General features: G+C 37.9%; 1 protein-coding gene across 1 annotated transcript; it reads left to right on the top strand.

The window, feature by feature from the left end:
* The first annotated feature begins 33,812 nt into the window (after window positions 1–33,812).
* On the top strand, window positions 33,813–56,568 carry EDNRB (endothelin receptor type B). Its single transcript, XM_077158490.1, has 8 exons — window positions 33,813–34,057; window positions 34,871–35,409; window positions 49,496–49,608; window positions 49,743–49,947; window positions 51,249–51,398; window positions 51,791–51,924; window positions 52,453–52,561; window positions 54,031–56,568. Exons 2-8 carry the CDS (start codon window positions 34,924–34,926, stop codon window positions 54,163–54,165), a joined length of 1,332 nt encoding a protein of 443 aa, XP_077014605.1. The 5' UTR covers window positions 33,813–34,057; window positions 34,871–34,923; the 3' UTR covers window positions 54,166–56,568.
* Window positions 56,569–72,089: the final 15,521 nt, after the last annotated feature.

The raw sequence follows: 72,089 nt of genomic DNA, 5'->3' as shown, positions 1-72,089 counted from the left end.
TCAAAATACCAACTGTGGCTACATCATCAGAATGCTTCTTGGCATTGCTGGAAAAACAGAACAGCCTTGCCTATGAAGCCTCTAGATACTTATGATCTCACATCTACTGGATAACCAGTACTTATCTACACATCCCCGCTGGGCTTCTTTCACTGCTTGGCTCTCTGCTATTATGCCAAACTTTGACTTCTCTTGAAATTTCCTACTTAACCACACGGTCTGTGTTAGTTCCCCAAGATTGCTGTAACAAAGTATCACTAACTAGGTGATGAAACACAATAGGAACTTATTCTTTCATAGTTCTGGATACTAGAAGTAAAAAATCAAGGTGTCCACAGGGCCATGCTCTTTCAGAACTTTTGTAGAGGATAATCCTTCCTTGCCTCTTCCTCGCTTCTGGTAATTTGCCAGCGATCCTTGATATTCCTTGCCTTGCATTATAGTGCTCAATTTGCCTCTGTTGTGACATGGCATTCTCCCCTCTCCTGTCTGGCTGTCCCTGTGTCCAAATTAGGTAGTTTTTATAAGGACATAGCCATGTTGGATTAGAGCCCACCCTAAGCAAGCTTGGTCTCATCTTAATCACATCTTCAAAGACCTTATTTCAAAATAAGGTCACATTCAAAGAACTAAGGCTACCAAGGATCAGGACTTGAACAAATCTTTGGGAAGGACACAATACATAGCATTCCCTTACAATCATAAAACAGTATTGTCTGAGAAAAGCGATGATCAATATGTGAGCCCTCTCTCAACTTCCTTTTTCATCATTTATAAACTTATTGGCATCTCTTCCCACTTTCCTCATTTCTTCTGTCAGCATGGAAAAGGGGTCCTTCCATTTGCCCAAGGTCAATGCCTCCTCATTATATTTTATATCTCATCCTCTTTTCCTTTGGGGACACCACCCCATCACTCATACAAGCTTTTCTATTATATATTTACCCTCTCCCTCTCACAGTTGACTTTCCCTCTTGGCAAAACATACTCAAGACTTTCCATATTTCCTTCATTTACTGGCAAGCCACAAGCACTGTTTAGTTGTTGTAATAAAGACATTTATGTTTAAGTGAAAGAAAACCCAACTTGAACTGACTTAAACAAAAAGAGAAATTTATTTACTCCTACAGTCCAAGGAAGCGTGAGCTGACAAAGTGTAGGAAGGGTAGGAATTCAGCCAGGACCAGGACACGTCAGAGATGCAGTGGGTTCCTCTGTGCCTTCTCCATCTCATTTCTACATCTCTCTGCATGTTGGTATCCTTCCCTCTCAAATACAGTCAAGCTTTCTTCATATGGAAGGGAACTAGGTTCAAATTTTACAACATACAGCTTCTATCATGAGGGCAGGACTAACCTCTGTTCTCTGCATCTCACATTAAAAATTGCTGGATCTTCGCCTTCCATGCAGGAGACCTAGGTTCAATTCCTGGACTGTGCACTCCCCCCAAAAATTGCTAGAAAAGGCACCCATTGGCTTAGTTTGGCTGCAGCACTCAGATATGTACAAGTCACTGTGGCAAGAGGAAGACTTCAGTTAATCCAGGGCCCATGCCATGGCCAATCAGCTGAGGTCAGGGAAGAGGTCATGTACTATCCTGGCAACTCTAAGGTAGCATGTGATTGGTGGTGATTCCCAGGGGCAGTGAAGGAAATACCAGGAGACAACATGGTAGATATCTACTAGAAAACCTATTGAAATATTCTCATCATTCAACTGAAGCACTACTGATAAGGATAGCCTTACCTTCGTATTACCAAATAAAACAGAAACTTTTCTTCCCTTAGCATATAGCAGCTGTCACTCATCATTTATTATTGTTGACCTCTCTCCCCTTCTTGAAAGTCACTCCTCCCCACCACCCCTGGTTTATGTGACACCTCTCAGTCCTGGTAGTTCTCCTATGTCTGGGGCAACTCCTCCTCCCTGAATATTATAGACCTTTATTCCATTTCCTGGGATTGAAAAAAAAAGCCTTCTCAGTTATTGTAATATCTTCATCCAGTTTTTCTTGGGTCAAAACATAATCTCAATTAATCTTTAGCATTGCAAGTAAGATGATCATTATAAAATATAAATGTTCATCCCCAAATCACTCCCTATAGTGTTCTACGTATCCAACTTTCTGATTTCAGCACACTGAAATGCCCCACTCTCCCACTCACTATTTCTCTTTTGCACTTCCACCACTCTGCAGCTCACTGACCTTCCCTGAGTTTTTGTACCTCTATCCCTTCCCTAGAACAAAACCATTCTACTTATGTTAGCACTTTTAAAAAAAACTGGTTTCTTATAAATCCTAATTTGTCTTCAAAATCCATTTCAACAGGAATGGATTTTATAACAAATCCATTTCATGGGAAAAAATACTATATGTAGAGTGGAAATGTTTTATATCTTCATTTCTTTAAGATCATTAAAATAAATCCCAGATACATTAAAAAGATGCTTAAAAATTAAGAACTAGGAAAAATTAGAATATTGGTCAGTGTTATTGAATAGTTGGCACATTTCTGATTGGGTTAATTAAGTATAAAATTACTTTTCAAAATTAAAAAAGAAAACATTGAAAGAATAAACTGAGTAATCATTTACATTTTCTATACTTCAAAAAGATAACAAATTTAAAAAGCAAATGACAAGTCAGAAAAATATATAAAACAGACACTATCTTACTATATACAATATATAAATAGCTCTTGCAAATTAACAATAAAAGTACCATGTCCCCAGGAGAAATAAGGTCATAAATGTGGATATTTTATTTTATAAATGAAGAGAAATAGATTAAAAATGTAATAATGGCAACTTTTAGGTGGCTGTTACATGGGGTGATTTTTGCTTGTTTATTTTATTCTTTTCTGAATTGAATGAATTTTCTGCAATGAAATTATATCTACTTCTAAAAATATAATGTGAACTATGCAAAAAAATGTTCTGTTCAGCAATACTAGAAAATGGTGAGAAATTGGAAACTACCAATGTCCAAGAATAGTCAGGGACGAAGTTTTTTTAAAGACTTCTCAAAAATAGCCCTATCACATGCTGGATTAGATCCAAACTTCTCAATGTGGTTGACAAAGCCCTCCATCCAACCTCTGCTGCATTTTGGCCTCATTTGCTGCTGCTAATACAAAGATATTCTTGTTTCCAGATATCCTAAGTTACTTGCAATTATCCACAGATATTGTGCTCTCTATCTGACCTTTCAACATGCTGATCCAACAGCTGGAACATCATACTCCTTTTGTCTGCCAGGTGAATTCTAACAGCTTTCAAGACTCTGCTTGAGCTGTCCACAGTATAGCTTCAGCTTTCTCTATGTTCCCCAAGCAGAGTTAGATCTGATTTCTGTGTTCCCATAGAACCCTGTGTGTCATTTCAGGTTCAAGACTGAATCAGAAGTGTAAGAGATTTACTGGGGGAAAAGACTGAAAGATAATGGAGAGAGGGAGCAGGAGTGGGTAGGAAGAGCCTTTAGACCGTAGTGCAGGTCTAAAACCTGTAAAAGGGGAGAATGAAATGAGGAAGGCTCAATAGAGTCTCATTGCAATGCAACTCTGAGAAAGTCTCAGTCAGCCCAACAGGGAACTCCATTGCAAAAATTGCCATAGCAGAGTTTCCCATTAAGCAAATGGTCATGCCCTATTACCTCTACTCTGTTCAGTCAGAGTTGTCCAGGAAGACTATAACATCAGCTCAAATGCTGCAACAGATCCTGAAGTTGCCACAATTGGAAGCTGTCAGCTAAATGCTCTCCTTGTGACAGGTTTTCTCCTAAAGAGAGATTTAAGTAGCACATCTCTAAGGCTGTCATACCTTGTAATATCATAGACTGTGCATACCTTGTAATATCATAGACTGTGCAATATTGCTAATTATTGTTTGTCTTTCCTCCTCCGTTAAGTGCCTTAAAAGAAACAAAATCTTAAAAATTACAAATGATAAATTAAAAAGTATTTGTTAATTTTGGTCATGTGTTGACATCTTATTTATCTTTGTATCTCCCTAAATGCTCAATAAGTGTTAGAAAATGAGTGAAAAATATAAATATAACAAAAATGGTTTAGCAATCACTTATGTCTTACTTCTAAAGAAGTATTTACTTTTAGCTTTGTGAGATCATCATAAATCATAAAGAAAGCATATTTTCTATTTAGACTTCACTTTCATTAATTTCATTTCACCAACTCTTGGCTGTGGTTTTTTGGTCGTAAAATGTAGAGAAGTGACTGTTATGAGCCCTGAGTTTGAACAAAAGAAACCAGAACATTAATATTCTTAAAATAAAGATATTAATCTCATGTAGACAGGGGTCCAACAGCTATTCTAAACCTCCATCTCTTTCTTCATCCCATTAGGCACTCTTGATAACCACCCACTTCATGGGGAAAAATAGAAGCCATCTATCAAGTGTGAACCTCTTTAGATTCCCTCATTATCCATCATCCATTTGAAAAGTCCTTTAAAAAACCACAAGTACCTGCGGGGATGGAGAATTGCAGAGGTAGCAGATACTGAGCAAGCTTCCCACGTGCCAATCACTGCCTTGTGTAATTATCCTCAAGCTCAGATATGGAAATAGAGTTCAGGGAGGTTGAAAAAAAAGCCAATTGAATCCTATCTTTAGATTTAAATTCTAATTTCTTTGATTCCAAAACTCAAGCACAATATTACCACACCACCATTGGCTCTAGCTTTAAAAATCCTATATATGAATCCAAAGAAATTGAGTTCAAGCAAAAGCAGGTGTTTTTCTTCCACCTTTCCAGAAGATTTTTGTTGAGCACATCAGAGACTTTACTAGGAGAATTAGACTGACTGATCATTGAAGGCAAAAGTATTTGAATGTGACTTGCAAGATACCATTAAGTAGTCTAGTTCAAGTTTAAATTGTTTTAGAACAAAAGTACTTAAGTATTCACTCACAAGAAGTACCCACTCTTTTCTAATTGTTATTCGTAAAGTTAGAAGTTCACCAGACATATTTAGAAAATATTATAAGGCTAAAAATGAATAAAATTTGTCTTAAAACTTTTGAAGTGTCTATCCATAGGAAATAAAAAGACCCAACCTCTTTATTCTTAAACAAATGCGCAGGTAATATAAAATCAATGAAATCATCATTATTATTTCTTTACATATGGTCATTACAATAAAGAGTTTAAATAAATCTCCAGTTTAAAAAATTCTACAAATCATTTAATTCGTCACTGGCAGAGTTGTGTGCAATGTTGACTTCAGTAAAATGTCTATCTGGTTATTTAGAAAAGCTTATTTAATTATGTTCAGGCTTTTAAAGAATGGTCTTGGATTGCATTCCCCATGCTCTATCCACGTAGGACTTCTTTGGAATTTTTCTTGAGTAAACGCTTGATTTAAAGAATTATTTCTCACCCTAACAAGTGTGGAAATAAGTTATTTGTATAAACTTGAAACTGCCTACTGTGATTTTTATGGAAACAACAATGACACTTCAACAATGGAGCCGAGGGTGGGAGTGCTAACTGTTATAAATACATGACTAATAACGTCAGTGTATTTCCCTTGTCATCCACATGACTATCTCTGGGGAAATAAAAACTCTGTTAGATACTAACTTGAATTCCTGTCATTGTACTTTGTATATCAGTTTCTCTAGTCTCAGGCTTGTGGCCTATGGCTGAGGTTATCATCTATTGTGTCACACTCGGCCACTGACATAGAGTTGAAATCAAAGCAAAAGGGATTTTTCCCCCCTTATGGTAGGAGGAGAGTCAGATGATTCATGAGCTCAGCAATAAATCAAAGTGAACCAAAAACAACTGAGCCGTAGGGTTTATCTTAGCTAGAAGAACTAGAGATTTCCAGAGGAAACAATTTTAAATATAAACTCTTTCCTATGTGTTGATAATTCTATTTGTTTTTATACCACTGAAGTTTCTAAACCATTGAAAATGATGACACATCTAGCTTTGCAGCATGTAAAATGCGTCATTTCCTTCCCTCTTCTCCCCACCAACATTTAAGATAAAAGCTGAAGACAGCAAACCCTACAATGTTACATGCTTTAGTATGGACTTTAGTATGGCTTATCATGGGAGAATTCTGGCTTTTTATTCAGATAAGTGTTCTATAGAGAAGCAAGTGTGCAATTTCTGTGCAGAATTTCTGAAGTTGGTTTCCATGATGTCAATACAAACATACAATAGTTCAGAAAACTATGGCATTTAAGGGAGTCTAATTTTGTAACTGTTCATGCTGGAGATACGAGAGAGGATTTCAGATTCAGTAAACCTCAAGGAATGATTAATGATGCCAAATAGTGGCAAAGTATGACTGTCTTAACATGATAATTCCTGCATCTGTGTCATATCTAATTCTTGTTCTGATGCTTGCATTGGCTCTTCAGATTGTGGTTTTTATTGCCTTTTACCATGACTTGTCATATTTTGTTGAAAGCTGGATATGATGCATTGGATAACAAGAACTAAGGAAAATAATAAGGATCTATATATTTTCAAGGTTAAGAGGTTTTACTGGCATACGAGTTGGGTTGTGTTTAATATTCGCTGCAGCTGTAGGTACCATAGGATTCACATTACTCTGGTGTTCTTGTTTTTTTTCACATCTGTTGTGACAAAACAGCTAGGGGCTGCCCTAAATACTCTTCCTCAGAGAGAGTCTGAGCTTATACAGTTTCTGCTCCAAGACAGCAGATCTCAGCTGTGACTTTCTGATGGTTCCTGTCTCTAGATTTCAGTGTGATGATTTGCTGTTTGTTCTTAGTACTCTGATGGGTCCAAGAAAAGCTGTCAGTGTTCAGTTTGTTTAGATTTTGATTGTTGCAAGGATGGGAGTGATGTCTTCCAAGCTCTTTACATGTCAGAGCTAAAACCAGAAGTCCACATGATTACCTAAGAAATGAGCAAACACATTTATTTTTCTTTGCTTAATCAAAAAAGTCAACAAATATCTACTAAAAATCTTCCTAGAAATGGCATTTATTTTTCTAGCAATGGCAGGAAAGATCTATATATTTTCAAAGCTAAAAAAATAATAAAAAATAATAATCAGCTATACAAAAACCTAAGATGCTTCACAACAAATCAAGAAAACTAAATTCTCGAGTTTGACAGTATCAACCTAGGACAGCTCCCCAATAGCTTACTAAAATAACCCAGGGTAACCTAATACTCTTCTAAGATAAAGGACATTGGGTTCACAGTAACTCCAAGGTATTATATATACATATAATATATACATAACTTAGTTAATAACTGCACCCCCTCCAATATTTCATACTTGCAAATTTCCCTAACAAAATAGTACCTTTATATTACCTATTCTTCCATTCAAAAGCATTATACTGGTGACTTTTTAAATCTAATCCCATGGTCCAATAAATAGGTGAAACTCATCCCAGCACTGGTCTTGAGTGGGAACTCAACTTGTAAGCATCTAGCCAAGCTGGATGACTTGGTATTCACTGAAATACGTCTTGATACCTTTATTCATACTGTTTTTGCTGCATGGAAATCCTACTCCATTCACTCTATCTTTTGAAATCCTATTGATCTTTTAATTAATGATACCAACTTCATGATTCTACTCAACTCAATGTCAGAGTTTCTCTCTTTGAACTATGTAGTCCTTTATTTATATCTCTATGTGCCTCTGCCTTTTATTTAGATTTATGTGCACCTACTGTACCTCTTTTACTAAATGAACTCTACTTTCTTTTAGAATGTAGTTTATACATTGTGCCTTATACATGGTAAGCATTTCTCAGTCTAATGCATGAAGGGAGAAAATTAAGTTTGTCCTGGGAACAGTGAGTTATTAGGCTCATTGAATCATATAACCCCAGAGTTGATGGGACTCACACTGTTCTGAGACAGCACATTAGATGGATGCATTCATGGGATGTATTCTGCTAATAACCAGCCTCCTACTTTAGATTGGGTCAATATTCAGGGCCAAGAATCCTCTAACACCCTTGGAGTAATATTTCCCTTAGAGAATTATCACACACCAAGAGACTCACCGGTCATCTTTCTGTCCAGTCACATAACATGGTAAACCTTTCTAAAGGTTACTCCTATAAAATTGGCATTTTGCATCTAAAAGTTCATGGAGTATGACGATTTAAAGATTTCACTTTGCAGTCTGTCCTTCAGACTGCTTAAGTGTGAAACAAGGCAGGTCGCCCATGAACTTCACTGTTCAGTTTCTATTAAGTGATCATTTAGCCTGAGGTCAATCACCTCCAGTGTTGGAGTTTCATTTTCTCAGATTTTCTGAAATTTCCTGAGTCCCCCTACATTTCTTTTAAATATAAAAGAAAGGACTAAATTGCAGAAATTTATCAAAGTGCTTGTAGCTATCTTTTTAGACTGAAACTTTTAGAGGGAAAGTAAACTATGCCCCTACTCAAAAAGAAAGCAGTGTCTAAATTCAGAAAAATAGATACGATTGTGATCACTAAAATCAGGAAACAAATAATGAAGCTGAGAAAGTCGGTGGAAGAGAAACCAAGATAATCAAGGAGAAATTGAGGCTTCTGTAAGGAAAGACCAAAAACAATTAGCTCTCTTATATCAGAAATCATAAATGCTAAGAGGGGGATGAGGTAAAAATGTAATGTCTTGATAAACATTAAGCTCTTGAATAAAATAAACATGGCTGAGTGACTACATTTTGAAATGATAAAGCTAGGGTTCATTCTTTGACGTTTGATTGAAATCAAAAGCTGCACTGTTTATGAAATGCTTAAACTGATAAAATTACCTCAGTAGGTGAGATTACATGAAAAATTTAAAAGGCTGAAAACAGTTTCAGTAAAGTAATAGGTGAGCTCCATCGATTATAAAGAAAGGATTGAGACCCATGAATATTTAAGAGACCTTCATTATTATGGAGATTATCACTAATCCTTAGACTTTGATAAATGCCTTAGACTTTGACAATAGTCCAGGCAAAACAAATGGACTTTAATCTGATGAGACGTGTATAATCTAATAGGTCCAAGTCCGTCTCTATAAGAGAAATAATTTAAGTAAATTACCATATCCACACAACAAAATATTGCTCTACAGGACAGGGTTTTATACATTTTCAAGCAAGTTAAATCAAAGAATAGCATATTTTGGAGGTAGTGGGTAATACATTGGTATTTGACTAGAACTTCATAACTACAATATGTAGCCATTGCTTAAGTGAGAAATTGATTTCTATTTTAGACTGATGCCTTAAGTGGAAGGCTAGCCATTTCCATCAAAAAAAAATTGTTATACTAGCCATAATAATTTAATAATATTTTAGGCAGATCTTTGTAAAGGCATAACACTGCCAGATCTAACAATATACATTAACAGAATAGCGTAAAGTAATTTAATAATAATTGAGTTTAGGTTAAAAAAAAGTTGATGTATTAGAAAACGTTTTTTACGTAATAACTGTTTCCAATAATGCTCCCATTTAAAATGTCCTTTGTCCACTTCTTTGAGTCAGCATCTTGCCAATCATCTAGATATCTTCAATTAATAGGAAAAACTTGTTAATAATCCTAGTATCTGAATACTAGATATAGGTAAATGCAGTCATTTCTAAGTTTGGGTGCACTATTAATTTTTTGTATAGGATACCAATTAGCCTTTGTTTGCTATAAACATTGCTGCAAATATTTCATATTGACTCAGTTACTGGTCTATGGAATGTGATCTAATCAAAGAGGGAAAATATTTTGAAAAGGCTACTGCACATATATGAGAAGTATGTGTAACCCAGTAGCTAAATGTGTGGGCTCTGAACTCAGGTGTCCAGGACTTTTGAAACCAGTTTTTCACTGCACAACTTTAGATAAGTTATTTGACATTCTCTTCCCTGAAATCCCTTATTTGTAAATACCCTTCTCTGAAAGCTTTTGTGACAAATGGAGGAAATTAAATAGAGCACCAGGAATAATGTTTAGTTAATTTATTTATTGTTTTGGCATGGGCAGGCTCCAGGAGTTGAACCTGGGTCTCGGCAAGGCAGGCGAGAATTTTGCCACTGAGCCACTGTTGTCCACCCTGTTTATTTAATTTTAAACATTTAATATATGATACTTTTTTTTCCAGGCTTTTCCTGTTAATAACATTACCACGGAGTAATGAAACACTTTATGATCTTAAAATTATATCAGACTGCATTATTATAGTGACAAATCCTTCTGTCCTTCCGTCTTTCTTCATTAATATTCATGAAATACCAACACAATAATGAACTTGTCCTATACCTCTTGACTCAAGCTGTTATTATATATAACTATGTTGGTATTCTCTGTAAGACTTTTGCTTTACTTGAGCATTAATTCAGCAAATATTTATTGAATGTTTACTATGTGCCAAATGGATACCAGGATGTAAAAGAAATTTTCTCTGTCTTATGTTCATACTTACAAGGTTTTTAATCACCAACACCTCTTACCACTTTTCAAAAAATTTTAAAACATGTTCTCTAGCTTTCCTGTGCCAAACTTGGGTGACATGTGGCACCTCACTTAACCTATTTAAGATCAACTACCACACGTATAAGATAGATGTGTGATTGTTGTGAGAAGTAAATGAGCTAGCTAATATGAAAGAATCTTATGAATGCTACGCCAGCGTTAGTTATTTTACACAACACTAAAAGCGTTTAGACATTATGTAAAGTAGGGTGCACCATTAGAGTAACAAAAAACTTAATCAGTTATATCTCCTTGTGAACACTAATCATTTCCAATTTTTTACCCTTCAGAAAAAAGAATAGACAAGCTGTCTTAGTTTGCCAGCACAGCTATGACAAATATCACAGGTTAATTGGCTTAAACAACAGGAATTTATTACTTCACAATTTTGGAGGCTAGAGGTCCAAAATCAAGGTGTTGCCAGGCCATGCTTTCTCTGAATTCCATAGCATTTTGGTGATGGCTTTCAGGCAATCCTCTGTCACTTGGTGATTTGTTTCTTTCTGTCTCTTCTTCTGATTTCTACTTCTGACTTCTACTAACTGTGTCCAAATTTCCTCTGCTTGTAAGGACTTCAGCCATATTAGATTAAGACCCACCTTTATTCGCTTTATAAATAAAGATTTTATTTACAAATGGATGCACACCCACAGGACTGGAGGTTAGATCTGAACATATTTTTCTTGGGAAACATGATTCAATCTATCACACAAGCCAATTATGCCAATTCCTCCCTCATAGGAAGTGTCCTTTCTAGAAATAATTAAGAATCTCTATAGGGGCTTGAAAAAAGTATCCAATGGACTTCTTAATTCTCATCATGCTGAATCTTTGGGCTGCTTCTCAAAACTCTTACTTCTGCTTTCTTCTATGACACTTCTACCTCTTTCACCTTTCATTCTCAGTCTTTTTTGTGAGTTCATTTGTGCACTCACTCCCCATACCCGTTCTAGATCATAGCATCCAAATTCATGGCTGAAACTCCCAAAGTTGTATCTGTGTGTAAAACTTTCATTCTGAGCTCCAGACTCACATGTCCATTATATATATTCCAGGCATCATAAATCAAAACAGTCCAAAACTGAACTCATCATCTTTCCCCAAAACTTTCTGGGTTTCCTCTCTTAATGCTAGTACCAAACACTGCCTCCAGAGCAGAGTGGCATCTCGGCTTTTCTTGTTTTTGTCAACTCACATGCAGAGACCACATCCTGTACATTCTGAGTCTTAAGCAACCTCCTCAACCTGACTCATCCATGTTCCAAATGTTCTAAGCCAGACTTTTCATCTTGACCAAAGACTAGGACAATTTTAACCTGACTTCTCCCTGTACATCAGGACTTCAGCACTCATATACGCACTTGAGTATGAATGGGATTTTCCAATAAATATAATTTATGACACTGTCTGTAAGTTCACATGCTCTCCATGCCTAGCAGGTAAATCACAGTCTTCTTAGATGGTTGTATTGGATCCCCATGATCTACCCTGTGCTACCTTTGTAGCCTCATTGCACTGAATGCCCTTTCTACATTTCATTCCAGCCATGCTAAGACTGAAATTGCATAGTACATTAGAAGGTTTTATAGCTCTGGTATTTTTATCAAGTTGCTTCATTTTTCTTTTATAGCTCAGGTCCATTGTGGCCTTCTCTGTGAAAAATCTCTTAAACTCCCCTCTAAGGTAGAAGTAACCATTCCTTCTTTTGTGCCTTCTTCCACATTTTTCAAACCTTTATTATATACCTAAAATAAATCTCTTTTGGGGCAAAGATCATATCTGATTCTCCTCTGTATGCCCAACCCCCAGAACCCAGCAGAGTACCTGGTCCCCAGTAATTAATTAATAAGTATTTGCTTGCATGAGTTCATGAATAAAGTAATTAATAGCTATAGTAAAGGTGAATATCAATATGGAGTGCATTCTATAAGAACATGGGTATGTACGTGAGAATTTTTAAGACAATAGGCTGCCATAATGTAAGCGAATGTCTAGGGAGCAAAGTCACATACATTTATTGAGTGCTGAAAATTTGCAACTCTTTAGCATAATTATTTCTTTTAATTTGCCCAGCAATTCTTTAAGATAGGCACCACAGACTGCCTACAATGTGCAAGGTATTTTTCATTCATGACTTCCTTAAATCCTTCCTACAAACTTATGAAATAGGTGTTATTTTGACAAATACACAGTTGATAATACTAAAGTTCAGAAAGATTAAAAAACTTGCTGAAGTTTGAACAAGTCAAAAGCGCAAAATTCAGAGTTCCAAACTAGATTTCTGCCCACCGGGGTAAATATTGCACAAGTTAAAGTTCAAAGTTCAACCTATTCATGATATCCATAGGTGTTTTGAAACAGACATATGCACTTCTAACTTGTTAGCTTTGCTACAGAACCAACTATTTCCAAAAAAGGATATTTTTTTGAGACTTCAAAATAGCCAATATCATCAACATTTCTTAAATATACGTAATGTGGCTTAGCAACATTTGCACGTTTTAATGCTTGGCAAAACATCAAAGTTTGTTTTTTAATGTGATGTATACTTTAGTTGGTCATGGCCATATATAATAACTGGGTGTTTTTCAAAAGTCATTGTGCTTCCTGATGTATTCTTTCATTTAACTCTTAGAGAGATTTGAATTAAACTCTAAATTTTTGTAATTAAAATTAGCTCAGCCTAAAAAGGATTGAAAAAGAAACTGTTTGGTAAAATACCAATTACTGGAAAGATTCCCTTAGTATTTTTGGTTTTGATTGTATTAGCTATCTTTTCCAATAAGTAACTCAATGGAAGGCAGACAAAGAAGCTGTGAATTTACCTAAACATGGAGTATCAATACTAGCATGGCAAAAATATTTGGTTATGAGCATTGGCTTCAAATCAGATGAACTCAGTCTCAGGTCACATAATCATCACTTACTAGCTGTATGGTAACGGACATATTAATTCTCTGAGCTTCCAAATCCTCACCTTTAACACCGGGAAAATAATGCCTACGTATATTAGTTTGTAAGCTGTTGGACAGCAGTATACCAGAAACGGCTTTTATAAAGAAAATTTAAGGATACAAGTTTAAAGTTCTTAAGCTGTGAAAATGTCCAAACTAAGGCATCCAAGCAAACATAACTTAATTCAAGAAAGGCCAGTGGGTCTGATACAGCTGTGTCAGTTGGAAAGTCACATGGCTGGCATCTACTTGTCCCTTGCTCCTGGGCTCCGTTGCTTTCAGCCTCTGTTTCTGTGGAGGCTCCTCCCTTTGCTTCACTGGGGCTGGCTTTTGTCTCTGGGCCTCCCTTGCCTCTTTCCAGGTTCTGTCTTGCTTAACATCTCATGGTGACGTCTGCTGGGCTCCAAGCATCTCCAAATATCCGTGTCTCTCTTCTCTGTGTGTCGACATCTATGTCAGCTCTACTCTGAAGTTTCTATCAGCTCTGAGGCTGTCATTTCTGGTTTTCTCCAAAACTCTTCCTCTTTTACAGGATTCCAGTAAACTAATCAAGATCCATCTGGCATGGTGGAGTCACATCTCCATCTAATCAAAATGTCACACCCACAACTGGGCACACAACATCTCCATGGAGATAATCAAATCAAAAGTTTCTGACCTACAGTATTGAATTAAGCTTAAAAGAAATGGATGCCCCCACAAGATTGGATCAGGATTAAAAACATGGCTTTTCTAGGGTACACGATACTTTCAAACTGGCACATTACCTCACAGTGCTTCTGTAAGACTTTAACAAAGTAATGCATATATAGAAGTTTAGTAACTAGCACATCATTGAGATTTCATTCAAAAGAAGGAAATAATCTTGACCTTTATTTTTTAAAATCATTAGCATCATTAAATCAGCAACAGAGATTGGTATTTCCATGTCACTACTCATATATGTTCTGATAAATTAGGGAAAGACACTGGAAAGAGTAGAAAAGAGCCCAAATTGTCTCTGATGCCCACTCTGCTTTAGAGACTTTGAACATCTTTGGTTTCATCCAAAGATGTTCAAAGTCCTGAATCCTGGATTCATCCCCTTCTAAGCCTACCACTTCTGACAGAGTGTTTCACGTGCAGGGCTTCTCTCTCCCCTCCTGGGTCTATTCCTTCTCTGCTCTCAGCAGGCTCCCTCTTCATATTTTTCTGATAATCTAATTCACCGAGAGAGTTATGTCTATGCTATAAAACTGACTTCTGATTTTACATAATTTTATTTTTTTAAAAAAGGAAACAGAGTCTTTCTGAAAACAATTCTATAAAAGTTAGATTTTGAGGAAAAACCCCTTGCCAAAGAGATATGCTCTGATATGATTTGAACTACCTTAGCACATTTATCTAGCAATAGTTACTGATTAGAGAGGAGGTTATTTAATTCCTTTTTAATAATAATATGGAAATTACTTCATTTAGGTGGGTATAACTTTATGTTCAGGATAGAGACATCCAATATGCTCTCTTCCTCTTTTTTTCTTTTTTTCCTTTAGGTCTTAGGAAAAGAAAGGAAAGAGAAGACACTGAGAAACAGTAGAGACTATCTAAAGATCAGAGGTCCTAGAAGTGTAAATAAATGTCATCTATTTAAAGAACTAAGATAGTCCAAGGAGGAAAATAAACTGTTTATACTCCCTAAGGGAAGCAGTCTGAAGGGAGCTAAATGCTAAACTCCTCCAAAGACTTCGTTGTTAAATCCTGGTAATGGCAAGGATTTGGCTCAAAGACATGCTTCGAACATGCTGACTGGTAATCAAGGATAAGACCATGACTTGATCATGTCATAATGATAAGCCAGAAATTAGTAAGCAGGTTCCAAGTGGTGCCTAGATTTTTATTTCCTTAAATAGTTCCTTTATATGATGATACTATATGCTATTCATGTTTTCACGGAGCTGTTGCTTAAGTAGTTTTATTTTTCAATTTGTATAAACAGATGACAATGCTATATTTTGTATCTGGAAAAAAAATCATACTCCTTTTATTGTGGACTGCTAAACTTGTCTTATGTGTTGAGGAAACAAAATAAAGTTCTAAGATGATAAGGAAAATTTCCATCTAAAAATTATTCCATGCAAGCCTTTCTAGGAATTTTCATGAGAATTCCCTAACAGTAGAATTCTCAATACCTGCCTTCCAGGCCAAAGTCCTGTAACTATCATTTATATCCTAAATTGTTGTGACATATCAGGCTTTTCAACACACATGAAATGTAGCTATCCTGTTTTCTTGGTGCACCCTGATCAAATTTAGGATGTAAATGATATTCCCAGATAGGTAATGGCACAGTATCCACTCTCACCTAGAGTGGAAGGAGAAAGAGCCAAAAGGAAACATGTAAATAACTATTACCTCTTTAGGGGGAGAGGCCAGAAATAACAAGACACATATTCAAAAGTTTCTTGATAAATAAATGAATGAGTGGAATGAATACATGAGCTATATGTGATCCAATTAGAATTTTATTAGAAATTTAAACACCAAGAAAAATAATTATTTTATAGAGAAAACATTACAAATATATAGAGTAGTAACCATTTCTGCCTCAGATAAGGGATGAGTTTTAAACACTAGTAGCCAAGTTGTCATTCATATAGCATCCCTGATGCATTGCCTGCCACAGTCCACCTCACTCCCAAGTAAGATAATTTAGCATCAAAACAAAAACAAAGATATGAAAAACCCTCCCTCAAATAACAAAGTAGCTTGGAAATTCACTCATAAAGAGCAAAGTCTGTTTGTCATAATGGAAGATTCCCTAAATTATTTAAAGCAAATTCTTTTCTGGTAGTAGATATATTACCATTGCTTACCAAATGTCTCTTCTCTTCACCCAGGACAGATAGACTTCCTCATTCCTCTTGGCCAGTTAAATTAGTCATGTGATCCAGTTGAAGAAGTTTGCCTAAAGTGCCTTGGTGTTCAATGTATCTAATTAGCCCTTCGCAGTAAATAAGGGGGTGTAAACACACATCTTCCTAATGAGAAATTAAACACACATCTGTAATGTTTTTTCACTGTTTACTGCCATTCATCCAGTAATGGATGAGTTTCCATTTCGTTTTAAACAATGTAGTTTCTACTAGTATGCCAAATGCATGCATATATATAATACATACGTATATATAATACATACACATATATACGCAATATGAGTATGTATGTTGTAAATATTTATATATGGTCTTAGAAAAAGGAGTTGTATTTATTTGAATCAAAATCAGAATAATTTCAATTTTTATAAGCAAATGCATGACAAGTTTCTGACCCTTTAATGCGTGATACTAATTCTTGCGATGTTAATATACCACGCGATGGTAGTTTTACTGCTCATATGCATAGACTGAGGTCACATGTAAAGACATAAAACTGCCATGAATTCAGTACTTTTTTCTGAATTCCCCTCTCACTCCTTTAAGCACTTACATTTTTTGGATGAAATTTAATTCAGTTACTCATCATTAAATATTTACCAAGTAACTGTATTAGTTATCTATTCCAGCATAACAAATTACCCCAAAATTCAGCAGCTTAAAACATCTAATATATTTTCCCAGGAACAGTGTAGCTCAATGGTTTTCACTAAGATGCAAACAAGCTGTCAAAGGGGTTGTTAGTGACCCGAAATTTAAATGAGGACAGAGGATCCATTTCCAAGTTCATGCTCAGGACATGGCTGTGATTAGCCCTCAAGTCCTCACTGGTTCTTGGCCAGAGGCCTGAGTTCCTCCATAAGGATAGCACCTCTGTAGTGACGCCCATGACATGGCAGCTGGCTTTTTCAGACCAACTGATGAGGAGCTGCAGCGTCTTTTATAAACTCATCTCAGAAGTCACACACTGTCACTTCTGCTTATTCGTATTGGTTAACCCTTGTACGATGTGGGAAGGGACTACACGAAGAGTTGGATATCAAGAGGCAGAGCTCATTGGGGATCATCTTGGACACTGGGTACCACAGGAACTAACTGCATGAGTATCAGAATGCATTCTAAACAACATACACGTCTTAAAGTAGAAAATGAAATTTCTTCATAAACTTGCTACACACTCTACAACCTTATATAACCATTATAAATTATTGTCAATGTATGTTCTTATGTTTTTCTTTGCTTTTACATATGTCTCTGTGTGTGTGTGTGTGTGTGTGTGTGTGTGTGTGTCTAAGATATTCTGGAACTGCACACTCTGTTCTGAAGCTTATGTTTCCACCCAGCTATCTATTATCTTTCCCCATAGATCTACTTTATTCAGTCATCATTGGCTAAATACTATTCCATTTTATGAATGTAATAAAATTATGCCTTTTTTGATGCAAATTTGTTTGATGGTTACATTTTTGTCATTTCTAATTTTTCTCTATTGCATTTTGCTTCAGTAAACTCACAGTTTATTAAAGACAATACCATCTACATTTATTTGAAATAGAAAATCAGAAAATTTAAATAGTATATTTTTTAAAAAATAAAAAGAGATGAGACTCTCATGAGGGGCTTTTTCTATTAAGTTTTAGTGACACAAACCAATATTTCTACTTCAACCCCTGATAGACAGTAAAACATATTCATTCAAAAAAATTCTATTTGCATTTGTGTTCCTGGCCCCCACACTCAAGGGACCTGCAATCTGTGATTGAGGTGATGGTGGTGATAGTGGTAGAAATGAAGGAAATTTTAGTGAGTTCAGGCAGAGAAGCAAATAAGCAAATTCAATACAGTGTATGTAAAAGTACTATGATAAGAAAGCACTTAGGAGACCTAATCGAGTGACAACCGTAGGAAAACCTTTCCTCAAATAATTTTTATATTAGCAAAGACAAGAGGGAAGTAAGATAGCCAGGTCATCTGAGTTAACCATCATTAATTGAAAAGCTAATTTCTGTTCCAGGCCTCTTACTCATCAGTACACACGCACACACACATATTCACTCACTCTTCATCCCACAAATATTTCCCAAAGATAAACTTTTTCCATTTGTAGAAAAAAAAGTATGTTGACAGTTACCATCTTGAAATTTTGGTACTCTATTTACTGAGCCAATATTCTTGAAATTCTGTCATACACCTGCCTCTCTGTTCTTGGCACATAGAATTTGGTGTGAACAAGACAAACAATGGCTTTGTCCTTGCAGGTGCTGCAGAGTGAAATAGACAAACAATTGCATAGAGAAATATAGAATTTACCAGAGTGATGTATGAGGAATGACAGAAAGAGGCTTATTTTATATAAGTTGTTATTTAGTACAGTTATTATTCATGGTTTTTGCTTCAGCCATAACTAATTTGACTGCAACTGATAGATATCTTACTGTAACTAATTTGATCAAAATGGGACTTTTTATATACTCCACTATATAAAACCTAAGTAAAGGTAGGGATATAGCTGGTCCTCAGAAAGCTAGAAAGTGGGATTCAAGATCAACCAGACTCCCTCTGCCCCAGCCTGTGGACATTCTCCTTATTGTGTCTAACCTGCCATTTGTTGGAGGCCACCTACATCTCCCCTGAAAAACTGCTTCTCGGAACCACCTCAAAAAAATCTCAGGGAAGGACTCGCATAGGCCGGCATGGCTCAGACCTCTCCCCCACCCGCCAGCTGCAGCCTGCAAGGCAGTCATGCTATAGAAACACAACCTCTTGGGGACCAACCCTGTGTGATCCAGACAATTCCCAGAGGGGGAGAAATACCTGGGGGGGTCAAAAAAATCTTTCCAAGTGTATCAATGACAAGTAGGCTGACTAGTGTCTTAATACCACTTGTTACATAAAACTTGAGAAATTCTTCAACAACGTGAGGGAATGCAGATTCCGGAGCACAGCTTTAAATATAAACTCTAATAAGACTGAGTCGCTTCATCACTGTCCTTACGATGCTTTAAGCTTCATAATATTTCAGTTCCAATTATGCATGTGAGTATTTTAGAAGTCATGTAAAAGGTAGAAGTTTGGCCCTGCACAGTGGCTTTAGGAAAACAGGCTGGAATGATCTTTGTCAACAACATTACCATGACTTTGGGCAGCAACCATTTAGTTGCTGCTTTTCTAAAACAGCATCTGGAGACTGAATTCCTATTTCTCTCTGGCTTGTAGCAATCGTTATTTTGCTGCTAAATATAGGCCTCTTTATAATATTCATTTCGAGTTTGGGTCTTTACCTTATAAGGTCAAAGTAGGTGTGGAGGTTTCATAAAATAGATAGTGCTACAAATTCCACTGGTACCAATAACAAGACCCAGCTGTGCATGTTAAACTCCTCAAAAAACGAATTTTAGGCACGACATGCACTTAGCCAAGTCTCATTATTTCTGAGAACATCTCAGAGTTGCCAGAAGTTCTGTTTTGGCACATAACAGATATATCAATACTTGCTGAATTTTTAAGAATAGCTTTTAGTGTGTTAATGTTAGCTTTTGAAAAGTTAATGTTACCAACTATCAATGTTTCTGGCATGATTTGTTCTCAGATATGCACCGATATATATGACCTATGCCCACTGTTGTTGAAGTTTTTACCTAAAACCATTTTTCCACCAAGCACTAGTAGCCGCCTGAGAAAAAAGCATCCAAAGAATGAAGAAATCCACCATGCTAATCTGTGGTCTTGTGCAATATGTATTTAATAATATTAAATATCAAATTAAAAAGAGGTGTCCTGAAGTAAAAATTGGAACGAATACAGTTTCAGGCCAGTTATTTATATACCTTCTCTAGAAGTAGCCTATTGGGAGCACATTTCACGCATGTGAGTACATTTTAAGAACTTGCAGAAGTAAACAAGATGTATGAATTGATGTAGTCTTGTAGCTCATGAAAAATATGCTGTCGACCTCCCTATTTTTCACTGCTTTCAGTCTCCTTGCTTGGTATTAAAGTAGTTATTGTTGAGTTGGTCCTAAAGACCTTGACCTTGTCTCTGAAGCACCATGAGCCAATCCCCAAGGTGGTGAACCCCACCAATTTTCTGGTCATCATATCATTGACGATCAAAAAGAAGGGAATCCAGAGTAACCAGTGTCAATGATCTCACAAACTTAGCTTTACCAATGGATCCATAAATACATAAAGCATATTAGAAGCAAGAACTTTCTAAAGAGATTCTATAATGCAGTCTAACACTGTCCCCACCTGAATATTTACCTTCCGGGAAATAGAAAAAGTATTAACAAAAATAATCTCTGATATTTACTCCATGCCAGGCACTAAACTGAATATTTGACACATTATAGAATTTAAGTTTACTTTTCTTACTCTTTATTGACCCATAAGATGGATTCAGGTAACAATTTACATAAGAATTCACAACTAGGTAAATGACCAGGATTCAGAGTTGCCCAGGTCCACGCTCTTTTCTCCAGGCGACCTCCTCCCTTGCAAGGGGCAAGATTTTCTCCTATCTTGAGCCCAGAGGTTTAAATAGAAGATTGTTATCAGGGAGGTTTTGGCAAATCTTCCTGCAATGTACAAATCAGTCTTCATGGCCTTGACCAACAACACGTAGACTAGTTCTTATCTCATTGTTCCAAGATAGTAGACTTAAGTCCAAAAAATTAATAGCAAATATTAGCCACAGGAAGCGTAATAATGCACTCTAAAAAAATTAAGGTTGCCCAAGGAGAACAGAATTTTCTTTGTAAGATCAAGCTGAAGCCAACATAACATTGCTAAAAAATCAAAGCATATTTTGCTTACATATATATGGATGAAAAGGGACATCTAAATTGACCAGACATTATACATTTATCTTACCCTTTTGCCCATATATCATATCTGTGTCTGGGGAGATAAAGTCCTATATATTTTGATCCTCTCACTCATGCTATGAGGATTTCTAATAATCAAAACAATTCATGGTATCGAGCCCACATTAAATTTTCTCTTACTGCACAAACAAGACCTTTATATGGTTATTTCCACTGTCAGTCGCTACCAGAAATCTGTTGTAATAAGCAGCAGTGACAAGGGCAGGAAATGAATCACTAATGGTTTGACCTTAGTCGATGTCATATTGCATCTTAAATTTAAAGCTGATACATGTTTGAATAGGAATGGGTTTTTCTAATGAAAATGCCTACTACTGAATCAACCACTATTGCTTTAGATCTAACTTCCTCTTTTGTTAATGGTCTTAAGTAAATTTGATAACTATTGGAAATAAAAAGTTGGGGGTTGGAAGATGGTCACTATTGTTAAATTAAGCACTCAAATTATTTTAAGAAATACTTAGAAAGTTCTTCTTCAATAATCGGCTGAAAATGTTGCTAAAACAATGACATTTTGTCTTTGTTTCTTATTCCTAAAGCAAATTCAGTTTTCCCCCAGAGGAGATGTAAGAATAGCATTGTGTTCAGACTTGATCTTCTCTTGACTTACGAGAAACTGTGTTATGTCTAGAATTCCAAAGGTAAAAAGGCCAATTTTGTTTTTCAGGCAAGTTCATTTGCAATTATATACTTCAGATTATACAACTTAAATATGTTGCTTTTAGAGCTAATTTTTAGCCAACCGCATTGTTGCTGTCTGCAGGAGTAAACATTTTCAGGAAAAGACATTCTTCTTGAAAACAACGCTTCTTAAAATACATGTGCTTTAGCTAATTTTACACACACAAAAACACCATCATGAAAAAAATAACTTATAAAATATGTGGTAACAATAATGAAACCACCCTGTGGTAAATAAAATAGATGAAATATTTCTTCAGAATGTTTCTTGGTGGTAAATCAGGACCACCAAAAAACAGGTCACTTGGTTCTTGAAATATGACAGCGGTTAACATTACAGCTTTGAAAATACAATGATCGCCAGAATATTACGAAGTGAAATTTTTTTAACTAGACAGATATCAAGATTTTCCACTTGACCCAGTGCTACAGTTTTTGTTCTAAATACACAAATAGGTCTTGATTGTTGTCGACATCCAAGTCTTCATTAATTAATATTGTCTTGCTGTAAGTACTTTCAATGGATAACTCTAATGTTAGAGAATTATTTAATCTATAATTTATTTAGCACACAAGGAAGCTGATGGGATGGTTCAAGTACTTAACTGAATTATATATTATACATATTTAATAACAATGATGTTTTATTTTATTACCCCAAATTTATAAGATCAAAGATTAATTTAATTGCTTATCTACTTGCCTGCATATACAAGACCAAATATACCAGAATAGCAATAATGTCTGTTCTACAAATGTTGACTTCCTTACAATTTATGGATTATTCATTGTGAAAATTCGGATGGATGTTGTTAAAGGTGCTAGAAGAAAAGAAACGGTGACAACCTAAATATGTTACAACTCTTTCTTAGGATATATTTCATCCAAAGAATCCCAGTGATGACAATCATTTACCCACTTTTGACTTACTTATAATTGAAAAAATATCGTGAAAACATTTGTATTACTTCTGTGACCATGAAATTCACCTAAATGCTAGGGCTAGTCCCTTGCAAAACTGTCAAAAAGGGTGGATTTGTCTTGAGTGCCCCTGCCTGGTCTGTCCCTACCCTAGTTCCTAGATACTGACTGCCTTCAGCCTCACGTCATTCTTGTACAATTTCAAGCCAGCTAGTTCTTACATGGAGACCAAAGCAAAATATAGTTCCATAGCCAGACTCTCAACTTAGGAATTTCTGAACTGACTTGAGGTCCCAGATCTAGAACCTGAGGGCTTAATGCTTCCAGGGCAATCTTTGAATTTCAGATTTCTACTATCAGAAAGGGGAAAGTAGGTAGCTAAGGAAAGGAGCCACCTTTCTGCTGAAGATTAGATAGATAGATGATAGATAGATAGATAGATAGATAGATAGATAGATAGATAGATAGATAGACAGACAGACAGACTTTAATCAGTTTGAAGGCATCACAGAGTTAATAAGGTAATGAAGACTTATTGGGCCAAATTCCCAAAGAAGTGAAAAATCCAGTAAGGTGAGCCTGTCAATTGGGGACCTTGGACATTTACCATTCCGGTTCTGAGCAGAGCCAGGTTTTTTTTTTTAAAGCCTTGCATGGCCAATAGAACAAAAACTGAAGTCCAGGCCACAGCATGGGCGAGAGCCCTGCGAATAAAGGAGGAACAGACGTGAGCTCTCATGTGGACTACAACTCAGCTTCAAGTTTCTCTGCCTTGTGCAGGACATCTATGGTTCTCACTCTCCAGAAAGTTTTGTTGAAATCCCAGGAAATGTTTTCCTGCTTACCATCTTTGGTACACCAGCTGTGGACCATCAATTACCCAGGGAACTTTTCCTCCATCCAGTGGGCTGCAACCATACCCTCAGCCACTAGGAAGAGGCCTCCTTACTAAATGTTTCTGTTCCTCAGGTACTCTCCCTCAGCCTTACAGTATTGTTTGGAGTTACCTTTCATCCCCTCTGAGCAGTTATGGTAAGCAGGGAGTTGCTTTCTAGCTTTGGTTTTTACTAGCCATGTGATCTTGGGCAAGTTACTTCACGTCTTAAAGCCTCAGTTTCTTTTTATTTAAATTTTTTTAATTTATTAATTAAAAAAAATTTAACAACAAACAAAAAAACATTCTTAACATATGCTCATTCTGTTCTACATATATAATCAGTAATTCACAATATCATCAAGCTTCAGTTTCTTTGTATGTAAGTGTAATTTGTAGGTATCTACTTTATAGAATTATTGGAAGAGTTAAGAAGACAGTGTAGATAATGTATTTTAACAAGAGTTAATTTTCTCTTAACTCATCCATTTTTATGGCCCTTTGTAGTGGTCATTACAAATAAACTTTGAAATCCTATGGGTTTAACATAATGAAAAATTATATTTTGCTCAAATAAAGTCCACTTGGTGGTGGCGGTGGAATCTATTTCACATTGTATTCAAAGACTCAGGCTGATGGAGGCTCTGCCATCTTTAATAGATGGATTCCAAGATCTCTCTAAAGATTTACACCTAAATGCAAACAGAGGAAGACAGAGGGTGGAGGATCATATGGGAGGTTTTTTTGGACCAGATCTGACATGAAATATATCAGTTCTTCCCACATGCCACAGATGAGAATTAGTCATATAAACTAGATACAAAAGGGTGCTGGGAATTAAAGTCACCGGCATATAGTCATTTCCAGCAACAACTCTATGCTACAGAAGAGGCTCATGATCTTTGGTGGACAGCTTTCCTTATCTACCGCAAATGTGCTTAACAGAGTGTCTTCTTTGTAGTAAGTAATACTTTGTTGTTAATTTTTTATTTTATTTTTTTGTATCAAAGCACTTTATCTCACCTTGTTGGCCAGCCTACAGGAATTCTAAACAGGTGATTTTTTTCCTTACACTTTTCCCAGCAGACTAGTCCACACAACCTGTGGCCAGAGTGCCCCTTTGAATTCCAGGCAATCTACCTATAGCCATGAAAACCTTCTTAGCTCTTATTTCCTAGAGACTGATTTTAACTTTTTTTTACAATCAATATTGCAGATGGTACACTGAAGGTTTAGGAAAAACTCCCAGAATAATATTAGTTCTTCAATTGTCTACCTAATATTTAATGCCACGTGATACCTCTGTCCTATATCCTTCCTGATTTTTTGGTATTTGGCCCCCACCACCTCTAAAGTGTTCTTCTGAAGCACCATTCTCACATGGGAAGACTGCCTTCAGGCAGAGTCTACCTCCATGGTGCAAGCAATTCCTTCTGACCCTGTCCCACACTGTCTTGGATCTTTGCTCCTCACAGACCTCATTTAGTGACCCATCATGCTTCTGAATTCTACTCTTGGAACCCATAAGAACTTCCAGGTGATTCCCACTCAACAATTCCCCAAGAACTTTGGTGATTCTCTTGACCTTCCCAACAGGGAAAACCTACTCTCAAGAAAGAACTATGGACACATTAGTTCCTGATTGTGGAATTTCATGAAACAGGAAGCCAGAGAGGAAAGCATATATTTGGGTAGAGATGAGAAGGAGAAGTAGCAAGGCTTCACATAGGTCCTGACGTCATACCTTTGATAAAGCCGATCCCACTGGACATTGTACAAACCCTTCCTATGGCCACAACCAAACTTTTTCCCATTCTCTTATAAGCTCTGGAAGAATGGATGATCAAGGAATGATACTTTTGGAATTTACATTAGAAACCAATTTGTTTGTTTACTATCAGCCCTCTTCATTGTATCAGAGTAAGAAATGAAGGGGAGGAGGATAAAAGGAAACTGCTATTTCAATCTGGATGCATTTAGAAATAAGTGAATTATGACATTTTGTAACTTAACTTCCATAACTTTCTGTTCAATAGTACTATAAGCAAGTTAATTTCTGAAAGTTAGTTTGCTTTCAAACATAAACAGTGGGGGCCTCACCCCAATCAAGATAACAGAGTGAGCAACAGAAGTTTTGAGCAACCAGCAAGAAGTGACAGAAACATCTTTCTCAAAGTTACAGAAAACAGTTAAAGGACTGCAGTATCAGAGCGAGCACCAAAATCAAGAAAAAGATGACTTAAAAGTAGTAGGATTTCATGGTGTCCTCCTGGCCCATCTCTACTTCTCACTGGCCTGGGCTCCCACTGTACAGATTATTGGGGTCCCTGAGGGAACAGAGGAACCCTCTTGCCCATACTGGGAGCATGTATGTCTGGACCAATCTGTCTGACGGTGGCCTGAGGGAATCTCTCTCCCAGAACATTCCCTGCCTACTTAAAGCAGCTTATGGAACTCTCTTAGAGAATGCTGTGGAAAAGCAATCAAGTCATGCTTCTTGGGGCAACGACCTTTCAGCTGTAGGACATATAATGTAGTGCCCAGGACCATGAGATTCTGTTTCTTAGGGAAGAGGAAACATTGTACCTGTGTAACTGGGTAAATTCCTAGGACCACACACACACATGCCTAAGACAAGAGGCATACACAGAAAGGACCAGAGGGGTTCCTGTGCTTTGGCCTGGAGCTATTCTCTAAACTCATTATGTGGATAAGCCCTAAAGAAGAGCAATCCACAAAATCAATCTGCAAAGACTGGAAAAGGAGTCTTCACTTGATCCATCTTTTTGTTTTGTTAGTTCCTGGCATTCTAGGAAAGCTCTGTCATAACATTAACTGGATACAATCTTAAGGGAATAGATATCTCAGAGTCTAAATTTCACTGATAACACACTGAAATATCAAAATGTCAAGTTTTCAACAAAGAACTACAAATCAAACAAAGAAACAGAAAGTGATGGCCAAGGCAAAGGAGAAAATTAAGACTTTAGAAACTGTCAATGAGGAGAACCAGATATGGGACATGCCAGACAAAGACTTAGAAAAAGTGGTCCTAATTATGCTCAAAGGGCTTAAGAAAAACATTGAAAAGAAATATGGGATAGATGAGTGCAAAGAGAATATCAACAGAGAGATGGAAATTATGAAAAGGAACAAAACGGAGCTGAAGGCCACGATCACATAAATTAAAAATTCCCTGGAGAATTTCAACAGCAAATTGGCTCTGGCAAAATACAGATTCAGTGAACTTGAAAATAAGACATTTGAAATCATCTACTCTGAAGAGCAGAAGGAAGAAAGAACCATGCAAAGTGAACTGAGCCTGAGAAGCCTGTGGGACATTGTCAAGCATACCAATATATGTATGTCAGAGTCCCAGAAGGAAAAGAAAAGAGGAAAGTGCAGAGAGAATATTCAGAAAAATAATGTCTGAAAATGTCCTAAATTTAAAGAAAGACATGGGTATACATATCCTAGATGTTCATTCAACTCCAAACAGGATAAGCCCAAATTGACCCACTCTGCAGCCTATTACAATCAAACTGTCAAATAGCAAAGATAAAGAGAGAATTCTGAAAGTTGCAAAAAGGTGGGAATGTATCATGTACAAGAGCCTCAATGAAATTAAGTGCTGATTTCTCATCAGAAACCATGAAGGCAAGATGGTAGTGGGATAACAAAGTGCTGAAAGCTGCCAGCCAAGACCTCTATATCTGGCAAAGCTATCTTTGAAAACTAAGGGAGAGATTAAGGCATTACCAGATAAACAAAAGCTGAGCGAGTTTGCTACCACTAGACCAGCCCTACAAGAGATGCTAAAGAGAGTTTTTCAGATTGAAGGGAAAAGACAATAAATAACATATCAAAGCTGCCTAAAGAAAAAAGGGTCTCCAGTAAGAGTAACAACTGAAGTAAACATGAATGCCAGCTCTATTGTGTTTTTAGTTTGGAACTCCAGTTTTTACTGCTTATAGGATCTAAGAGGCAAATGCAATGAGAAATCAGTGATTGTGGATGCATAACGTAATTTGTGACAAAACCTACATAAAGGTGAGGGGATGAGGGGATATAGGAGCATAGTTTTCATATGCAGTAGCGTGAATGTTTAATCCCACTGAACAGTATGCTTGGGAATGATTGTGATGAGAAAGGTGATGCTGTATATATGTTCCCACAAAATTAAAAACTAGCACCTGAAGAGATAATGACAATTAAAGGCAATGCATGAGTCTGGGATGGGATCCAACAGGGGGTGATGAGAAGGGAGGAGATGTCTCAAAAGACATTATTGGAACATAAGAAAAATGGAATATAGGCTATAAGCCTTATACCAAAGTTAAGTTTCTTGAGCTTTGTAACTGCACTTAAAGCAGATACATAAGTGAATCTCCTTGTCCTTTGGAAATGCACATGACAGTATTAAGGGTTCAAGAAGCATGATGTATACAAACTATACTCAAGTGTTCAGAAAATGGATTATTAGACAAATAGATACATAGATATATGGATAAATAGATGGTTTGGTAGAATGATGGATAGCTAGCTAAAATGATGTGGCAAATGAAACAAAATGTTAAATTGGTGGATCTGGGTTTCTAGGGGGAATAGAGATATGTTGGAGTTTTCTGTATGGGGTTTGTAGTATTTTGTAACTCTGCTGTAAATTTGAAAGTATTCCAATATAAGAAGTTTTTTTAAAAAGCATAAACAGTGCATGTATTTGAAGAATTACCCTATGTCTGGGTTCTCTGTTGTGAACTCCTGCCTACCTGTCTGCTGTGTGGCACCCATTACCTCTACCACAGTGTCTCCTCAAATACCTTCCTCATTTTTCCCAATTGCCCTCCTAGAAAGTTGTCTCCTGAGATTATATGAGTAATTTTATTTTGATTCAATCAATAGCTGATAAAAGCCATTCCAAATCCCTGTCTCCGAAGAGAGTGGTAATGCTGGTCTTCATAGAAGGCCTGAGAGAAAAGAGGTGATTTCCTGTGCACACACTGCCAAGGGAGATGATGGAAACAACCTTAGGAACTAGGCACGGCTTTGAAAGCACCCCACCATCTCCCACCTTGCCAGGAGTATGCCATAACTCAGACTATTTATTTTCGATTGAGCTAGAGATCAAATTATTCTTTGAATATAAAACTAATAAACTTTCAAGAAAATCATTGTTTTCCTTTACAATTTGGCCCAAGTAGTCTTATTCTCCTGCAGCTAAATCTTAAAAGATAGGAAACTTTTTAAAAATGGCAGCAGATTTTGCTTGAAATTTTTTCATTAAAATCTGAGGCTTAATTATTATCAGGAATTAAATAAGAATGACTCATTAATTAGATCTAGTTGTGAAAGAAAAAAAGTTTGCTGTGGAAATTCTTTTCTGTGTTTCCTTGCATACATACCCTATTCTGTACTGCAAAGAACTTTTCTTTCTCTTAAAAAAAATAGCAATTCTCCTTTGTACTTCTTTCCCCTCTCTTTCTGATGTCATTTGACTATTTCACAATCTCTTTGGACGTCATTAGGATATTAAAGGAATGGAAACAAGGGAAAATGAAAATTAAAGAAAATATGTAGAGTTAGAGCAGATAATATATTTTCTCATGAATTATGACCCAAAGGGTGTTTTATACATAAAAGACGTGTTCTAATATAAATGCTCAGTGCACTTACACACCAAGAAAGGCCTACTTGCTTAGATTGAAATTTCTAATGTATTTTCAAAGTTGGACCGCAGAGTTATTTTGAACAGTTGTAAGGAACTTGTAGGCCAGGCTACACTCATTTTTCTTTTGTTGAGACTAGTGTAAAAAACTACATCAAAGAAAGGAATATAAAAAATTACTTAATCAATAACCAGGAGAGCAAATTACTACCCTTTAATTAAAATAGGCTAGAATATCAAGCAGCTGAAGTACAATGTTATTCTCAAGCACAATAAAGGAAGTATGACTTCCCTGGTCTTCACATTTTCTAAAAGCAGAAAAGAGCTATTACACCCTATTCCTAATAACTATAATCCTACCAAATTTGTGTTACCGTAGGGATATGGACTACAACTAGGCATTTCCAAGCAATGATAGGTAAAATTTCAAATTTTAGATTCTCATGCATAAGCACATCACTGATTTATCAACTGTATTTCAGTTACAGAAGCTAATAAATATATATAAGTTGATAAAGGATAAATGTCTTAATGAACGTTTTAATAGGAATATTGCTCAAATCTGAAATACTCAGATTTTTTTACTTTAGAAAAATTAATGGATTTTCAAAAGTCCAGTTAGGTATGGATTTCAGGGATGTACATACTGGTCAAAACTCATCACTGCACACTTAATCTCTATGCATTTAGCTCCATATAAATTAATTAAAAAATAAACATCCTAAGCTACAATTGCTTCCTATAAGAGCAATTCCAAGAAAGAGAAATACTCAGGCTTTTAACTATTGATTTGGGCAATCACTTCAAAATTCTTTTATGCTGTTACTTCAACCACGACTTGATCATTGGATGTGTTCCTAAGAGGATGTGTGGAGAAATGATTGAACCAACTCCACTTTGTGTTTTTTTTTTTTACATGCCTCAGTATTCATGATTTAGAGAATCCAATGTAAGTTTCTAAGGGTACAGTCATTTCAAAGGGGATTGCATGAAAGTACTAGCCTTTTTTTTTCCTCATAGATAAAAGGACTTTTTATTTTTATTCCCTTGCCAAGGGAAAAAGGTTGCTTTAGGCAAGTCCCCCATGGCAAACCTCTTTGAGGATTGAATCCTAAAGTGCATCCAAACATGTTTTCAGGACCCTCTAGTTAATGCATTTAAAGGGGAGATGGGCATTTCTGTTCACAACTCTCTCTGACTTTGAACCGTCACCTCAGTCAATCTGGAATTTCGGTATACTTTTGTGCCAGTTTGAAGCTTTTACGTATCCCAGAAAAGCCATGTCCTTTTTTTCTGATCCAATCTTGTGGGCAGAAACTTTGATTAGATTGTTTCCATGGCGATGTGACACACCCAGTTGTGGCTGTGGCCTTTTGATTAGATGGAGATGTGAACCTACCTATTCAAGGTGTATCTTGATTAGTTTACTAGAGTCCTTTAAAAGGGGAAACATTTTGGAGAGAGGTCAGATGCAAATGCTTGGAGAACAGTTGATTGAAAGCTGACAGAGACCTAGACATTTGGAGGTGCTTGGAGTGTTGACAGAGAGAGCAGATGCCTAGAACAGATGTTTGGCGATGCAGAGCCCAGCAGACATTGCCACGTACCTTCGCATGAAATGCTAAGTAAGCCAGAACCCAGAACTTTGTCCCAGAGGAGGTAAGTGAAGGCTCACAGATGCTTAGAGAGAAAAACACTGGAATCAGAAGCTGGAAGCAACAGAACCAGGAACAAGGAACAGCAGACACCAGCCACATACCTTCCCATGTGACAGACATCAGCCTTTCTTAAGTCAAGGTATCTTTATCTGGATGCCTTAGTTTGGACATTTTTATGGCCTTAGAACTATACTTGTAACTTTATAAATTTCCTTTTTAAAAGCTGTTCCATTTCTGGTATGTTGCATTCTGGCAGCTTTTGCAAACAAAAGCAATTTTCTTGGACACTTCTCCATCACAGAAGATTCCACATTCACCCCCCCCCCCCCCCCAAAAAGAAGTCCTTCACAAATACAGGAACCCAAAAGTTTTAAGGAATTATAAAATTTCCTACAACTTTTCACACATGTTTATAATTGAAATTTTCATAGCACTTTTGCCCATAATGAATTTACAAAGAATTATTAATAGGGGATTTAAGCCATAAAGTGGAAAAAAACAGTGATTGGGTCATAGCAGCACAACTCAAGGCATGAGTAGAGAAAGTAGGAGATACTGCCAAAAGATCTGTTCTCACTTTTCTGTATTTCAGGACCCTTTTACAGGGTCAGTCAGTCAGACTGCGATATTAGAGCAAGAAGTGATCTTACACTTGGGAAAACTGAGACCCGATTTCTTGTGATTGATGATGGTCATTCATGAGGATCAAAGAACAAATCTTTCACATGATCACCTTTACATTTTAACCCAATTTAAGGCTAAATTTCAAGTAAGTCTTTAGTGATATCCAAAACATTTTTTCCCAAAAAAGTCTAAAATCTGCTTAGACTCATCGTAATTAAAGTAATCAAAAGTACAATATGTGTAACCAGACAGACTTGGATTTAAATCCAAGCTCCAAATCCTTATCCTACAACTCTCTGGCTGGGTGACCTTGAGTGACTTGCCTAACTTCTTTGAGACTCAGTTTCACAACTGTAAATCATGAAAAATATGTGATCTTGTGACTATGATGCCTGATATATGTTGTAGGCTTTCTAATCCATAGCTAAAATTGCACTTTAACATCAAAATAAGGAATGTGAATGTTTACTTTAAAAATTATTTGGCTTTGTTCCTAATCTCTGAGTAGAATTGCTAAAGTAAAATCAAACAATTTAAGATATAGCTACCAATCTATAGAAAAATATTTCTTGAACTCAACTTGTGGCAGATGCAGAAAGAACATATAAATCAATCCTGTCCTGAAGAAAAAATTAACATGAAATCAATGGCGGCCTATAAAATTCTTCATGGGATCAAGTGCTAAGTTGTATTGAACTGTCTTAAAGTGCTATGAGAAAAGAGAAGAGATAGATCTTGGTGAAGCTTGAAACAAACATGCAAGGCTTGGTGGTGACAATATGAATGGAGATGATGTTGAAGGGAGGGGGATATGAGGGGGAGTGGAGAATGGCACCCCATCTGTAGGACCCATATGAATAAAAGGAAGAAGGCATGAGTAAGAAGGATAGGTTCAAAACTGGCTAGAGCCAGCTGAGCAAACTCTTCATGCTCTAAATGCACCCTTAAATTTCCCCATTCACATAACACTGTTTCACTCTGCTCAGCTAAGAAGCACAAGGAGAATAAGCATTGTATTCGTTCCAGATATGGAATTAGCACTCCCAACTCTAGAATTTAGCCCCAACAGGATGCTAAGACCATATTTTTCATTCCTTTAGTCTCCCTCCTTAATTATTTCTTAGACTATATTTCACAAAGTTAGATATTTTAATAGAAATAGATTTTTTTTTAACTTCCACTTTCCTAGAAATCATCATATAGTACCCAGAAATTCAAGATTCTTATCCCACTTATGCCATTAACTAGTGGTGAAACCAGGAATGAGTTATCTAATCTCAAGACAAAATTGCTAGTGGGAATGTTTCCTCCTGGGTCTGAAATTTCGCAGCTCCTACAGGTATTTAGCTAATTGGAAGATAGCAGACCAATACCAGCGCGCATCTCACAGCCAGGATTTCTGACTTCTGATTTATACAATCATTAGGTAAAACTGCCAGTCACTACCATTTCCCTCCATCCTATGAAAATGGAGTTCAAGGACAGAGATGAAGAATTTATTTTATTGCTGTCTTGGTAAATATCATCCTGAATTTGTTCAGCAGCTTTCTGAGTATTTTTGATGTCCCCTATAGACATCGGGGCCCTCACAGGTGCAATACGAAAATCCCTGAGATGGCCTTACAGTGAAACTCCAGGCACAGCAGGCAAGAGACCATAGCAGCTGCTAGGGAAAATGAGAGAAGACTTCAGTCCTGTCCCCGCACAGTGAGATCGAGCGAGAGGAAAAAAAAAAAGACCATGTTCTTCCTCGTTGGGCCAAGGTGGACTCGAAACTTTTGGGGTAAAAATTAAAAAGCAGGGCGAAGAGCAGCGCAGCGCTCCCAAAGCTAGCTACCAGGATATTTAACTAAAAGGAAAGTCACAGTGTATTTTAAAAGTCTAGATCAACACGTGCAATGCCGAGCCCTGCTCTTGTCTGGAGCCTCAGCACGTCACCGGACTCGTGATAACTTGCCCTTGATTTAGACTCGCCGTTTGAAGGCTTAGAACTATGACAAATAAACAACCTCCAGGGACGCGTTTCTGGCTGAGGACGGCCCCCTCCAGAGGGCAACCCCTGCTGATGCTGTCCAGGCTTCGCCCAGGGGGAAAGGTTGCGACGCGGTCGGGAGGCGCGGGAGGAGTTAGGCGGTGATTGATGGGAAAAGGACGAATGAATAAAAGTACTTGTCTGGGGACAACAGAGACCCCGACCGCGCTGTGGAGGCTCCGCTGTCTGGCATTCTCTCAGCGTTTCGTCAGAGCCAGATCCGCCTGCAGCTGAGGGAGGCGTGCTCTGCTCCTCCAGCAGCCTGGAACCCAGCTGGGAGCCCCGCGCGCCTCCGCAGCGGCCCCGCGTCCGGCCACCCAGAGCCTCCGGGCGGGAGGGAGGTCCCGGGTCTTCGCTCTGCGCCTGGTGTAATCCACAAGGTAAACATTCTGTCTTGGTTTGCATTAAAATCAGCGCTTGAACCTTGTCCTGGGGCTTCAGCTTGGATAACTAGTTTAGGATTTGTTTATATTTAAAGATAGATACAGCAAATTAAAGTGAGTTTGGGGTAAAAAAAAAAGGGGGGGGGCGTGAATGTCTGAAGCCACTTAGAGGGGTAGAAGTTTCCAATTTATAACTGATACTCTCCCAAGTCGGATCGACTTGAGAAGTCTCAGATATTCTAAGTCAGCCGGAGAACTCCGAGAAGTGCGAGTGCAAACGCAGCGCACAGGCAGCGTAGAGTAGCGGCTTTCTCCAGCCGCGAGGAGGCTTGGAGTTGGGACGCGGAGTGTCCGGGTGCGGCTGCCCCTGCGGAGGGAAGTGCAGAGATGGGCACAAGCGTTTGCGCGCTAACGCTTGTTTGAATCCCCCGCCCCCACGCCCCCTTATTTAAAAGGTGCACATCTCCCTTCAGGCATACCCAAGAGCTCAGAGTTTTGCCTCGGACCCCCCTCTTTCCCTTTCCTGGCACACCCGATCCAAAATGTCCCGCTCCACCGTGAATGATTTACCTCTCCGTGGCAAGCTGGGAGAGGGAGTTTCCTTGGGAGATTCCTAGGGAGACTCAACTACCACGGGCGGTTGGCGCACGCCTTAGTTCCCCCACTGTTGCCAGCTCCTCTGGCGCGCAAATTTGAGCTACTTCTGCGCACCGGTGGCGGCGGCGCGGCGGTGCTCTACGACAGCGGTTTGCAGAGGCGTGGCTGGAGGAGTTGACCCAAGTGTCTTGTCTTCCTTCCTTCTCCTGCCAGTCTCCAGAAAGCTGCGGGACGGCCACCCGACGCCCACTGGAGCAGGCAACAGCATGCAGCCGCCTCCAAGTCTGTGCGGACGACCCATGTTGGTTCTGGTTCTTGCGTGCGGTGTCGCGGGGGTCTGGGGAGAGGAAAGGAGATTCCCGCCAGCCGGGGCCACTCCGCCACTTCTGGAGTTTGGAAAGATAATGACGCCTCCCACTACGACCTTCGGGCGGAGAGGGTCCAACGCCAGCCTGCCGCGGTGGTCGGCACCTTCGCAGGCACCTAAAGGGGATAAGACAGCCGGGGACCAGCCACGCACCCTCTCCCCTCCCTCGTGCCAAGGACCCATCGAGATCAAGACGACCTTCAAATACATCAACACGGTGGTGTCGTGCCTCGTATTTCTGCTGGGCATCATCGGGAACTCCACACTGCTAAGAATCATTTACAAGAACAAATGCATGCGAAACGGCCCCAATATCTTGATTGCTAGTCTGGCATTGGGAGACCTGTTACATATTATCATCGACATCCCCATCAACGTCTACAAGGTAAAGGGGTCTGCTAATACTCGGGTGTGAATAGGGGAGAGACCCTTATTGGGGGAGGGGAGATGGGAGTCTCTTAGGGAGTCTCTTGAGTCTCTTGCTCAAAAAGCTCCATCCCTCCTTGCAAGTCAGTAATCATTGGAGCTTCATCTTCTTGAGTCTGAGTGGCTCTCTGCTAAACCTAGAATAGGAGTGCTCAAAGTGTGATCTCCAGGAAAGCAGCATCAGCATCACTTGGGAATTTGTTAGAAGTGAAGGTTTTTCAGCCTCCCCGCAGACCTACTGAATCAGAAACTCTGGGGTGAAGTCCAATAATTAGTGTTTTAACAAGCCCTCCAGGAGATTATGAACTGTGAAATTTGAAAATCACTGATCTAGAAGGATCTAACTCCTAAATCCAGCTAACTCCCTATATCCTTTCTACTCGAAAGTGTGGTCCATGAGCTGGCAGCATTGACGTCACCTGAGGGCTAATGCTAGGCCATCCCAGACTCACTTAAATCAGTATCTGCATCATAAGATACACAAGCAATTCAAATGCACACTAACTTTGAGAAACATTGCCCTAGAGGATTCTGATAAAGGGGCTGGGATAGGAAACAAATGGCATGGAAGAAAGAGGCTCAGACTGGAGAGTTGGAAAATTGCTGTTTACCTGCATTAAATAATTGTAGCTGTCCTTTACTGAATGCTTACAGCAGCCTGGGCTAGATGTATTATTTTCTTTACTTCATCCAGCAACCCACAAGTAGGTATTACCCCCATTTTACAGATGACTAATAGGATACTCAAGGTCTCATCAGTAGGAGATAGTGTGGGGAATCAAATCTGTCAGACTGAAGTGCAAGTTTTATGCCTGCACCACACTGAATGACTTTATGGGCAAGACTGAAAGCACTCCATTTAAAATTCTTGTGGCAGTTTCAGTGGCTAACATAACTGGGTGGTAACTCCGGGAATCAGAGGAAACAGGCACAAAGAGCCAGGGCAGGATGGCCACCCCCACACTATTTGACTTCAGGATGCTTTGGAACTCTGGACACATCCCAACATCTCTGGGCCCCCATTTCCTCAATGCTACAATAAGTCTGCTAGCACCCACCCACTGAGGTTATATAGCAATTATGCAGAATAGCTTAAGTGAAAGAGCTGCTAAAGAAAGGGCTATACAAATATGTAAAACTCTTCTTCTCCTTTCTGAGCAGCCATAGAAAGATGTACATAAAAACACTACCACAGTATAAGGGAATGAGAATGTACTTTGCAAATTTGTCCAAGGCTAGCCCTGAACTCAATACAAGTGAGAAAAATAAAAAGGGTTTGGAGGTTGCAAGGATAGGAAAGGATTGTAGGAGATGCTTTGATCTTTGTGGCAGGAAGAATTACCATAGCACCATGCTTGTAAATTGTCCTTTATGAATTTCTGGAAATCCTAATGCCATTAAGCACATTTTAAGAGAATTCTGGAGGTTTCTGAGGTTTAGGGATGCGATTATTATTTGGATCCATGTCTTAGAGAAACAAAATCCCAGAAATGAGAAATAAATTGAGCAAATTCTAAAAATCTGGAATGGTGGCTGGTTCTGATAAAATCTAAGGGTTTTCTAGAAGGGGACAGTCTGAGATCAGTCCCTTGAATTCAGTCACAACTTCATAACTTGAAATGACCCAGTTACTTCTTAAGGAGTCCCACAGACCAAGTCCTCCCATTTCAATTAGGCTGAAATACTCCAATTCAATTCATCAAAACTGGATGGAGAAACTTCCTAACAGGAGGTATGAGAAATTTAAAAAGAAGTAAAACAAGATCCTTCCCAAAAGGGAGATTACGATGTAGTTTTGCTAAGTTTGCACAGAATTTTTGTGAAAAGTCTGTTTCCAGAAATCCCAGAAGCTCCACCAGTCTAGCCCCCTTAGAAACCTTCCCAGACTAGCCAGCAACTGAAATACTGAGTGAGGGCTGGGTGGAAGAAGTTTTCTTTCTGTGTGTTGGCCTCCTTGCCAGATGTCAATCAGGTCTGCCAGAACTATTTTACTTTCTCTGTCTGGTCAATTATCACATTCAGTAAGATGAAAATATCTGACTACCTGAGCTAGCACACAGCTTTTCCTTTCTTTTCAGACTCCTTTATGATTTCCCGAGGATGTTGCGTCTATTTGCCTGAAGTTAATTCAGTCTGTTAAAACTGTGTTTTTACTTCTGGAGAAAACAAACTGATGAGTCATTACAAATCTGACCATCTGGTCTACATGGGCCATAACCAACCCCATCACATGGTGAATACAAATCTCATCACTAGGGTTACCATCACCTAATCTAGTCTGGGACCTTTGGTTTGTTTTTATTATATGTATAAATATGCACCACTTAAGGTATAAGGTGATTCATTTAATATATGCTGAATGTTTGGTTTATTTTAGTAAATCACTGTAACAACCCTATGGGGGACGTATTTTATTATCCTTGTTTGGGATCTGAGGAATCTACATGTCTGAAGGGTGAAGTTACTTGGCCGATGTCATACCACTAAAAAGTGATAAAAGTAGGACTTGGGCCCAGACGATGGGGCCCTGGAACCTGTGCGCCTGTCCATCCTCTGCGCTGAGCCCACACGGGCACAGCATGCCCGTCTCCAACCATGGCTAGTATTAGCACCGCATTTGAATGCATTGATAGAATTATGTGACCTAGTACCACACAGTGGATTACTTGCCACAGGTTTTCAGGAAGTAATTTAAGTCATTTGAAGATTTCATTTACCAAAGTCCCCTTCAAATTGGTTTAAAAGATAATATCTTAGATATTACATACCATTTTATATACTAGATAATATTAATATTGCATAATATCGGTGGATATTATTCTTAAGGTTCTATTTACCAAAATGGGTAATCCAGGACTAGTTCAAAGCTATTTATTCCCTTAAGCAATTGTGACACTATAGTAAGGTAGGTTAAAAAAAATGCCTTTAGAATTTCACAGTAGTCCATTACTGTGACTCACAAATAGCAATTTAAGTGAATTATGATTGTTATTTAAATTAATTCCAAAGTGGGAGACTTGAATCTTGAATCCAATGATTTCAAATTTTTTTGATGAGGTGCTACTGTTCTCTGAGAACCCAGTGACTGTTTTAAGAGGTTCACAGAATCCTCTAATCTGTCTACTGGTTGGTCCAGTGAGGACCCAGGGGCCCATAAACATTAATGCAAATCTATGTCAGTCAGTTTCTAAATCTAGAGTTCAATAAAGTTGACAAGTCAAAAAATTTCATAGATCTTGCTGGGAGTTGGAGTCCTTAATACCACTAAAGAACTGCTCAGGCCTTCACACAGAGGTGCCACTGCAAGAGCCTGACAAACCTAGGGAAATGTATGTCTGCCCTGCTTTGACTCCCTGAAGGAACTGGGTCCTTGGAAAATTTCAGGGAGGGTCACCAAGTCTCCTGTGTAAGGGGGGATGTTCCATGATGAAATGTCCTAGGATACTTAGCAGATTTATTGTTGAAGTCATTGGCATGCTCATGTAAAATGGCTGAAAATGAACCACGTTTGCCTTTCTCATCAGCACATACTAGGGCCATGTCTATGTATCACAAGACCATCTAGATGAAAAATTGAGAAATTCAGCCATCCAAAGTGGGCATTTAAATATACATACGGGTATATGGGCATATACATATACATACACATGAGTAGTAAATGATATAGAAATGTAAAGGTAGATAGATATCACTTGGCATGGTGCCCAACACATAGCAAGCAAATGCTAAGTATAGATACACACATATAAATAAGAATACAAATTTTTGTGTCTGGGATTTTTTTTTCTTTCAGTTTTTGCCATTATACAGACATGGCTACAATTATATGGCCTTGCACATGTGTGACTGTATCTGAAAGGTAAATCTCTAGAATTAGAATAACCGTATCACAGGGTATGTGTATTGTAGTAATAGATGTTACTGTATTGCAATCCAAACTTGTAATCTGACAGCAATAGTTTTAATCACTATTTCTGTAGCATAACCTTACAGATATACATGTATTTATGTCTCCCTAACATATCTACATGACTCATGTATATATATACTGCAAGCAAAAGCTAGTGTTTAAATATCTGATGTAAGAGTGAATCTCTCCTATTCACAATCTACTTCCTGTGTCCTTCTTATGGAGACTAAAACGAATGGGATCTCCAGATGTCTGTTGCATAGGAGAGCCTGGTGTCTGACTATAAAGCATTAGTAGCACAGGTGCCAAAGCTGTGTAGAGAGCAAAAGAGCTGGGTGTACTTGAGCAACTACGAAGTTTTTTGATGTTGACTGGTTTAGTTTAACAGTGCTATTTAACAGGAATTGGTTGTAGGTGGGGGAGAAGTTAGAAGTTCTTGAGCAAATAATAAGTCTTAAAAATTATTTTTGGATTTTATTTCACAATTTAACTCCGTGTTACATTTACAGGAATAACTGAGTTCATGTGGTTAATTTTCAAATACAGAATCCTTCATGCATAAGCAAATTGTGTTTGAAAACAACTCTGCTTGAAACCTGATAAGACAGATATCACATTAACTAGTTAGATAAAGATCCAAGTGCAGTCAGACGTCCAATGGCCATAGAGAGCTGAAATTAGGGTTTCGATGGAGTGCCTTTAGATGTTTACCCTGTTAAGACTTTATAGACTTCTCCTAGGAGGCACAGAGGCTGCTTTCATAGCTCTGAGAGGCAAAACTGTTGATCGTTAACATTTAACTAATTAAGGTGGGACACATATGACATTAAAATGCTGGCATGTCAAAATGAGAAATCGCTTCACCGAAACCACAGTGAGTTTTGAGTGAAGTGACCCTGTCAGGTCATCAGACATTTTCCACGAATAACACAATTAAAATTATCTTTCTGGATGAAATCACTTTTCTCTCTATCTGATCTTAGACTGTTTCTAGTACTTATAAGTTTGCATACAATTCCCCAATTTAAAAGTTAAAAGCAGAAGTTAAAGGGAACACCATCAAGTTTAACTTTTGAAGGTATAATTTTCCAATCAGTAGACTTAAATATGTGCCTATATCTCAATTCAAGAAGTAAAACTAACATGGTAAGTAAAGTTAATAAAGGTAGGGGAAGTAAAGGTAAAGAAGTCTAATTTCTCCCAAGTTAATTACACTGCTAGTGTTCCCAGTCAAGTAACTGAGACATTTTAGTGGTAGTTAGGATATTTTCATGGCGTAAGCATTTTGAACCCCAAAAACAATCCATATACCTTTGAGATTCATTTATTAAATCAATATTTTTTAAGAAGCTCCAATTAATCACTCTTAAAATATTTCTTTTTTGAAAAAAAAAAACATTAATAAAGAGCAAGACTATTAGCTCTGAATGACCTGGAATCAATTAACAAGTGACCCTAACACCACACACTCACCCAGCATAGAGCCTCTGATGGACAATACCAGACAAATGCTTGTTGACTAATGATGTTAAAATAAGGTGTAAAGTGGGCTTTTTTCAACTCTTATTTTGACAACTGTCCAAAGGAGAAAGAAGGGGGGAAAGAGTCTTCCCTCTTCTTTATAATGTTATTAGTCATAACCAAATAACAGGTGGATAATAGAGTTCAAAACTCAAGACTTCATATTCCCAAGCCACCACTTCATATGCTGACCTTGACTTCTTGTGACAAGATGATGGCAAAGGCCTAGGCTGGGGCATTGAAATGTCCCTAGATTGACTCTGTGGCACTTGCAGTGCTTGCTTTTGATCTGCCACTCCGCCACTCTATAAAATCCAAGCCTCTTAAAATTTCCAGGCAACATTTCTTTCAATGTGCTAGGGTTATCTATCAAAGACTTTACATTTTCTCATTCCTCACTTAAAACTGAGCCGTTCAAGATTGAAAACATTTCCATAGCTGTTTAAGAGATTGGCATAGCCATGACCTTATTGTCTCAAAGCCAGCGAGCCATTTTCTCCATTTCACAAAGAAAACCATATAAGGTTGCCTCTGTGTGGCTAATATTCCATAGTTGATTATTTTTAGAGAAACATGCCAAATGCTAATAAATGATTAAGTGCCTTAAAGTGTGTTGACAGATAAAGCCTGAGCTGAAATAAGATTCAAGATATAATTAATGATGTGAAACGTTCTCTTTCAGGACTTTGCAAATTTAGGAAGAGGTTGGTTATGTTTAGGAGATAGCTTGAGTGTAGTGTGAGAGTTTATACCTTAGCCAACAACATCTCTCATTTTAGGCTTCTTTTATACCCACTGAATTCATGTTTGAGACTTTTTATTTCTCTGCCCCTATGGACACTCTGGTGAAAATGTAAAAGGACAGGAAAATAGCCAAAGTGTGGTGGAGAAAGGAGAGAAGGAGAGAATGAGACAGAGTGAGAGAAGAGGAGATAGAAGAGGATCATTTTTTTCAGTCAGAAATGTGTTAACAGAGTTGGCCAAAGCATTTCTCAGGCAAATCCCTCTCTCTTAGGCTGAAAGCCATTCTCAGGCCTGACCTTGTAAAGGAGGCAGATCTTGTGTTCCCTTTCGGCTTCTCTCCTCTTCGGCTCCATTTTAGTTTCCAGAAAAGAGGAAAACAATCCTTTGGATGTTTACCTTGTATATTGTATCCTTCTCCTTCACTCAAACTGTCTTACAGGGTTTTAGTATCCCAAGGTACTTACAAGCTTCCCATCAGATATCCTATAGATCGAATTAGGGATAAGTATGGTAATTTCAGGAGATCCAGCTCAGAGAAGCGAATCTAATAATAAGCTAAGTTTATAAGTGGTATTTATTATATCTCCTAGTCAGATCCTTTCAAAATATGCAAAGCATCAACGGAAGTTGTTCAAGCCCAAACTGTGGATATATTTTTAAGTTCAGATAATAGGAGAGCTGCAATCCATTTCTTTATTGGCCAGTCATAGACTTAGAAATAAATTTTATTGTGAAATTGATAGGAAAATACATTTGGGATGAACAAGAAATATTCATTTTTAGTGTTCTTACTGTCCCTTTGTTTCTCTTAGAGATTTTGCCTCAAGAACTTTATCTCATCTTCATGGATACTTTGATCTCTTTCAGCAATTCATAGGAATCTCCACAGCAGTGGAAGTCCTTTTGTTTTCTGATGCAGGTGCAACACAGTCCTGGGGGCCTCCTCTGCCTGTCACAACTCAGGTGGGGCACTGTTCACACTTCCTAAATGACATCCCTGAATGGCTGACATGATTTCTAACCCACCTATTTCTAATTTACGGAGACTGATCTTTAAGCAATTAAGTACACTTTGATGGACCCAGGGTGGAATTTGCATTGATATTTGTCCCTGAGGGCACAGGTACAATGTATGTCAAGGAAATAGTTTACTTTTTACTTGACCGGAAGCTTACTATGAAGGCTCCCGTATGTATGAACAAAATGGAAAAGAAGTTCTGTCTCGGAATCCTTGAATGAAGATGTCCTATCTTGTTAAAATGCTTGTACAAATTCAGAAAATGTCTCATCTGCCGTAAAAAAACAGATTTAAAAAAAAGAGGAATACGCTCTTTCCCAAAGTTGTGAAACACAACCACTCCATTAATTTCCTCTTTTAAAACAATTCTCTAATGCCAGTCATTTGAAAGAAGCATTCATAGGTCACTACGAGACGGAGCAGACTGCAGATTGGCCAAGATGGCTGTCCTCTTCGTTTATGTTGCTCATTTATGTGATCATCTATGCAGCTCCCATATGTTCATCACATCCAATGCCACCAAACTCACAACCCTCTGAGCACTCAAAGCTCTTTGATAGTGAGAAGCAGCGATTTCTATTTTACATCAGTAATTTCCTTGACAGGTTTGAGTAGGGGAGAGAGAGTAGAAGAGGGGAAATTTTGTCTTTCTCCTTGTCCAGCCTGCTCGAACAGGCAGAATTCCAAGAGTAAAGTAGACCCTCAAGCCTCAATCCCAGAGTTCCTGGCTCTCTATGTCAAGAAGCGGGAGGACATGGATTAGAAAATATAAAAAGTAAATGTACAGTTACCTCACTTCTCTAAAGAATTTGTTTAGAATATGAAAACTGGAAAACTCATGATGAAAGATCACAGATTTCTACCTTACCATCAACTTCACTCATTCATTCCTTCATTGTCACTCAACAAACATCTAATGAGTGACCACTGTGGGCTGCATCTGTGCTAAACAAAGGGAATGTTGTAGAACATTCTGAACAAATAAACAGTTAAAGCCCAGAGTATATGCTTTAAAAAAAAATAAGAAGAAAAGAAAATGGTATGTATGGTTAATGAGGCAAGTGAACATTTGTTAGTGCAAGATGATTAACTTTGGCATTTCCTGACTTTATGGGACTTCATTCTTTTGGCATTAATGATGGTGTGTATTAACAAGGTTTTCACTATTTAATTTCTAAGGAATGTGATTTTTAATTAATAGAAGAAAGGAAAAATGTAAATCCCCCAGATTGAGAGATTTTGTAGGGCTCATTTAACAATATCCCTTAAGAAAAGGTATTCATTTCTTTTTCATGCTATTTATCCTTTAAAAAATTAAAAGAACTGCATGATATAAAATAATTTTAAATAATTTTACAATAATAGAAAATAATTTTATATAATGTAATATCGCTTATCAATTATGTGGATTCTATTGCCTTTTTTTTCAAACAGCCCTTCCAATATGAAGTTATGAAATCATGGCCATCCTTGAGTAAGAAACTTTATAACCAGTATGGTCCACTCTTCTTTCACTCTGGTGTTTATTTATTTATTTGTGATTATTCATACAAAGGAAATGTATACTAAGAAAGCAGTACTAACTTTAGAGAAAAGGGGTCAACACAAACACAGTCTATCATTTTGTTAAAGCAAAACCACATAGAAAGTAGGACTTAATGCTGCAAAAGCTGTTGGTTGCCTTAGCCTTTAAGATGTGAAAATCAGTGTCAGTCATGGGAGTATGTGCTGACTGGCTCATATTTGATAAACGTTAGGTCACAGATGTTCAAACCTAATTTTAAACACTACCTCAAAAGTTTAATTCATGCAGGGGGACCCAAAAATGGTATTGAATGATAACATCTTTTTCACCATCAGAGAAGTTGACTTTAAAAAGTATGTATCTGATTTCTTTGCAGTATCTACACCTAGTTCTCAGGTAATTTGATTTCATGGGGGAAGGTCCAAGGAAAAACTCTATAAATATTGGGAATGAGGAATATGCTCTTGCTGGAATTAAAGTTCCAGTTGCCTCCTCTTGCCATAAAGTGAATCAGTTTCCTCTGCAGAGAGAAAAGCTGTATTGTTGGACTCCCTTCTTTTTTTTTTTTTTTTGTCATCAAATGACAAAATCAATTTCCAGGAACCATACAAATCTACAAGAATATTTTCTCAACAAATTTTAAAGATGGTATTTTAGTTGAGAATGATTCCTTTTTTTTTTTTCCGCAAAGCCTCACAGCTCTTCTTTTCTCCCTATCTGGGCTTTGTTTTTCATTAAGTTGATGCCTTTGCATTTTTTGTTTTCCTTTTTCATGGGCAGGTACTGGGAATCGAACCCAGGTCTCCAGCATAGGAGGCAAGAACTCTGCCTGTTGAGCCACCATGGCCTGCCCTTGCCTTTGCATTTTAAATAGGCTCCAAGCACGAAATTGCCCAAAGACTTTCTCACTTGAGGCCATTAAATCAATGGAGCTGAACATCAGTCATGGGTATAGGTGCTGTCACAGGGCACCAGGCTTCTCTGGGTCCCTGCAAATCCTGAGGCAGGCAGTGAGCTTTTAAGACGACAAGGAACAGCCTGCCAAGGCCATGCTTTTCAACACAAAATAGTGGAGGCAACAGTGTGTATTCTTCCCCCCTCCTTCTGCGGCTTCTCAGGACCAGCAGCCCTCAGTTCTGAATTGAAAGTGTGAAATACTGACAGGTGAATGCTCCCTTCTTTGCAGGTCCTTTCCTTTAGGCAGGATGGATTAAAAAATTGTAATCTCAGCTCTGACTAGGTCTCTGACTCTCTCTCAGAACTATTACAGTTTTCAGTTTGTGTTTCCTTGTGTTCTGTGATAGCTTGGGTCAGAGGTTGGGCTGCAGGCCTCTCAGTGCTACCAAAAGCAATAATCCAATTTCTAAGCTGAGCCAAAAACAATAGCAACGTCAAAACAGGGCCTGGGCTCAGAGCAGAGCTCATTTTTGTGAGCTGGATTTGTTTCCCTTCAATGATCTGGACAGCGATTCATCCTGATTCTTCTCGTGGCTGCACCTTCATGATACCAATATCTTCATATTTAGAAATAATTTGAGATAGAATAAAATGTTTGAAAATACCTACATTCTAGAGCATTATATGGATAAAATAGCTGGGTGGTTGGAAAAACATTTCACTCTGCGTCTACATGTTTTCACATTGTTTGATGCAGGCTATTGGTTTGAAATTATTAATATTTGATGTAATCCCTGAACATCCTTTTTTACAAGATTGGCTTCTACAGACACTATCTGGCAGGTATTGTAGTGGTGATAATTTCAGACTGGAGTCAGAGCACCTGGGTTCAAATGCAGCTCTATTACTTCCTTACATGAGCCACCAAAGATGTCTGTTTGTTAAAAAATGATGAGTAACAAATGACCCCAAATTTAGCAGCTTGCAACAATAAATACTTATTGTCTCACACTGCGTCAGAAGGTCTGGAATCCAGAGAGCAGCCGAACGGGGTGCTTCTGGCTCAAGGTGTGTCATGAGGTTGCAATCAAAATACCAGCTGGGGCTGCAGGGACCTGAGGGTTGGACTACAGATGGAGGATCCACTCACATGCCTGCAGGTTAGTGCCAGTTCAAGTCAGCAGACCTCAGTTCCATCCACATGGGCTCTCCGCAGACCTGCCTGAGTGTCCTTATGACATGGCTGTTGATTTTCCCAGAATGAATGTTCCAATAGAGAATGAGGAAGAAGTCATGATGCCTTTTATGAACTAGTCTCAGACATCACACATCATCATTTTCTATTCATTAAAAGCAAATCATTGTGTCCAGCCTGCACTCAAGAGGAGGGAAGTTAGGTTCCACCATTTAAAGGGAGGAGCATCAAAGAATTTGTGGACGTACAGTAAAACCCACAGGGAAAGTTAATGAAGGGCCTCAGTTTTCTTATCTGTAAAATGGGGCTGATCATAGCACTACTGCACAGGGTTGCTTTGAGGATTCAGTGATACCATATATGTAAAGTGCTTAGAATAGTGCCCGACCCTTGAGAATGCAATGCAAGTGTTAGTTTTAATTTCTTTTTTGACACATGTGAGGATAGTGAGATAGAATATTGTCTGGATCGTTTCTAACAAGCTGGGTCTAGCAGATTCCTTGTAACTGGTTGGGGCCTTTTTTATTCTTGTGTTTCCAGAAGTGATTGGCTGTTCTTTTAGTGTCTTGAGTTCACAGCTGGTCCAGACCCCTGGTACCTGAGTCTTCCCCATCTCAGTAAATGGACCCACCATCCACACGTCAAACCTCTAGAATGTCTTGACTTTTCCTATCCCACATTCGATCCTTCAACAAGTCCTGCTGACTCTACTTGCAAATATATATACTTGGCTGTAACCCAATTTTCTCTGCCCCCAGAGAACCTACTAAGTTCCAGTCCATAGCTCCCACAAAGCTTCTGACTGGCTTTGCTGCTTCTTCTCTTGGTCCCTCCCTTCTGCTCTATACAGAGCAGTCATAGTGATCTCTTTTTTTCCGACATAAATACGATCATCTCCCTTCTTCTTAAAATGTTAGAATGGATTATCTCAAATTAACATTCAAACTCCTCTCTCTACCACTTTGTCTCCCATCACGAGATCTCAGTCTCTCTGCTTCAGCCTTGTTGATCTTCTTAAATGTCCTTCAGTTCACCAAACTTATTATTACCCCAGAACCTTTGCACTTGCTCTTTTCTCTGCCTAGAGTGAATGCCCCTTGTATGGTTCATTCTTTTATTTCAGTCAAGTCCTTATTCAAATTGTTGCTTCTTCAGAGAAATTATCCCTGAGCAAGCAATCAGAAAAGCATTCCAAATCCCACCATCCCTCTCTTGAGATGATAAAACCCCAAATATGTTTCTTGTCTGCGTTCCGTGTAGGCTTGTAAATTCCATGAGAGTGGAAAGTTTGCCTTGTTCATGGATATACACCCTGTATCAGAATGATGTCTAGCACATAGCAGGTTTCAGTAAACGTTTATTGAATGAATGGACAAGCAAACAGAGATATGAGCCAGTTGATAAATCCAGAAGTAACAAGATAGAACCTAGTTGTGTCTACAGATATATTTTAACACAACGTTCTCTGATAGTGTTTTTTTTTTTAATCTAAATTAGTCTTCAACATTTATAAATTGGGAGATTTCACTGAAAAATTCTGATTTTTGGCTTCATTTGAAAAAATCAAGAGTGTTTTTTTTTTAATCTGATGGTTCTTATGGCAAAAATGTGTTATGTTAATTAGCAGCTGCTCCTTTCTTATACAGTTTACCCCACTCCCTTTCTTTCTATTGTATTCCTGACGTCAATGACTTTCTCAAGTTTGGCTCCCCTCCCCTCCCCCCCCCCCCCCACTCCTCAACTTTTGGCCCCATATGCTTTAACTTTTGGCTCCATATGTGTTCAGGGCCCCTAGGTTAAACATATATGTCCTGCATGTCTGTAATTTTTCATGTCTAGCCCAGAAATGAAATTGGTCCCATGTTGCCTCTCCAACCCAAATTCATAATGAGACACACATTTCAGCCGCTGGTGCCGTTCTACTTGTAGTACATTCCTGACAACCTCAGCAAAGAAGCTTTGCTAGTGAAAGGACAGAAAGACTCAATTGTGTTTCAAAACAGTTTTCACTTTTGGAAGGTTATTTTTAAAAACAAAATATTTTGTATTTAAAATATTTTTCTTTTTTTCAAAACCTCACAGGCATTATATCCAGATGTTTACCTAAAGTGATTCATTTACCCATGTGGGACACACCCAAGTATGCAAAGAGAGAAAATAACTGTGTTTAATAATAGATGGTTGCATATTCTAAAGTCAGAAAGAGAGAAATATACATATAATAGCAAGAACTATGTGCTTTTATTCATTGGCTAGTCAGCGGTGATATATTTTTGGGGACTTGAATATTTATGAAGCACCTGCTTTGTCAGGTACTGTTCTATGCATGCATAGAACTCATATTCGAGCTTATATTTGAAGGCAACCAGACAGCAAAAACTGAACAAAACAAATAAATAAATGTTATAATAAATGTAATAGAAGGTGATAAGTGCCGTGGATAAAAGGAAAAGCAGTTGGGTTAGGGAGATGGGGAGGTCCGGCTAGTTATTGTATTTAATCGCCTTAACAGGATAGGTCAGCAGAGATCAGATTGCTGCAAGACCCTACAGAGGTAAGGGCATTTAGCCAAGCGGATCTCTGGGAAAAGAACCTCCCAGGATAAGGAAAGATCTTGAACAAAAATCCCAAAGCAGAGGTGGTGTGATAGTGGCTCAGTGGCAGAATTCTTGCCTGGCACGCCAGAGACCCTGGGTTCGATTCCCAGTGCCTGCCAATGCAAAAAAAAAAAAAAAAAAAAAATCCCAAAGCAGGCATGTCTCTGTTCAGGGACATTTATGTCCAGTTAAATAAATTGGCATACAAGCGTATGAAAGCACACAGTGTTCTCCAGATGAGTAGTTTTGTCTCTTCAGGTAAGGAACATTTATCCTCTATTTTTTAAATACCCTATATTTTGATTTGTCCATTACCTGGGCATTTGGGATTCCATGACAGTAAAGGAGACATTATCAGCACTGCAGGGTCAATTTTGTAAGGAGATCTTCAGCGAATGGCCCCAGAGTGGAGATGCTCACCATAAACATGCATGACTAATTCTCATGAACCATCTGTATTTCCATTATTCCCAACACCCTCTCCTGTTCCATATATTGAACGTCGGTGCTTTTCCAAGGACTATTCTATAAGGAAAAGAATCTTACGTGTATGTTAACCACTGTTCACTAAGTAATGCTGTTCAGAAAGCATCTTGTGAAAACTTTGTGAAATGGAGCTTCATGTCTCCTCAATGCAGCTGCTGGCGGAAGATTGGCCCTTTGGCACTGAGATGTGTAAGCTGGTACCTTTCATACAGAAGGCCTCCGTGGGGATCACCGTGCTGAGTTTATGTGCGCTAAGTATTGACAGGTAAGTGCTTATATTTAAGTCAGATATATCCTGAACACTATACTGTCGATTGCTCGGTTACGTAGAAAATAGACTATGTAATTCAATAAAATCAGGCTCTGTCAACTTGAACAACAGTCCATTTTGATCTTCAGATATCGAGCTGTAGCTTCTTGGAGTAGAATTAAAGGAATCGGGGTGCCAAAATGGACAGCAGTGGAAATTGTTTTAATTTGGGTGATCTCTGTGGTGCTGGCTGTTCCCGAAGCCATAGGTTTTGAGATGACTGTGATGAACTACAATGGGACTTATCTGCGAATCTGCCTGCTTCATCCCACTCAGAAAACAGCCTTCATGCAGGTAAATTATATTTTTTCTTTCTTTTCTTCCCTCATAAATATTTAGCTGTTTTCTCTGATCTCCCTTTCTCGGAATAACTATTGATTTACTACTGTCCTTGGCATAAATTAAGAGTGTAGATTCCAGTACTGCAAGGTTAGTGTTGGCTAATGACCCAAGCTGCAAGAGCCTGGGTCACACGTCTCCAAAATACTCCCTGACTCTTGGGGACACAGATCATGTCTCTGTACACAAGTTTATACGTGAGAACTGATCTGAATTTATGGCTGTTCTGCCCGAAGTCCCATCAGGACTGGAAACTTCTGCATATTCTGCATAAGACAACGCTTTGGTCATCAAAGAGAGTGGATTGTTCGGCAAATATTCAAGTAGAAGTCATTTGAAATGGATGGATTCTAAATAACAAGCTTGACCTCTCTCTCTTTGTCTGTGATATCGGAGTAAAAGCTGCCATTACAAAGAACTTTTTATCTTGGCTATTCATTAAACATTTAATCAGGAAATAGGATCATCCTGAGTGTAGAAGTTCCTAAGTGTGAAAGCCTCTTCTTTCCTAAGAATGGGTTAAGAGAAGTTAAAGAAAAAGGGCTGGTCTAACTAAGTGTCACCAATGATTATTTTCTGTTTTATATATGATGCAGCTATATAAAACCATAATTGCATATATCATGGTAAGCAAAAGAATAAAGGGGACATTAATGTGGAACTGGTATGAGATTGCTGTTATCTAGAGCAACAATTTAAGAAAAGATCATTTAGATCAGAAAAAAAAAAAGACATATCTTAGACAGTTAACTTTCATAAGTTAAGAGAGTTAACATAAGTTAACTTCTGTTTATTGAGAGGTTAAATTTATACATTACTGAGTTAAATGATTAACAGACCTTTTTATACTGTTTTTTCCTCATTAAACAAATGTACCAAAAACTGAAAATTTCATTAAACACTAAGATATCTTTACATATTCAGATATGGTATGCCATGCAAAGAATAAGGATCACTTGCTCATGTGTAGAGAAAACATTTACTAAGTATTTATAATTTTTTCCAGGTGCTTAAATTTTTGTGGACAATTGTACCCTCACTGCCATAGAATGCTGAAATGCTTTTTAGGAAACGTTTGTTTAATTATATATAGATATTGAATTATTTATTCAGTAGAGGTAGGTTAAAAGTGTGTATGGCACTTATAAAATGAATCTACTTTAGAAGATAATTGCTCTTTGATAAATGTGTTCTTTGAAGTTTGACATATGATATGTAAGATTTTCATAATCATAAAAGTTCTTTCTTCCCCATAGTTTTACAAGACAGCAAAAGATTGGTGGCTATTTAGTTTCTATTTCTGCTTACCATTGGCGATCACTGCGTTTTTTTATACCCTGATGACCTGTGAAATGTTGAAAAAGAAGAGTGGCATGCAAATTGCTTTAAATGATCACTTAAAACAGGTAAGAAAATAGAAATACGTGCTGACCCATGGTGGTAAATTATGATTATAAGTATAAAAACAATTATGATAATAGACTAAAATTATTCTACACCAGTGCATATAATTTCCTTCCAGCTTCTCGTATCTTTGAATATATAATGTATATTTTTATGTTGTTTATTTAGAAACATTCTATACAATCTAAAAGGATCTAGAGAGAGCCATTTTTAAAAATGAATCTCTAGTAGTTTTAGTTCAAATTTACATTAACTATTAAATGCAAAGTTCAGTGTCCTGATATTTTACAAATGCCACAGACTTTTGTGATCAGCATCAAATATTCTTGTGAAAGAGAGAAGCTGCGATTATAGTGAGAAGTCTTTTCAGGGTCCGACTTTGGTTTTATTTCAGAGACGGGAAGTGGCCAAGACAGTCTTCTGCCTGGTCCTTGTCTTCGTCCTGTGCTGGCTCCCCCTCCACCTCAGCAGGATCTTGAAGCTCACTCTTTATGATCATAATGACCCCAATAGATGTGAACTTCTAAGGTAAGAAAGGCAAAATAGAAATCGTTTTGTAAACAAAGCGCCATTCAGAAATATTTCCATTGATCCTTTTCATGGACAGAAAGAGAGTATCCATTTTCCTCATCCTTAGGGAGCCATCAAAATCCCCAGGTTTTACCTTCACTCCTCTTTTGGAGGGAGCAGTGAAGGAGATTGAAGAGAACATGGGAAATGGAGAGTTAAAGTTGTTAAAAGGATGAATGAGTGGCAAGACTGAAGATATCAGGACTGAGTCTCATTTGAACTTTGTAAACTTTCTCTTTCCAAAGAGCTCGGTACTTCCAAATAAGATTTTATTTTAAAAGAGAGAATTGGGCTTTAAGAAGAGGGGTAAGTGGGAATGGCACAGAGTGAGAGATGGAAATGGGAGGGGGAGAAAGCATTATCAACAAAGAGCAGTGAGTGATAAATTCAAGTGTAATTTTTTTTCTTCGCAAAAACACAAAACCTGCAATGAACCAATGCTTGGGCAACATGTCTTCCATAGCTCATTTTGGGTATGTTTTGCAGTTTTTTGCTGGTGTTGGATTACATCGGCATCAACATGGCCTCCCTGAATTCCTGCATCAACCCAATAGCTCTATATTTAGTAAGCAAAAGATTCAAAAACTGCTTTAAGGTAAGAGAATGTTCTAAAGGAAAAAGCTGTTTTTAATCTGATGTCAAAAAATAACCCTTCAGAAGTATTAATATTTACATGCAGAGAGTTCTCATAAATTGCTCTATATTGTCCCTCCCATTAGATCATGGATGCTTTCTTAAACACAACTTTTGCTTATAAATCATTAGAGTCGATTTTTGCTTAACTATCATAATTCACCATCCCTTACTGCCTCAATCAATCCATTTTACTCACCAAATGGCTTAGAAAGTTAGCAAAAATTAAACACATTGATGTCTGGCAGACATCATATGATAAAATAGTTGCTAAACTGAATTAAATTCTCTTTTCCCCTGCTTCTGGTAGACAAGGGGCAATGCAGCAATAAACAATTTAAATTATAACCAATTTAGTCCTTTTCAAATGACTATGAGAACAACAAGCCAAAAAGAAATGGAATTTAATTAAGGATCTACCTCTTCTTTCCCATGATGTTTTAAAATCAGAAATGCACTGCTCAAGGGGAATATGTGTGATTACTCCTCATTCAGCTTCATGCATCGTAACAACCATCCATTTGTTTGCTTTTGACAATCGAACATGAAATACTCATTCCCCATATATAGGCAAAATCCATTTGTCCCTAGTATTTTGTTATTGAAAAGCCAAGAATTTAGGTTCCTTGTAAATTCTAATGCAGCCTATATTGTTCTTTGCCCACTCATAAACTCAGAGATTTTAGAGTTTTGTCAAGATCAAACCCCTCATTTTACAGAATAGAAAACAGCAGACCTCCCATCATCTTACACACAGATAGTTTTTCAGAAAACAAACAGAATGAACAAAGTTTTGGATAAAAAATTCAAGAGAAAACTTGGAAGAATAAAACTGAGATGATTTATACTTTAAAACTTTATTGAATAACAAAGCTGAAATGGCAAATAATACGTGACTGAAAAAGTGACATTAGAATACTAAATTCATTGACATGGAAAGATGATTATGGCTCTGTTGAGTGAAAAGAATCAGGTTATGGGATAGTATATATAGTGTAATCTCATTAAAATGTATTCTACACACACAAACACATGCACATATTCAGTCACGTGTGTATATGTGCATGCTAATCTCTTGCTTGCATAAGAAAAAGTCTTGCATTGCATATTTATCAAAACATTTGAAAGTGTCTTTCTCTTCTGAGGAATTCTGATTAGATCCCTATCCTTTTGTTATTCTTAATATTTTCTTGCTTGAAAAAGTTATCATATGCTATTTATGTAATTATATATTTTCCAGATTTGTGTTCATATTATTATTCAATGTCTCATGTTATTGTGTTTTTTTTAAAGCAAAATATAAGGAAGCATGGAATAAAAATGGCCCGAGAATCTCTAGTCATGTATACAAAGTCAGATCCCTAGAGAGTATGAAGAGTAATGACAATTTAACTGTTATAAACATATAATGCATTACTTTGTTTTGTACAGTCATGCTTATGCTGCTGGTGCCAGTCATTTGAAGAAAAACAGTCCTTAGAGGAAAAGCAGTCTTGCTTAAAGTTCAAAGCTAATGATCATGGATATGACAACTTCCGCTCCAGTAATAAGTACAGCTCATCTTGAAAGAAGGAACAGTCAATTAATTTTATTTTCTTTACTTAGGAGAGAAGTCATTTTAAAAATGAGGCGTTTGCCAAAAAAGTTAACAAGTCAAAACAAAAAAAGTGTGTATTTGTCCCCCCAAAAAAGTAAAAATGTGGAAGTGATTATTTTCTTAACACTCATAATTACACATGCATTTTATGAACTGTTTATAACAAAAAAAAAGGAAAATAATGAGAGTTAAAACTTTATTGTCAAAGCACTTAATATTTTACAGTTAACATGAACATTGTTCTTAATAACTTCCAACATATTCATGCATGGCTTTTATTTAAAATTAACTCATTCAGAATGCATACTGAAGTGGTTTGTTAAAATTGATGTGACTCTGATGCAAAGGGGAAAATGTGCCACTGTAAAACAGATATTATTAAATTAAGTTATAAGTGATTCAATTAAAAGGTTTTTTAAGAGAACTTTTTGTTAATAGTGTCACTATTGTTCAAACTGTTATTGGAAGTGAAATGTGAAAGCAATTTAAAATGCTTGGATATTTTGTTGGGCATTAGAAGTATTTATAAATGATCACGAAGGGGTATCAGAAAGTGAGATCTAGGCTAAATTTTTAAAAATCATTAAACTCTTTAGAGAAAGAAGTTTAGAATGCTATCCCAAAAGACTTCTTTTAAATCTCTTTCACATACTCTTCAAAGTAAACACTACCTACAATTTTTTAAGGGTCACTAAAATTTTCTTCTTTTACTATTGTAGTTTAAACTATATTCGTTTAGTTCCATCATCTGTAAATACTCAACTATATACACTACATGTAGATGCTTAAACCAAGGGCAGGCCCCAGTGTTACCACGTTCCAATAGATTGGTGCCAATTCCCCCATAATGGACAGAACATGAATTGCCTGGAGCAGTGTGTCCACATAGCAAAGGAGCAGGTGACATCCTCTCTCACCTACACTGTAGTTAAAATTGTCTCTAGCATTAAGTATAATACTATTAAAATACTATTTTTTAACAATCACTCACATGCATCATTAATAGCCACCTTTCAAGCTTATTATTAATTTTTATATTATTTTTGTACATAACCACTGGAAAAGAGCTCTGGACACAATGCTTTTCTATTACTTAGAGACAGAAGTGCTTTTTGAGACTTTAAGAACATCTTACTTTGGGCATTCTTGCTTAATTTTTTAATCTCCCCCAGCAAAGTGCCTTTGGTTTACTTGGGATGAGATGTGTGTGAAAGTATGTACAAGAGAAAACGGAAGAGAGGAAATGAGGTGGGGCAGGAGGAAACCCAGAAGGACATATTCCCATTCTCAGCCTGATGTTCGTCACTGCCCCGTCACATCAATGCAAAAGGTCGTGATTCTGTTCCAGCAAAGCGCACTGTTCTCAGAGTGACTTCAGGGGCAAATTAAACCCAAGAGCTTTCACTCAGTCTTAAAATATAACAGAGTTTGGTTTTTCATTTTGTTTCCCTTTTTGTTTTCCTTTCGTAACCCAGACCACATGTCAGAAATAAGCTGGCAAAGTTGTTTTCTGACAGTATTTAAAGTAATGATACAGTCAACTAAGACTATCAATGTGGCCAATAAAAATTAAAATGGCAGTAATTAATTCACATGCCATGTGGATTTGATTTACAAATCACTCATGGTCATGCTTATTAATTTCTTCCCAATCAGGTTTTCAAATGCTTGCCATCACAAACGACATTTCAAACTTTGGGATTTAAATGAACTATTATTTTCAGTTTGTTAATATATTTTTTATTCCTATTTAACTTTTAGCTCATTTTTATTACATGCACTGAGTATTGGTTCTTCTTCCTCATTTATTCTCTAGTACCCTTTTCTTCTCCACTTCTCCAGAATTATGGTCTGTAATCATCATGACAAATCTCAGAACTGCACAAAAAGATTATATATGAACTGTCTGTAATGAAATTGTGTTCAGTAGCTTTCTAAAAATGGTTTGATTCAGAATTTCATCGTACTGATAAAGATCGATAAGAAACAAATATGGTTTCTTAGCATGTGAAAAGGTGCTACTGTTTAATTTTAAAACATTATTTCCTAGTATTAAAACTATTTAATATAACAATGGACAAAAATAATGCTAACACTGACACGTTAAAGCTCAAAAGATTTCTGAGTGGTTTTAGACTTTCTCCTTTATACACTGCAATATGTCAGCATGGTCAAACACCTTTTAGCATTGGCAGCTTGCAAATGGCAAAAGGAATATAGTTTATAGCAAAATATGGGTGTGTTGTAACTAACTTTATAAAATTGTAATATAACCATGTAAAATAATTATATATTTTTTGTTTTTCTGTAGTCACTTAAAGTGACAACTGTTGTAGTTGTTGATTTCTTACTATGTAAACAAAATCAATAAAAAATTACATTGTTTTCAATCTTCCCAGGCCTATTATCTGGTGGATAGTTTCCAATGGTCTGTCATATCTTTCATTCTTTGGCTGCCTGCTTTGGGGCATTTCACTATTTCTTCACATTATACACACAGTTCACCAACTCATAGGTGTTTCTCCACGTAGGTCAAAAGTGAAAAGTTGAAATGACGTGTTGGGATTACTCATTTCATTTCACACGCTTCTTCTGAGTGTTTACTATGCGCAAGGTGGGATGAAGTTAATAAAATGCATAGACCTTACTCAAGAGGAGACAGATGATAAATTTGAATATAAGACAATGGAATAACTGCTAAATAACTATAATGCCTGCTAGTGAAGGCTGTGGAAGCTCACTCACTGGTCTGTGTCTGAGAGTGCATAAGCCCTTTCTTTGCCTGTCCCAAATCACCAGGAATTAGCATTTACTCATTTCCCATATAATTATGTTCAGGCCACCCTAGTGTTTCAGAGTTTGTTTGTTTTTTTTTAATCATTTCTCCCTGACCTTTGCTGAATTCTGGATGCTTTCTCAGCTGGGCACTTCAAGATATAGAAATTCTGAATTCCTAGTGGCTATGTGACAAGTACAGAAAAAGTACAGGAAGTACCCTCTTTAAGCAGTCACCAGAGAGAAACTTTCTCTTGAGCAGGTAATTGTCAAATTCATTATAGTAAAAGAAGGCAGAATAAATACGATTTAGGTTCTGAGAAGAAAACCCGGTGAAGTGACAGCCCTAAGACGTGGATTTCCAGAAATCCCTGTTGTGTCGAGCTTGTGAAGTGTAGTGACTCTGGACTAACTTATTTTCAGCCATTAGTCGGCTGCAGATGTTACAACAGATTTAATCAACAGATTAAACAAATGCACCAAAATTGGGAAGTCCCATTGGACACTTCTAGGACTCAATGCACATGAATAATCCCACCACAGCAGGAAGGTGGCCTGGATAATGGAAAAGGTACTCAAATTAAAAAAAAATTAGGATAGCCTGGATTGCTTCTGCAATATATGTGACCTCAGACAAGTCACTTAACATCTCAGAGTCTTTGTTTAATTATCTATAGCATACAGATAATAACATACCCAATCTAATTTTTATATCCATCAACAAATGTGTAATATACTTCCTAATCATTTTAGCACCTACTAAAATATGATTATATAAAAATGTTTAAAACATAATCTCCTGCTCTTCAGAAACTCAAATCTAATAGGAGATAGACAAGTAAATAAATGCAATTACAATGTCATAGGTACTAGAATATAGATCATACATGGTAAGAATCAAAGAGTTTAGGGAAACATATTCAAAGAGTTGGTATTTGAGGTGTCTTAAAGGAATTTTGCTAAGCAGACCATGAGTTATTGGCATTTCTGACAAAATGACCTTTGGACAGAAGATGGACCGTGGCAGGCTGGGGGACAGTTGTGAGAGGCGAGTTGGATAGGTGGACAAGCCAAGGAGGGCTTTGTGTTCTATGCAGTGGTTGTTTGCCCTTTACCATAGGTCAATTTTTCTCAAATGTCTGAGTACCACCTGCCACAGACTCATCTGGGATGTTCGTTTTAAATGCAGATTCTTGGCCTCCAGTGCTGAGCTATATAATCAGAACCTCCGGAGCGGGGCTCAGAAGTATTTAATTTAACACTTCAAGTATGCTTGCAAAATTGGAGAAGTGCTGCAGTGTAGATATTTGCAAAGCACTGAATATTTTAAAGAAGGAGGCAGTAGGGTAAGTTCTGCTTACCTAAGACTGCTTTGGAAGCTGAGTGGAGAATGGTTATTGGGTAATGGTCAGAAAGCAGAGAGACAGGAGAGATGGCTACTGCAGTTGACAGGTGTAACATATGAGGACCTGAGAGAAGGAAGTATGTGGGGAGGGAGGAGGCAGGACTGATCTGGAGAGATAGAGTCAGCACAGCAGAATGACTTGCTAGATGTGGAAAGCAAAGTTCAATCACAGGTTTCTGGTTGGAATGGCCAAGTCATTCATCTTGCCATTAAACCTAGACAAGGGATCAAAAGACTATGCCCCAAGGGCAAAATAGTCATACCCATCAAATCACATATTTATTTTTGTATGGCTACTTTTAGGTATAATAGCAGAGTTGGGTAGTTGTGACAGAGACTATCTATTTACTATCTGGCCTAAAATGTGTATATCTGGCCCTTAAAGAAAAAGTATAACTCTTCTGACCTAGATAAACAATTTTAAAGAAAATAAAGGCAGTCTAAGAGGAAACAGAAGAGCAAAAAAGAGGGCAGGGCATGTAATGAATTCTGTTTGGATATCCACAGAGAAGCTTAGGTGATATATTTGGATTAAAGGCAAACATTTGTTTACCATGGTTTAGAAATGCTAATTAAAGCATTGGGATTAATGGAAAAATGCAAGAAGACAGAAAGAGTAGCAAAGAAGAAAAGGAAGGAGAAGAGATCAAGTATAAACCTTGGGGTCACAAGTGTAAGAGGAATAGATAGAGAAGAGAAATTCAAAAGAGAGTGCAAAGAACAAGAGAGACTGTTGTCATGAAAGCCAAGGGAAGAGGGAGGCAAAAAATATATACATATATAAGGCACAGAATCCAAGCAAAATAAGAACAGAGAAGTCATCTTTGAAATTGATAATTTGAAAATCACCAGACACCTAATCTATCAGTTTGCTTGAGTACATGTATGTGTGTGTGCTGTATGTGAGAGAGATGTGGGAACAAAAAGAGCTTGATGACAGAATGTTGAGTAAGTGGGAGATGGGAAAATAGGGAAAAAGTTTTGTCATTTGTTTTATGCACACACACATACACATGCACAAATGTATCAAATATCATATACGTTTAGCACTTAGAGAAGGATTAGGCTCCTGGTTAAATGTAGTGGATTAGGAATTTAGTCCAAGATGGCAGCTTAGTGAGGTGTGGAATTTAGTTCCTCCTCCAGAACAGATAGTAAATAGCCAGGAACAGCACAGATCAACTGCAGGGGCCACATCAGTGACCGGACACACAGTTTACACTGGTCTGGACAAGCTGCACCGGCAGCGATCCCACCTAGAACCACTTCTCAGGCTTCAACTGCCCCCGGCAAGGGCAAAATTAAGCTTGTCTGAGAGCTTGTCTGGAGAGGGGTGGGGCCCAGCACAAGTGGAATCCCTCCCTCAAGGAATTCAGACCCCAGGGGTCTGGAAAACTGAAGTGATTAAAGCCAGCCTGTAGCCTCTCCTCTGTCTCAACCACACCCCCAGCAGGGATCTTCTGCTGAAGCTAAAGGTACCACATTACTTTATGTTGGTGGGACCCTCAGGCAGACAAGCACCACATACTGAGCAGGGTAAGAAAGATACAGAGCCTAGAGGCTTCTTAGGAGAGTCTTTCAACCTGCTGGGACTCACCTTCAGGGAAAACTGATGCAGGTGACTCTTTCCTCCTGAGAGGAAGCCAGTTTGGTCTGGGAAAATCTGGCTGGGACCTATAATACTGAAATAGACCCCCCTAAGGTGGGGAGAGGGGGAAAGGCACCAAAAAGGCAGGTCAAGACACAAGAAAAAAAAGCTGAAAAATTCTGATCTGTTAAACAAAACCTAAGCTGAACTGAATGTCAAAGAACAGTTAAATAACACAGTCATCCAGTAAGAAAATCCTAGGTACAAAAATGGAAAACAATATCCAGACTAAACAAATTAAGGTAATTTAATGGCTAGATTTGATTTCCCAACTCTAATAAATAAATAAATAAATAAATGTCTAGATGCCAGCAAAAATTAATGAATCATACTAGGAAAACTGAAGGAAGGCCCAGCCAAAGGAAGAAATCCACAATTCAAATGAGATACAGGTGTTGAAACAATTCAGTATATTCAAACATACATGGAAAACTTCATCAAAAATCAAATCAATGTATTGACAGAGGATATAAAGAAGGCAAGGATGAACAAAAAGAAGAAATCAAAAGTCTGAAAAAACAAATCACAGAATTTATGGGAATGAAAGTCACAGTAGAAGAGATGAAAAAAAAACAATGGAAACATACAATGTTAGATTTCAAGAGGCAGAAGGTAGGATTAGTGAACTGGAGGATGGAACATCTGAAATTCAAAAAGCAAAAGAAAATATAAGGGAAAGGATGGAAAAATATGAGCAGGGACACAGGGAATTGAATGACAACATGAAGCACATGAATATATGTGTTGTGGGTGTTCCAGAAGGAGAAAGAAGTGAAAAGGAGGAGAAAAACTAATGGAAGAAATTATCACTGAAAATTTCCCAACTCTTAGGAAAGACTTAAATTTGCAGATTCAAGAAGTGCAGCATACCCCAAACAGAATAGATTTAAATAGACATACTCCAAGACACTTACTAATTATAATGTCAGGTGTCAAAGAGAAAGAGAGACTCTTGAAAGCAGCAAGAAAAAACCAATCCATAACATACAAGGGAAGCCCAATAAAACTATGTGTAGATTTCTCAGCAGAAACCACAGAGGTGAGAAGACAGTGGTATGATATATTTAAGATACTAAAAGAGAAAAACCGCCAACCAAGAATTCTATATCCAACAAAATTGTCCTTCAAAAATGAGGGGGAAATTAAAACATTTTCGGACAAAAAATCACTGCAAGAATTTTGGCCAAGAGACCAACTCTGCAAGAAATACTAAAGGGAGCACTAGAGACAGATACGAAAAGACAGGAGAGAGAGGTGTGGAGAAGAGTGTGGAAATGAAGACTATCAGTAAAGGTAAAAAGAAGAAAAATTAGATATGACATATAAAACCCAAAAGCAAAATGGCAGAAGAAAGTACTGCCCTTACAGTAATAACATGAAATGTTAATGGATTAAACTCCCAAATCAAAAGACATAGACTGGCAGAATGGATTAAAAAACAGGATCCATCTATATGCTGTCTACAGGAGATGCATAGGCTGAAAGTGAAAGGTTGGGAAAAGATATTTCATGCAAACAATAATTAGAAAACAGCAGGAGTAGCTATACTAATATCCAACAAATTAGACTTCAAATGTAAAACAATTAAGAGACAAAGAAGAATACTATTTATTAATAAAAGGAACAATTCAACAAGAAAGACATAACAATCATAAGTATTTATGCACTGAGCCAGAGTGCTCCAAAATACATGAGGCAAACACTGAAAAGAGAAATATGCACATCTACCATAATGGTCAGAGACTTCAATTCCCCGCTTTCATCAATGAGCAGAACATCTAGACAGAGGATCAATAAAGAAACAGAGAATCTGAATAATAAAATAAATGAATTAGACTTAGCAGACATTTATAGAACATTACACCCCCACAACAGCAGGATACACCTTTTTCTCAAGTGCTCATGGATCATTCTCAAGGATAGAACATATGCTGGGTCACAAAGAAAGTCTCAATAAATTTAAAAAGATTGAAATCATACAAAACACATTCTCAGATCATAAAGGAAAGAAGTTGGAAATCAATAATAGGCAGAGGGCCAGAAAATTCACATATATATGGAGGCTCAACAACACATTCTTAAACAACTAGTGGGTCAAGGAAGAAATTACATAAGAAATCAGTATATATCTCGAGGCAAATGAAAATGAAAGCACAACATAGCAAAACTTATGGGATGCAGCAAAATCAGTGTTAAAAGGGAAATTTATTGCCCTAAATGTCCATATCAAAAAATAAGAAAGAGCAAAAATGGAGGAATAAACTGTCCATTTGGAAGAACTAGAGAAAGAACAGCAATCTAACCCCAAAGCAAGCAAAAGGAAAGAAATAACAAAGATTAGAGCAGAAATAAATGAAATTGAGAACAAGAAAATCAACAAAACCAAAAGTCGGTTCTATGAGAAAATCAATAAGATTGATGGACCCTTAGCAAGTTTGACAAAAAGAAGAAGAGAGTTATGCAAATAAAAAAAACAGAAATGCAAGAAGAGACATAACCATCGACCCCACAGAAATAAAGGAAGTAATGAGAGGATATTGTGAACAACTTTATGCTAATAAACTAGACAATGTAGATGAAATGGACAACTTCCTAGAAAGTCATGAACAACCAACATTGACTCTAGAAGAAATAGACAACCTCGACAAACCAATCACAAGTAAAGAAATTGAATTAGTCATTAAGAAGCTTCCAAAAAAGAAAAGTGCATGATCAGACGGCTTCACATGTGAATTCTACCAAACATTCAAGAAAGAATTAGTACCAATTCTGCTCAAACTCTTCAAAAAAATTGAAGAGGAAGGAAGGTTACTTAACTCCTTCTATGAAGTTAATATCACTCTCATACCAAAGCCAGACAAACATACTATGAGAAGAGAAAACTACAGACCAATCTCTCTAATGACTACAGATGCAAATTCCTCAACAAATTTCTTGCAAATCAAATCCAGCACCACAATAAAAGAATTATACACCATAACCAAGTTGGATTCATCTCAGGTATGCAAGGATGGTTCAACATAAGAAAATCAATTAATGTAATACACCATATCAACAAGTCAAAGCAGAAAAGCCACATGATCATCTCAATCATGGTTTGACAAAATTCAACATCCTTTCTCATTGAAAACATTTCAGAGGATAGGAAGAAAAGGGAACTTCCTCAATATGATAAAGGGAATATATGAAAAACCCACAGCTAACATCATCCTAAATGGGGAAAAAATAAAAACTTTCCAGCTAAGATCAGGAACAAGACAAGGATGTCCACTATCACCATTGTTATTCAACATTGTGTTGGAAGTTCTAGCCAGAGGAATTAGACAAGAAAAAGAAATACAAGGCATCAAAATCGGAAAGGAAGAAGTAAAACTCTCACTGTTTGCAGATGATATATTATATGTCAAAACCCCCAAAAAATCCACAACAAAACTACTAGAGCTAATAAACGAGTACAGCAAAGTCGCAGGTTACAAGATCAACATTCAAAAATCTGTTGTGCTTCTATACACTAGTAATGAACAATCAGAGGGGGAAATCAAGAAAAAAATTCCATTTACAATTGCAACCAAAAGAATAGAATATTTAGGAATAAATGTAACTAAGGATACAAAAGATCTATACAACAAAAACTACAAGAAACTGCTAAAAGAAATCACAGAAGACCTAAATAAATGGAAGGGTATACCATGTTCATGAATTCAAAGATTAAATATAGTTAAGATGTCAATTCTACCTAAATTGATTTACAGATTCAATGCAATAACAATTAAAATCCCCAAAACTTACTTTTCAGAAATAGAAAAACCAATAACCAAATTTATCTGGAAGGGCAGGGTGCTCTGAATAGCTAAAAGTATCCTGAGAAAGAAAAATGAAGTTGGAGGTCTCACACTACCTGACTTTAAAGCTTATTATGAAGCTACAGTGGTCAAAACAGCATGGTATTGGCATAAAGATAGATATACTGACCAATGAATCAAATAGAGTGTTCAGATATAGACTCTCTCATCTATGGACAGTTAATTTTTGATAAGGCAATCAAATCAACTCACCTGGGACCAAATAGTCTCTTTAATAAATAGTACCTAGAGAACTGGATATCCACATGCAAAAGAATGAAAGAGGATCCATATCTCACACCCTATACAAAAATTAACTCAAAATGGATCAAAGACCTAAACATTAGATATAAGACCATAAAACTGTTAGAAGAAAATGTAAGGAAATATCCTATAAATCTTATATAGGAGGCAGTTTCCTGGACCTTACACCCAAAATATGAGCTTTGAAGAAAGAAAGAAAGAAATGGGATCTCCTCAAAATTAAATACTTTTGTGCATCAAAGAACTTCGTCAAGAAAACAAAACAACAGCCTACACAATGGGAGACAACATTTGGAAATGATATATCAGATAAAGGTCTAGTATCCAGAATATATAAGAGATTGTTCAACTCAACAACAAAAAGACAGACAACCCAATTACAAAATGGGCAAAAGACATGAACAGACACTTCTCAGAAGAGGAAATACAAATGGTCAAAGGCACATGAAAGATGCTCAACTTCCCTAGCTATCAGGGAAATGCAAATCAAAACTACAATGAGATATCATCCTCACACCCACCAGAATGGCCATTATCATAAAACAGAAAATGACAAATGCTGGAGAGGATGTAGAGAAAGAGGCACACTTATTCTACTGTTGGTGGGAATGTCAAATGCTACAACTGCTATAGAAGGCAGTTTGGCAGTTCCTCAGAAAGCTAAGTATAGTATTGTCATATGATCCAGTAATACCACTGCTAGGTATCTACTCAGAGGACATGAGGGCAAGGACGCAAAAGGTCATTTGCATACCAATGTGTATAGCGGCATTATTTACAATTACCAAGAGATGGAAACATCCCAAATGTTCATCAACAGATGAGTGGCTAAACAAGTTGTGGTATATACATATAATGCAGCTGTAAGACAGAATAAAATTATGAAGTATGTAACAACATGGATGGACCTTAAGGACATTATGCTGAGTGAGATTAGCCAGAAATAAAAGGACAAATACTGTATGGTCTCACTGATATGAACTAACATTAATGAATGAACTTGGAGAATTTCAGTTAAGAATAGAGACCATCAGAAGATATAAATAGAGTAGATACTGGATAATTAGAGCTGAAGGGATACAGATTGTGCAATAAGACTGATTCTAAAAATTCAGAAATGGATAGCACAATGCTACCTAACTATAGTACAATAATGTTAGTACATGAATAAAGCTGAATGTGAGAATGATAGAGGGAGGAGGCCTAGGGGCACAAATGATATCAGAAGGAAAGATGGATGATAGAGACTGAGATGGTATAATCTAGGAATGCCTAGAGTGTATAGTGATAGTGACTAAATGTAAAAATTAAATAATATTTTTGCATGAGGAAGAACAAAAGAATAGCAATATTGTAGGGTATTAAAAACACATGGTAATTCATATTTTAAAACTTTAACTTATATGTGAGACTAAAGCAAAAAATGTTTATTCAGTACAAAATTTATATTTTGACTACTGCATCTCCTAATATAACTTATATGGACAGTTTAATTGAACACCATAAACACATGGAACCTTGAGTAGGGCATGAAATTTTATAGGTTTGTCCAGAGTGATGCCCCAATAAATCCCAGAGTAATTTGAACAGTGAATAAAAAAGTATTTGCAAAGTTCCCTTGGGGGAATGGTAAGAAAGGGGGAAAATTCAACTTCCTCATTTGGAGAAAGACTGATATTTGCACAAGCAGTGAGAACAACACAATCTCGGAGTTTGTTCATATAAAACTTATCCCTACAAAGGATAGACTTAAAATTAGACCTTAGAATTTCCCCCAGAGAACCTCTTTTTTTTTTTTTTGCTCAGATGCGGCCTATCTCTCAGCCAGTAGGGCAAGCAAACTAACCAACCTCCCCCTCTCTTCATGGGACATAACTCCCGGAGGTGTAAACCTCCCTGGCAATGTGGAACAGAAATCCTAGAATGAGCTGGGACTCAGCATCAAAGGATTGAGAAAACCTCGTCTGTAAGGGGGAAGAGAGAAATGAGACAAAATAAAGTGTCAGTGGCTGAGAGATTTCAAACATAGTCGAGAGGTTATCCTGGAGGTTATTCTTTTGCTTTATATAGATATCCCCTTTTTAGTTTAAGGTGTATTAGAGAGGCTAGAGGGAAGTTCTTGAAACTGTAGAGTTATGTTCCAGTACCTATGTTTCTTTAAGATGATTGTATAATGTTGCAGCTTTCGTGAAGCGACTGTGTGATTGTGAAAACCTTGTTCTGATGCTCCTTTTATCTACAACATGAACAGATGAGTAAAAAAATATGGATTAAAAATAAATAATAGGGGGAACAAATGTTAAATTGGGTAGAGGGAAATTGACTAGTGGGTCAATGAGAGCGAGGGGTAAGAGGTATAATATGTATGAGTTTTTTCTTTTTTCTTTTTATTTCTTTTTCTGGAGTGATGTAAATGTTCTGAGAAATGATCATGGTGATGAATATACAACTATGTGATGATATTGTGAGCCATTGATTGCACACCAAGATTGAAATATTTATATGTTAAGAATGTTCATGTTTGTATGTTGATTGGTTTTATTAATAAATTTTTTTTAAAAAAGATAGTGGATTAAACATATTTTTCCCCCTCACCTGTCTTCCAAAACTACACCAAAATAATAGAAAAATTTTAAAGGTTATAGTCCCACAAAGATAGAGATGAAAAGGGAGGCACAAGCAGATGAGAAATGCTAACAAAATTGTGTAAGATGAAAACCAGATAGATGAGGGACAAATTATTCAGATTTCAGCTACCTGTACTAATAATGCCTGTGGGAAGGTACGTCGACATATTTCACTTCCAGAACAGACTCAGAAATTTCACTATCTCTGAAAGCAAAGGACCAATGCAGAGTCCAAAACAAAAGAATTAATTAAAAGTCCCAGGGATCAATGCCAGGATCGATCTCTAGGCTGCACAGCCAAGTGACCATCCCCTTGTCAACTACAAGACTGGTGTCTTATTTTCTAGGAGGTTTCGGAGGTGATCACCTCTGGACTTGGTCACAACGATGACAGGTGAAAGTTAAGCCTTTTTACTAGAAACAAAAGGACTAAGTGAAGATCTGCCTGCTGGTGAGACCTTCAGTCTTCAACTCCACCTGCTCCCCTAATAGTGACTTCACAGACTTGTATGTCCCAAGTTAAAACTGACGAGTCTGTTAGGGAGAAATAACTCACAATTCTGGTCAGGAGGATTCTCAACGAAATGGGTCATAGGCCTTTTCCCTTCTGCTCACCTACATAGAATTCCCAGTCTGCCTTACTGGGCATTTCGAGGGGAGGCAGGGGTGCATGGTTCAAGAATCCAACCTGGATCTCCTGCCTGGAAGGTGAACATTACGTTGAACCACCCGTGCACCCCTTCCTGGGCATTTTAAAATAAGAATGAGCAGGCAAAGGCCAGCAGACATTGTAGAAAAACCTCTGAAATGAAAGACAGAAACTGAAATGAACCACAAGAAAAAAAAAATGGTAGAGAAACCAACAGTAGAAGGAAGACACACAAAAAAAAAACTATGATTAATTTTTCAAGGGCACTGAGAAACAATAAACAAAACTAGGATGCTAGTCAACAAAGGAACATTGAGATCTCAAGAAAGTGCTCTTGGAAATTGAAAACATGCTAGGAGAAATAAAATAAAATTCAGTAGCAGAGTTTCAGAGGTGAAGCTGAGGAAAAGTGAAATGCTCCGACAAATGTACTCCACCAAAACTAAGGAAGGAAATGAAGGATTCCAGGAAACAGGTGAATCCAACACAGGAAAGACTCAAAAACTATCCTCAGGATGATAAAGACAAGAAAAAAAAAATTGACCTGCCTACAAACTAACCAGTGCAATTTAGGAAAAGAAAAGCAGGGAGAAGGCTAGGGAAGAGCTTGTCCAAGAAAAAAATAGACCAGAGAGATTAGTTGTTTCATTTGACCATATTTCCAGGAGTTTCATATTTCTATGAAAGAATCAGGTTAAATTAATGATAGGCACACAAAAATTAATCAAACAAAAAGTAATTAAGCAATTATTCTGAACCCCTCTCCAAAAAAATGTTTTTTTCAAATAAAAAAGAAAATGGAATCATGGCTTGGATAGAAGCAAATTTCCCTTGTCAAAATAAACACTGAAGATTGCCTTAACAGAAATTATGTTATAAATAAATTTGAAGAATAAGGGGAAGGAAATTGTATTAGTTAAGGTTCTCTAGAGAAACAGAATCAACAGGGAACACTTGCAAATATAAAATTTATGAAAGTGTCTCACGTGACCATAGAAACGCAGAGTCCAAAATCCACAGGGCAGGCTCCGAAGCCGATGACTCCAATGGATGGCCTGGATGAACTCCACAGGAGAGGCTCACCAGCCAAAGCAGGAATGCAACCTGTCTCCTCTGAGTCCTCCTCAAAAGGCTTCCCATGATTGCATTTAGCATCACTAACTGCAGAAGACACTCCCCCTTGGCTGATTACAAATGGAATCAGCTGTGGATGTAGCCAACGTGATCATGACCTAATCCTATGAAATGTCCTCATTGCAACAGACAGGCCAGCGCTTGCCCAATCAGACGAACAGGTACCACAACTTGGCCAAGTTGACACCTGTCCCTAACCATGACAGTCCACCCCTTGTCAACTTGGCACCTATATATATATATATATCACCTTAGACCATACTTAATTTCCAAATGAAAACAAATAAGCACACATTTTTTCTTTTACCTGACAATACTCAACTGTCCTGCATATAACTGGAAACACATTAAATCTCTCCAGAATAGGGTGCAAATCCTTGGGCAACATTCATTCTTAAACTTGATATCTTACAACTTAAATAGTATAACACAAACAAAACACCATTACAGCCCTCGTTTCTGCAACTGATCACGTGGTCGAAGTTCATATTTATCACTACCTTCTTCCACTACCCATTCCATGTTCCCTTTCCCCTCAGCAAGCACTTCAGCTGGCCGTGGTTCTTTGCCTGGTGGGGTGACCCAAACCTTCATTCCTAAAGTCTCAGAGCCATTAGTGGTCCTGCCTGGATTGTGTTGTTGCAGTTTTCCATTGATTTTGATCACAGGGCATGGTAGTACTAATAGACGCCCCAGGGGATCTCCTATATTCCAAGAAAACTCTTCTTTACCTCCATTATGTAGTTGCAGTCCTACTTCCTTCTGATAGTCAGGGTCAATTACCCCAGACAATAATGTAATCCCCTTCTTGGTGTGTTGATCCAGAGGCATAAGTAGCCCAAAGTGGCCAGGTGGCAATCTTAACTTCCAGTTCAGTGGTATCACTGTTGTTTCTCCTGGAGAAAGCACACCCCGTTTTGGAGCTAAAACCTGTAGACCAGCAGAACTCAGGGTAGCAGGGACAGGAAGCAAAAATTTTCCTACTGGATCACTAGGGGTAATAGCGAGTGGCACCACACCCATTTCCACCCCTTGGTTCCTGGACCCATGGATCCTGGCTATGGGAGAAACAGCACCATACAGCGGACGCTGATTCAGAGCATACACAGCTTCCTGGAGAACATTACCCCAGCCTTTCAAGTTTTTGCCACCTAGTTGGCACCGTAATTGAGTTTTCAAAAGGCCATTTCACCGTTCTATCAATCCAGCTGCTTCTGGATGATGGGGAACATGGTAAGACCAGAGAATTCCATGAGCATGTGCCCATTCCCGCACTTCATTTGCTGTGAAGTGTGTTCCTTGATCCGAAGCAATGCTATGTGGAATACCATGATGATGGATAAGGCATTCTGTAAGCCCACGGATAGTAGTTTTGGCAGAAGCATTGCGTGCAGGGAAAGCAAACCCATATCCAGAGTATGTGTCTATTCCAGTTAGAACAAATCACTGCCCCTTCCATGAAGGGAGTGGTCCAATGTAATCAACCTGCCACCATGTAGCTGGCTGGTCACCTCGGGGAATGGTGCCATATCGGGGGCTGAGTGTGGGTCTCTGCTGCTGGCAGATTGGGCACTCAGCAGTGGCTGTAGCCAGGTCAGCCTTGGTGAGTGGAAGTCCATGTTGCTGAGCCCATGCATAACCTCCATCCCTACCACCATGACCACTTTGTTCATGGGCCCATTGGGCAATAACAGGAGTTGCTGAGGAAAGAGGCTGACTGGTATCCATAGATTATTAAAATCTTCCTCTGCTGAAGTCACCCTCTGGTGTGCATTCACATGGGACACAAATATCTTCATGTTTTTGGCCCACTCAGAAAGGTCTATCCACATACTTCTTCCCCAGACCTCTTTGTCACCAATTTTCCAATTATGGTCTTTCCAAGTCCCTGACCATCCAGCCAAACCATTAGCAACAGTTCATGAGTCAGTATACAAACGCACCTCTGGCCAGTTTTCCTTCCAAGCAAAATGAACAACCAGGTGCACTGCTCGAAGTTCTGCCCACTGGGAGGATTTTCCCTCACCACTGTCCTTCAAGGACACCCCAGAAAGGGGTTGTAATGCTGCAGCTGTCCACTTTCAGGTGGTACCTGCATATCATGCTGAACCATCTGTAAACCAGGCCTGGGTTTTCTCTTCCTCAGTCAATTCACTGTAAGGAACTCCCCAAGAGGCCATAGCTCTGGTCTGGGAAAGAGAAGGTAATGTGGCAGCAGGAGTGGAAACCATGGGCATCTGTGCCACTTCTTCATGTAACTTACTTGTGCTTTCAGGACCTGCTCTGGCTCTATCTCGTATATACCATTTCCACTTTACAATAGAGTGCTGCTGTGCATGCCCAACTTTATGGCTTGGTGGGTCAGACAACACCCAACTCATGATAGGCAACTCAGGTCTCATGGTAACTTGGTGGCCCATGGTTAAGCATTCAGTCTCTACTAAGGCCCGGTAGCAGGCCAAAAGCTGTTTCTCAAAAGGAGAGTGGTTATCTGCAGCAGATGGTAAGGCTTTGCTCCAAAATCCTAAGGGTCTGCATTGTGATTCTCCTATTGGGGTCTGCCAAAGGCTCCAGACAGCATCTCTATTTGCCACTGACACTTCCAGCACCATTGGATCTGCTGGATCATATGGCCCAAGTGGCAGAGCAGCTTGCACAGCAGCCTGGACCTGTCGCAGAGCCTCCTCTTGTTCAGGTCCCCACTCAAAATTAGCAGCTTTTCTGGTCACTCGTTAAATGGGCCGGAGTAGCACACCCAAATGAGGAATATGTTGTCGCCAAAATCCAAAAAGACCAACTAGGCGTTGTGCCTCTTTTTTGGTTGTGGGAGGGGCCAGATGCAGCAATTTATCCTTCACCTTAGAAGGGATATCTCGACATGCCCCACACCACTGGACACCTAGAAATTTTACTGAGGTGGAAGGCCCCTGTATTTTTGTTGGATTTATCTCCCATCCTCTGACACGCAAATGCCTTACCAGTAAATCTAGAGTAGTTGCTACTTCTTGCTCACTAGGTCCAATCAACATGATATCATCAATATAATGGACCAGTGTAATGTCTTGTGGGAGGCAGAAACAATCAAGGTCTCTGCGAACAAGATTATGACATAGGGCTGGAGAGTTGATATACCCCTGAGGTAGGACAGTGAAAGTATATTGCTGACCTTGCCAGCTGAAAGCAAACTGTTTCTGGTGGTCCTTACTAATAGCTATTGAGAAAAAAGCATTTGCCAGATCAATAGCTGCATACCAGGTACCAGGGGATGTATTGATTTGCTCAAGCAATGATACTACATCTGGAACAGCAGCTGCAATGGGAGTTCCCACCTGGTTGAGTTTACGATAATCCACTGTCATTCTCCAAGACCCATCTGTTTTCTGCACAGGCCAAATAGGAGAGTTGAATGGGGATGTGGTGGGAATCACCACCCCTGCATCTTTCAAGTCCTTAAGAGTGGCAGTAATCTCTGCAATCCCTCCAGGAATACGGTATTGCTTTTGATTTACTATTTTGCTTGGTAGGGGCAGTTCTAGTGGCTTCCACTTG

This window comes from Tamandua tetradactyla, chromosome 4 (assembly GCF_023851605.1).
Source record: "Tamandua tetradactyla isolate mTamTet1 chromosome 4, mTamTet1.pri, whole genome shotgun sequence".
Lineage (NCBI taxonomy): Eukaryota > Metazoa > Chordata > Mammalia > Pilosa > Myrmecophagidae > Tamandua > Tamandua tetradactyla.
Note: the sequence above shows the minus strand (reverse complement) of the source record. Positions and strands in the feature narration are given on the sequence as shown.

Excerpts from the sequence above, each read along its gene's own strand:
- EDNRB (XM_077158490.1), top strand. The coding sequence starts at position 34,924 with ATGCAGCCGCCTCCAAGTCTGTGCGGACGACCCATGTTGGTTCTGGTT. Across the intron at positions 51,925-52,452 it reads AATAGATGTGAACTTCTAAG|TTTTTTGCTGGTGTTGGATT; the intron begins GTAAGAAAGGCA and ends TATGTTTTGCAG. Across the intron at positions 52,562-54,030 it reads GATTCAAAAACTGCTTTAAG|TCATGCTTATGCTGCTGGTG; the intron begins GTAAGAGAATGT and ends TGTTTTGTACAG.